The sequence below is a fragment of the Scyliorhinus torazame genome, chromosome 5 (genome assembly GCF_047496885.1).
Source record: "Scyliorhinus torazame isolate Kashiwa2021f chromosome 5, sScyTor2.1, whole genome shotgun sequence".
NCBI lineage: Eukaryota > Metazoa > Chordata > Chondrichthyes > Carcharhiniformes > Scyliorhinidae > Scyliorhinus > Scyliorhinus torazame.
Window position 1 is genome coordinate 152227037 of NC_092711.1, and position 60948 is coordinate 152287984.

The following is a 60948-nucleotide window of genomic DNA, read 5'->3' on the forward strand; positions in this document are numbered from 1 at the left end:
ACCCCTCTAAAATTTGGCCAGTTAAGAGAGCCTCAATCACTGAATAAAGTTGATCTTTTCTCTACACCTTGCTATAGCTGGAACATTATATTCTGCAGTCTCTCCTTCCTTCTCTATTTACGGTATGCATTGTTTGTACAGCATGCAAGAAACAATACTTTTCACTGTATCCTAATACATGTGACAATAATAAATCAAATCAAATCAAAAGAAGTACATCATCATCAAAACATAAACACAAGGGCAGGCAAAGAATTATACAGTCAAAAGGAAAGACAATCTGGCGGGTGTCTATTCTGCACTGGTTGCCTGCTCACTTAAGGGATTTGGTTCTTTTACCCTTGGATGTCCTCTCCGGGTCTTCAGAAGATGTCTCTCCCCTGGAAGGTGTTCTAGTCTATTTTGAAGACAGAAGATTAGGAGCAGAAAGGGGTTCTTCAGTAATCTCGGTTTTCGCGGATTGACAAGACGTCGCAGCCACATGATCGGGTAGTATGGATGGTGGTTCATCCTGAGGTAGTTCTAGCACACACGGTACTGGCACATTGATGGGTGTCACTAACAACTGATCTGTGTCGTCTCCACACTCGCTCATCTTCAGTTTGCACAGTGTGGGAGACAGGGCCAGTTTCAGACAACACAGTTACAGGGACCTTCTTCTCGCTGGTGGTGCAGCTGCACACCAAAACCTGCTCTCCTTGTCCAAAAAAGCATCTTTTGGGATTCCCTTCTCTTCATGTTTGTGACTGCTGATTGTGTTCCACTATCTCGGACGTCTCCAGGGGAAATGTTGATCAGATGTCGTTCTCAGCTTCCTCTTCGGTTGTAGTAAAGCTGGGGAACTCTGAGTGGTCGTGTGTGTGTGTGGTGTTGCGAGACGTCGCCAAGAAACTGTTTAGACGGCAATTTAATGAACCTTGGTCCTTGAAGGTTTTCAGTGCATCTTCAAGGACTGGACAAACCTTTCAGCTGAACCATTTGTGGATGGGTGGTAAGGTGTTGATTTTGTGTGTTGGATACCACTCATCTTTAGATAGTTCTCAAACTCCTGAGCTGTGAATTGTGGACCGTTATCACTCACAATTTGTTCTGGTTTCCCAAATCTGGCGGGAAAATCGCAACGGGATTTTTGATGGTTTGTTCCGCAGTTGTTGATTTCATTAGGGCCTCCTCAGGCCATTTGGAATGTGTATCTATGACAACCATGAACAACCCTCGTATGGCCCTGCAAAGTCAATGTGTAACACCGTGGTTGAGGTCATGGTATAAGCAGGGTTATGAATCAAATTTCTCATGTTGGTTAATTAACCCGAGGAATTATCTTAACTGTGTTACATTCATTGGTCATGGATCCTCCATGATAGCCTCCATCTTGTTCGCTGCCTTCTGTTAGAATGGTGAGCAAATGTGGAGATTCAGCCTCAACATTAATTTGCAGGTAAGCCTGCGATAGGTCAATTTTACTGAATTTCTGTCCTCCTGCTAGGCCGGTGAACAAAACCTCAATCAACAGTAGCAGGTATTGATCCGCACAAAAACCAGATTGATGGTTGTTTTAAAATCTCCGTAAATGCGTATAGTCCCATCCTGCTTCATTACAGGCACAATAGAGGCAGCACAGCCACGAGCGGCGATGAGTTGACTAGTAGTTAATTGATACACTAATCTTCAATTAACACATTTGGTTAATATAAGATCTGATGTTTCAAAAAGACAATTTGTGGAAAACAATAGTTTTCTTTCTTACTAATCTTGAGTGGATTCAGCAATGAGCCTTATTCTTGACGCAGACTTTGACAGAATATGATGTCATGCAGTTTATTAAAATTAGAAAATATTCTCTTAGTTCAGATAATATCTGGTGGCTCTGCTGTTTCTAGGAACATTGCATTTAAATGTTATTTTTTAAAATACACATTCATCTATGTTATCTTCCTTGACCTTGTTATTTATGACAGCGAATACGTTATTAAAGTGATTAATTTAAAAACTAAAATTGATTACCGAAGCCTACAGACAGTTTGCTAAATTACAGCGGTGATTACACTTCATTGGCTGTGAAACATTTTAGGACGTCCTGTGCAAAATTTTAAATTGTCCACGAATTAGATATATTACACTCCATTCCTTTGTCAAGATGATTAATAAAAATTCAATCTTCAATTTCTGTGATACCCATATATTTGACACCATTTTGAAAACTCTTGTGAAAATCCAAACACACTGTCCTGAATGATTTGATTAAAAACACAGCGAGTTGTTGTGATTTGGAATGTGTGCCTGAAAACAGCGCAAGAAGCAGTTTCAACTGTTGTCTTTCAAAAGGGAACTGGACAGATTCTTGAACGGACAGTAAAATTGCAGGGTGATGGTTTTAATTGGATAGCTCGGCCAAAGTATGAGCCGGTTGGGCAGAATGGCCTCCTGTGCACTCTGAGCTTCGTGTGCATTTAAACCGAGTAGTAATGAGCTGGAACCCATTTCCTATGAGGCCGGGAGAAGCCTGGATGACAGGATGGTTATAAATGGAATTTGGATCAGTACTTTAGGGAAATAAACCTGCAGGGATATCGGGATAGAACGGGGAAATAGAACTGACTGGTTTGCTCTACACAGAGCCAGCATAGCCTGGTCCCGAGTGGCTCCATTCTCTGCCCTCATAAACCTACACACTAAAGAGAGAAATTTCATCAGCTCCAGTCTCTCCAATTGAAAGCAGAAGCGCATCTGAATCCAACCATTGTCATCACTTGTGAACTCGTGGTGTGTCAGCAGGTGGCGTGAGTGAGTCAATCCCTTCCCACACTCAGTGCAGGTGAACAGGCTCTCCCCGGTGTGAACTCGCCGATGTCTCAGAATGCCGGACGACATTTTAAATCTCTTTGCGCAGTGAGAGCAGCTAAACGGTTTGTCCTCTGTGTGAATACGTTGGTGGACCCTCAGAACCGCAGCATTTTTGAAGCCCTTCCCACATTCATTAGTGTGAGTGACCTGGTGTACAAGCAGGCTGGATGACTGAGTGAATCACTGCTTACACATGGAGCAGGTGAATGGCCCCTCCCCAGTGTGAACTTGTTGGTGTCCGCAGGGCCGGTGCATCACTGAATCTCTTCCCACACTCAGAGCAGACGGATGGCCTCGCCCAGTGTGTACCCGCTGATGTGTCACTAAGTTGGAAGAATTCCTAAATCTCTTCCCACAACTGGAGCAGGTGAATGGCCTCTCACCGGTGTGAACTCGCTTGTGTATCTGTAGATAAGTTGACCGATTGAATTCTTTTCCACACTCAATGCAGGTGAAGAGCCTCTCCCCAGTATGAACTCGTTAGTGTGTCTGTAAGTTCGATGAATAACTGATCCCTTCCCACATTGAGGACAGGTGAACGGCCTTTCCCCAGTGTGACTGCGGCAAAGAATTTCCAGCTTACATGGGGCTATGAATCCCTTCCCACATAGAGAGCAGGTGAACGGCCTCTCTCCAGTGTGAATGCGACGATGCGTTTCCAGCACAGATGGAGATCTGAAACCCTTCCCAGCCATCACATTTGCACACTTTCTTCATGATGTGGATGCATTTGTGACTGCAGGTTGGACAATCAGTTCAAATGTCATCAACACACAGAACACGTGTACGGTCTCTCCCCACTGTGAAGAATGTGATAAATTTCTTCTGCTTTTTAATTAGTTAAAGCTCTTTCCACAGTCAGTGAACTGGAACACTCTCACTCGGGTGTGTGTGTCTTGGTGCTTTTCCAGTCACACTGATGATTAAAATCTTTTGAAGCAGACTGAACAGAAAACATTTCTCCTTCCCGCCTTCAAAGGCTGATGATATTCCGGTCTCAAGGAAATGAGTGAATCTATCAGATCGAGACATGACATTTGAGATTTCTGTCTGTAATTCTTCCTCTTCTAATATCCTGGAAAAAGAATGTACAAAAGTTATCACTTTCAGTACAGGATCGAGATTCAGACAGATATATGTCTATATTACTGGACTAAAACTATAGAATCTACTGCGCAGAAGGAGGCCATTTGGCCCATCGAGTCTGCACCGGTCCTTACATAGAGCACCCTACTCAAGCCCACGTCTCTACCCTGTCCCCGTAACTGTCACCCAGTAACCCCCACTTAATCTTTTTAGACACTAAGGGCAATTTATCATGGCCAATCCACCTAACCCACACGGCAGCATGGTACCACAGTTGTCAGCACAATTGCTTCACCACTCCAGAGTCCCAGGTTTGATTCCTGGCTTGGGTTACTGTCTGTGCAGAGTTTGCATGTTCTCCCCGTGTCTGCGTGGGTTTCCTCCGGGTGCTCCGGTTTCCTCCCGCAGTCCAAAGATGTGCAGGTTAGGTGGATTGGCCATGATAAATTGCCCTTAGTGTCCAAAAAGAGTTGATGCGATTACTGGGTTACGGGGATAGGGTGGAGGAGTGGGCTTCGGTAGGGTCCCCTTTCCAAGGGCCGATGCAGACTCGATGGGCTGAATGGCCTCCTTCTGGACTGTAAATTCTATGGTTCTGCATCTTTGGACTGTGGGAGGAAACCGGAGCACCCAGAGGAAACCCACGCAGGAACGGGGAGACTGTATGGACTCCGCACAGACAGCAACCCAAGCTGGGAATCGAACCTGGTACCCTGGAGCTGTGAAGTAACTATGCTAACCACTATGCTACCAGACTGCCTCTAAAAAATGTGTTCTGCCTCTAAAAATGTGCAGTAAGAAGTTTTACAACACCAGGTTAAAGTCCAACAGGTTTGTTTCGATGTCACTAGCTTTCGGAGCGCTGCTCCTTCCTCAGGTGAATGAAGAGGTATGTTCCAGAAACATATATATAGACAGATTCAAAGATGCCAGACAATGCTTGGAATACGAGCATTAGCAGGTGATTAAATCTTTACAGATCCAGAGATGGGGTAACCCCAGGTTAAAGAGGTGTGAATTGTGTCAAGCCAGGACAGTTGGTAGGATTTCGCAGGCCAGATCAGAAATTGGCTAGCTGAAAGAAGACAGAGGGTGGTGGTTGATGGGAAATGTTCAGAATGGAGTACAGTCACAAGTTGCCTCCCAGGTGCAAGGGTACGTGATGTCTCGGATCGTGTTTTCCGGGTCCTTAGGGGGAGGGGGAGCAGCCCCAAGTCGTGGTCCACATTGGCACCAACGACATAGGTAGGAAAGGGGACAAGGATGTCAGGCAGGCTTTCAGGGAGCTAGGATGGAAGCTCAGAACTAGAACAAACAGAGTTGTTATCTCTGGGTTGTTGCCCGTGCCACGTGATAGTGAGATGAGGAATAGGGAGAGAGAGCATTTAAACACGTGGCTACAGGGATGGTGCAGGCGGGAGGGTTTCAGATTTTTTGGATAACTGGGGCTCTTTCTGGGGAAGGTGGGACCTCTACAGACAGGATGGTCTACATCTGAACCTGAGGGGCACAAATATCCTGGGGGGGAGATTTGTTAGTGCTCTTTGGGGGGGTTTAAACTAATGCAGCAGGGGCATGGGAACCTGGATTGTAGTTTTAGGGTAAGGGAGAATGAGAGTATAGAGGTCAGGAGCACAGATTTGATGTCGCAGGAGGGGGCCAGCGTTCAGGTAGGTGGTTTGAAGTGTGTCTACTTCAATGCCAGGAGTATACGAAACAAGGTAGGGGAACTGGCAGCGTGGGTTGGTACCTGGGACTTCGATGTTGTGGCCATTTCGGAGACATGGATAGAGCAGGGACAGGAATGGATGTTGCAGGTTCCGGGGTTTAGGTGTTTTAGTAAGCTCAGAGAAGGAGGCAAAAGAGGGGGAGGTGTGGCGCTGCTAGTCAAGAGCAGTATTACGGTGGCGGAGAGGATGCTAGATGGGGACTCTTCTGCCGAGGTAGTATTGGCTGAAGTTAGAAACAGGAAAGGAGAGGTCACCCTGTTGGGAGTTTTTTATAGGCCTCCTAATAGTTCTAGGGATGTAGAGGAAAGGATGGCGAAGATGATTCTGGATATGAGCGAAAGTAACAGGGTAGTTATTATGGGAGACTTTAACTTTCCAAATATTGACTGGAAAAGATATAGTTCGAGTACAATAGATGGGTCGTTTTTTGTACAGTGTGTGCAGGAGGGTTTCCTGAAACAATATGTTGACAGGCCAACAAGAGGCGAGGCCACGTTGGATTTGGTTTTGGGTAATGAACCAGGCCAGGTGTTGGATTTGGAGGTAGGAGAGCACTTTGGGGACAGTGACCACAATTCGGTGACGTTTACGTTAATGATGGAAAGGGATAAGTATACACCGCAGGGCAAGAGTTATAGCTGGGGGAAGGGCAATTATGATGCCATTAGACGTGACTTGGGGGGGATAAGGTGGAGAAGTAGGCTGCAAGTGTTGGGCACACTGGATAAGTGGGGCTTGTTCAAGGATCAGCTACTGCGTGTTCTTGATAAGTATGTACCGGTCAGACAGGGAGGAAGGCGTCGAGCGAGGGAACCGTGGTTTACCAGGGAAGTGGAATCTCTTGTTAAGAGGAAGAAGAAGGCCTATGTGAAGATGAAGTGTGAAGTTTCCGTTGGGGCCATGGATAGTTACAAGGTAGCGAGGAAGGATCTAAAGAGAGAGCTAAGACGAGCAAGGAGGGGACATGAGAAGTATTTGGCAGGAAGGATCAAGGAAAACCCAAAAGCTTTCTATAGGTATGTCAGGAATAAGCGAATGACTAGGGAAAGAGTAGGACCAGTCAAGGACAGGGATGGGAAATTGTGTGTGGAGTCTGAAGAGATAGGCGAGATACTAAATGAATATTTTTCGTCAGTATTCACTCAGGAAAAAGATAATGTTGTGGAGGAGAATGCTGAGCCCCAGGCTAATAGAATAGATGGCATTGAGGTACGTAGGGAAGAGGTGTTGGCAATTCTGGACAGGCTGAAAATAGATAAGTCCCCGGGACCTGATGGGATTTATCCTAGGATTCTATGGGAGGCCAGGGAAGAGATTGCTGGACCTTTGGCTTTGATTTTTATGTCATCATTGGCTACAGGAATAGTGCCAGAGGACTGGAGGACAGCAAATGTGGTCCCTTTGTTCAAAAAGGGGAGCAGAGACAACCCCGGCAACTATAGACCGGTGAGCCTCACGTCTGTAGTGGGTAAAGTCTTGGAGGGGATTATAAGGGACAAGATTTATAATCATCTAGATAGGAATAATATGATCAGGGATAGTCAGCATGGCTTTGTGAAGGGTAGGTCATGCCTCACAAACTTTATTGAGTTCTTTGAGAAGGTGACTGAACAGGTAGACGAGGGTAGAGCAGTTGATGTGGTGTATATGGATTTCAGCAAAGCTTTTGATAAGGTTCCCCACGGTAGGCTATTGCAAAAAATACGGAGGCTGGGGATTGAGGGTGATTTAGAGATGTGGATCAGAAATTGGCTAGCTGAAAGAAGACAGAGGGTGGTGGTTGATGGGAAATGTTCAGAATGGAGTACAGTCACAAGTGGAGTACCACAAGGATCTGTTCTGGGGCCGTTGCTGTTTGTCATTTTTATCAATGACCTAGAGGAAGGCGCAGAAGGGTGGGTGAGTAAATTTGCAGACGATACTAAAGTCGGTGGTGTTGTCGATAGTGTGGAAGGATGTAGCAGGTTACAGAGGGATATAGATAAGCTGCAGAGCTGGGCTGAGAGGTGGCAAATGGAGTTTAATGTAGAGAAGTGTGAGGTGATTCACTTTGGAAGGAATAACAGGAATGCGGAATATTTGGCTAATGGTAAAGTTCTTGAAAGTGTGGCTGAGCAGAGGGATCTAGGTGTCCATGTACATAGATCCCTGAAAGTTGCCACCCAGGTTGATAGGGTTGTGAAGAAGGCCTATGGAGTGTTGGCCTTTATTGGTAGAGGGATTGAGTTCCGGAGTCGGGAGGTCATGTTGCAGCTGTACAGAACTCTGGTCCGGCCGTATTTGGAGTATTGCGTACAGTTCTGGTCACCGCATTATAGGAAGGACGTGGAGGCTTTGGAGCGGGTGCAGAGGAGATTTACCAGGATGTTGCCTGGTATGGAGGGAAAATCTTATGAGGAAAGGCTGACGGACTTGAGGTTGTTTTCGTTGGAGAGAAGAAGGTTAAGAGGAGACTTAATAGAGGCATACAAAATGATCAGGGGGTTGGATAGGGTGGACAGTGAGAGCCTTCTCCCGCGGATGGATATGGCTGGCACGAGGGGACATAACTTTAAACTGAGGGGTAATAGATATAGGACAGAGGTCAGAGGTAGGTTCTTTACGCAAAGAGTAGTGAGGCCGTGGAATGCCCTACCTGCTACAGTAGTGAACTCGCCAACATTGAGGGCATTTAAAAGTTTATTGGATAAACATATGGATGATAATGGCATAGTGTAGGTTAGATGGCTTTTGTTTCGGTGCAACATCCTGGGCCGAAGGGCCTGTACTGCGCTGTATTGTTCTATGTCTATGTCTATGTCTAGATGGTGGGGGATGAATGTAATGCGACATGAATCCCAGGTCCCAGACTTCTTACTGTGCTCATCCCAGTCCAACGCCGGCATCTCCACATCTAAAAATGTGGTTAACATACAGACTCGATTCCCTTTCGTCCCCTTCAATTGCTGCAAATCACCAATTGAAGGTCAGAATAAGAAAATGAATGGAAAGGAGAGAAAATAAAGTCTTTTACTCACAGATGTTGGAGACAGAAGGAGGTTTCAGTCTGTGTGAAGGTCAATCTTTGTTCAAAAAAATCGCGCTCTGATTGGCTGGAGGACCAGAGTCCTTCCGGTTCTCCAATATTTTCCATTGGTTGCCGGCAACCTGAAAACAATGGGCAACGATATCACGTGGCGCTGGAAGAACTTTTGATTTTGGAACGCGGACAATTTGGCCAATGGGATTAGCACTATCCTGCACATGCGCAGCTGCCCTTCATGCAGTCCCGGGCTGTCCGCCCGTGCGGCGGATAGAGCGGTTTACCCATTGTGCGGCATTGTGGGAGGCCCGTCCGCCATTGCTCACCCGGAGCCCAGTCTCCTGAGATTGGAATGAATAGCGTCACTCTGACACAACGTACACATGAGTGGTCACTGGATTTGATTGTGACGCCCCCCTTAGCAAAACAGTTTCTTAACTTCAGGTGTAAAGATTTAGATACCTAGATGGCATATTGGGAAGGGCAATGGGTGAATATGAAACTGAACCCGAGAGTCACCACCTTTAGGGGAGGAGAATTGGGGAAAAGCAAGATAACATAGTGGGATGAATTAGTGTCACAATCAATAGGGAGTGTGTGGGTGACAGAGATTTATTGGTTAAGAGGGAGAAGGTTTCTGCTCTTGTTGCTGCTGTTCAGGACCAAACCTTATTCATTTGAAAGGTTGGGGCTCGTTTTTGCTGATGTTAGAGACCACTGTCACTGGGCTGTAGTTTAATGCTCTGGATTTAAGTCCAATGAACCAGATTTGCGTTGAATTCCCTGTATCATGTCCTTGATGTGGGATAGTTGGAACTTTGATTTGCTGGGTTAACAGTGTATCTTTAAGAACTGCTGTTTGTGATCTCTCCTTATTCATTCAGGGACTCCCAGGTCGGACAATCCCACTGCCAGCAGGGGCGGCGCATATACAACTGGTGCAGCGGGACAGAGAATCCCACCCATGGTTTTCCTTTTAAGGTTTCAGAGGCAAATGATCAAAATATTATCAAGAAAAAGGCAACTTATTCATCTCATCTACAAGTCCCTGAATCTCACTGGAGTATAGGTGGACACCAGATTGTTACATAGAACATAGAACATAGAACAATACAGCGCAGTACAGGCCCTTCGGCCCACGATGTTGCACCGAAACAAAAGCCATCTAACCTACACTATGCCATTATCATCCATATGTTTATCCAATAAACTTTTAAATGCCCTCAATGTTGGCGAGTTCACTACTGTAGCAGGTAGGGCATTCCACGGCCTCACTACTCTTTGCGTAAAGAACCTACCTCTGACCTCTGTCCTATATCTATTACCCCTCAGTTTAAAGTTATGTCCCCTCGTGCCAGCCATATCCATCCGCGGGAGAAGGCTCTCACTGTTCACCCTATCCAACCCCCTGATCATTTTGTTACATTCCAGTTAACTAAATTAAAGGTTAATTAAAGGTTTTCATAAAATATCCATTACAAAATGAGAAAGAAAAAAGAACCCAACAGGATTAAGTACAAAACACAATCTAAAAAAAGCAACCCCCCAACCCCCCCCCCCCGCCCCCCCCCCCCGTACCTGAATAATAAATTAACATTAACACCCCGACTTCAGACAACAGGTGTATACACTCCCTCAGACCCTTCCAGTGTAAATAACATAAACAAAAATAAAGTAACCCCCCCCCCCCCCGAGCTGCTGCTGCCATTGACCAATGTCTAGCGTTCTGCCAGAAAGTCTAAGAACGGTTGCCACCGCCTAAAGAACCCTTGTACCGACCTTCTCAAGGCGAATTTCACCCTCTCCAATTTAATGAACCCTGCCATATCGCTGATCCAGGATTCCACGCTTGGGGGCCTCGTATCTTTCCACTGAAGGAGAATCCTTCGGCGGGCTACCAGGGACGCAAAGGCCAGAATTCCGGCCTCTTTCGCCTCCTGCACTCCCGGCTCCTCTCCCACCCCAAATATTGCGAGCCCCCAGCCCGGTTTGACCCTGGGTCCTACCACCCTCGACACCGCCCTCGCTACGCCCTTCCAAAATTCCTCCAGCGCTGGGCATGCCCAGAACATATGGGTGTGATTTGCTGGGCTCCCTGAGCACCTAACACACCTGTCCTCACCCCCAAAGAACCTGCTCATCCTTGTCCCGGTCATGTGTGCCCTGTGCAGCACCTTAAACTGTATGAGGCTGAGCCTCGCGCATGAAGAGGAAGAGTTCACCCTCCCTAGGGCATCTGCCCACGTCCCCTCTTCGATCTCCTCTCCCAACTCCTCCCCCCACTTACCTTTCAACTCCACCACCGAGGCCTCCTCCTCCTCCTGCATCACCTGGTAAGTTTCCGAGATCTTCCCCACTCCCCCCCCCCCCCCCGAGAGCACCCTGTGTGAGGGAGAATATTTTTACACAGCGAGTGGTAATGACCTGGAACTCTCTGCCCAAGGGGGTGGAGGAATTGGAGATAACGACCAATTTCAAAATGAAATTGATGGGCACTGGAAGGAAATAAACTTGCAGGGGAACGGGGACATCGAGGGGGAATGGGACTGACTGGATTGTTCTACAGTCAGCATGGACTCCAGTTACTGAATAGACCTTGTTGAAGGTAACTTTGTGACATTGAACCTGAATCTGTGCAGCTGTTGATCAAAACGAACAACTTTTTCATCAAATATTTCTGACTCTTGACCAATGGGAAAAGTGTTACCAGCTTCCCCACAACAAATTGAAGCAATCAGCTTGAAGCCTCTTCTAACGATGAACTAAAACTTGTATCAAACAGGGTGTCCGGGAATAGCTGGTAATCTGACCCCTTCCTGACCTTAATACCAGTTTTTTTTATTCTTAAAGCTACAGTACAGTATTCGACACTTAAAGAGACATGCCACTGAAGACATTTCATCACCGAGCTTACGTACAGTACAATTTATTAATTACATAAACGTGTTAATGAGGTGATGTCTAACTGATCCTGATGGCTGACTCCAGCTATTCTCCATGGAATCACCCCTCTTTTTAGTTACTACAATGTACTGACATCACCAAACCCAAACACATAGAGCTTCCATACTCATCGATCCCCAAACAGGCTGAATGTGCCCCGGTGCCCAAAGTGGGGAGTCACAGGAACAGGGTACAGAGGAGCCAAAGAGAACCCAGTTGGGTCCAGAACATTGTGAACATCCTTTTACTCTGGTTGTCTTTGATCCTCAAGCCATTTTCTGCTTTTTTAAAACCATGTTCGGTTTCATTAATAAACTTGTATCAGGAAAAATATTTGATTTTTCTGGACTTTTCATGATTAGATTGATGCACTTTAAGGAAAGTGGGTGAGAGGGGTTGACAGGCTCTTCAACAGAAAGTGAGTCCCTCGAAGATAATTGGCAAAGTAGCCTGAGGGGGAGATGAGATTTTATTTTATTTTTTGACACAGCGAGTTGTTCTGATCTGCCTGAAAGCAGATTCAATTGTAAATACTTGAAAAGGAAGAATTTGCAGGGCTGTGGGGAAAGGGCAGAGCAGTTGGATGAATCAGAGAATCCTTTTAAAGAGATAGCAGGGGCACGATGGGCTGAATGGTCTCCTCCTGCAGCCTGTGAATCTGAGCCTCCTGTTTTTGTGCAGGTTAAAAGGGACAGATTTCATTGCAGCCTCTTTCCTGTATATGTATTTAAAGGGACAAGTTTCTCTTCAGCTCTGAGTGACTGATATAACAATTGGTTGGAGACCCATTTCCCAGTCAGTCCTCCAGCACCTTCCTGTCTCTCTATTAGTGCGATGCCCATGGCAGTTTCCCAATTGGTGCGCAGGCCCCGTTATTCTCAGCTAAATCGGGCAGGAGATACAGAAGTCTGAGAACACGCACGGACAGACTCTAAAACAGCTTCTTTCCTGCTGTTGCCAGATTCCTAAATGACCCTCTGACTGACCTCATTAACACTATACCCTGTAAGCTTCATCCGATGCCAGTGCTTATGTAGTTACATTGTATATCTTGTGTTGCCCTATTATGTTTTTTGTTTCTTCCCGTTTCTTCCCATGTACTTAATGATCTGTTGAGCTGCTCGCAGAAAAATACTTTTAATTGTACCTCAGTACACGTGACAATAAACAAATCCAATCCAATCCAATTCAGCCCACAGCTCCGTCTCCTGCCTGTCATTGACATGAGCAATAGACACAGAGAAGTGCCCGAGGCTCAAATGGGAAGTTAAAACTTGTGTCTCTAAATCAACACTTCAACATTTGTCATGCTATTTATACTGGGGGGTTTATTATTAGATTTAGGCACTGGAGGCAAAGGGTGGGGGATTTAAAAGGTAACTTTCCCTTTCTATATTTGTATTGTTTATCGTGTGATCCGTGACTCAGTAAGCAGCTCTCTCACCTCTGAGTCAGAAGGTTGTGGGACCAAATCCCAGTCAGGGACCTGTGGACAAAAAACAGTTCCAACATTCCTCGTCCCAGCACCGAGGGAGTGCTGCACTGTCAGAACAGCCTTCTTTCAAATAAGATGTTAAACTGAGGCCCCGTCTGCCCCTCTCAGGTGGGTGTAAAGGTTCCTACAGCCACTATTTTGAAGAAGAGCAGGGGAGTTATCGCTGGTGTCCCGGTCAATATTTATCCTCAATCAAAATCACTAAAAACAGATCATCTGCTCATTGTCACATTGCTGTGTGTGGGATCTTGCTGTGTGTAATTTGGCTGCTGTGTTTCCTACATTACAACAGTGACTACACTTCAAAAGTACTTCATTGGCTGTAAAGCACTTTGGGACATCCTGTGGTTGTGAAAGGTGCTATACAAATTTGTTTTAAATTGAAGGTTTATGTTACCTGATGTTATCTGGAACTCAATTGATTTCAGCCACTCCCAACTTACCATTTAATAAATTCACTTTGGTTCAGACCAGACTTTAACCAATTAAGACAAAGGCAGAATTCTCTGGATAGCAAATTTAAAAATAAGTTTATTAAATCAAAAAGGTTTACTGAATAACTTTAAGACATTGACTTTTACAACTTCAAGTGGGTGATCAGTCTGTAGAAGCGTAACCCTCTCTGGCTCCTTCTTTGACAGTAATTCTTGTGGAATTCAGCCTCGGGAGTCTGGCTCCTTCTTTGACAGTAATTTCCTTGGAACTCGGCCTCGTGAGTCTTCAGTACTTGGCCAGCAAGGAAGACCTTCAGAACCTCTACTTTTATCCCAAAAGTGACCAATACCTCACATCAGAGTTGGGTCTGTTGTAATATGATCATTGGTCAATTTGGACAATAGATTAATTTAATTGGATCCCCAATTGCTGACACCACCTCTCATTATCTTAGACAGGAATACAATAGAACTGTTTCAGACTATCCCTTTATCTGATTCTATACAATCCCGTATTCAGACAGATTCAAATGTTGAGGCTAATCAGAGCTTGAAGGTCTCTCTTGTCAGTACATTTATCCTCATTGCACTTTCTTTATACACAGCAATTAACCTTTGACATTTTTACAGCAAATGAGAATGAGGGCACGATCTAATAGCCACGATGCGCAAGGCACGATTCCAAGTGCGCCAGTTAGATCGCAGGAGAGTCTGAAATTGGGCACCAAGCGCCAATTGGTTCCCGATCTAACCGGCCTATTCCCATTGGCCGGATTAAGGACGATCTCCATCCCATTAACGGGAAGGACCCCCTATCTCAAGGCCGCCCTTGATTTAAGCGACTCCCCAGTTGGTCACATGGACGCCGATTAGTATTGGCCCTCACAGACAAGGACCAGGCGTCACGGTACCCGAGGGGTTCCCAGGCCATTGGAGGCCCCCCCCCGGAGTGGTCAGGGATAGGGCAGGGTGGTCCCCCAGTCCAGCCCCTGGAACGTGTGCACCTTGGCACTGCCAGACTGGCACTGCAAACCTGGGTATTTCACACTCTGCCCATTCACGAAGATCACTCATAAAGACTGAGTCTTGATTTTGTGCAACAACCATATCTTTCTTTCCATTTCAAATCCCCTGTGAAAATCCAAACACAGCATATCATGAAAGTATTAGATTTAAAACAGAACGAGTTGTTGGGATTCACTGCCTGACAAAGGTGCAGGAAGTAAATTCAACTATAACTTTAACAAGGGAACTGGACAGATTCTGTAGAAAAAGAAACTTGCCGGGCGATGGGATTAATTAGATAGTTCATTCAAAGAGCTAGCATGGGAACGGTGGACAGAATGGCCTCTTTCTGGGCTCTCTGAGATTCATTTGCATTTGAAGAAAGTGGGAAATACCTGGAAGCCACTTCCTGAGATGCGGGTAGAAGCAGAGATGTTGGACTGTTTCCAAAGGGAAATTGGATGGGCTTTTGAGGGAAATAAACTGACAGGAATATGGGGATAGAACGGGGCATCTACAGAGATCGACAAGTTGTAATTCTTTGAATTCTCTACCCCAGAGGGCTGTGGGAGCTCAGTCATTGAGTGTGTTTAAAGCAGAGACTGACAGATTTCTAAATCCCAATAACACAAATGGATATGGGGATAGGGTGGGGGAAAAGGCATTGAAGTGGATGGTCAGCCATGATCGTGTTGAATGGTGGAGCAGGCTCGACGGGCTGAATGGCCAACTCCTGCTCAGATGTTCCAATGATAAGCAGGAAAGTAAATTGTGATGAGGACATAAGGAGGTTAAAAAGGTATATTTTAAATGAGTGGAATAAGATCTGCCAAATGGAGAACGTGGGAAAATGTGTAATTGTCCATGTTGGCCTGAAGAATAAAAAAGCTTATTATCTAAATGGTGAGAGATTGCAGAGCTCTGAGATTCAGAGGGATCTGGGTGTCCAAGAGCATGAATCACAAAAGGTGAGTATACAGGTACAGCAAGTAATTAGGAAAGCTAATAGAATGTTATTGTTTATTGTGAGGGGAATTGAATACAAAAGTAGGGAGGTTATGCTTCAGTTATACAGGACATTGGTGAGACCACATCTGGAGCACTATGTACAGTATTGCTCTCATTTAAGGAATGATGTCAATGTGTTGGAAGCAGTTCAGAGAAGGTTTACTGGACTCATATCTGGAATTGGAGGCTGGTCTTATGAGGAATGATTGGACACGCTCGGCTTGTGTCCGACGAAATTTAGGTGACTTGATTGAAGTGTATAAGATCCTGAGGGGCCTTGACAGGGTGGATGTGGAAAGGATGTTTCCTCTCGTGGGAGGATCTAGAAATTGGAGTCATTTTAAAAGTAACAACTTGCCCATTTATGGCAGAGGGTTTGGAGTCTTTGGAACTCTCTTTCTCAAAGAGCAAGTGGAAGCAGACTTTGAATATTTTGAAGGCAGGCTGGTTAGATTCTTGAAAAGCAAGGGGGTGAAAGGTTATCGGGTGGGTAGGTGGGAATAAGACCATACTAAGACCAGACGGAATAGGAACAGGAGTAGGCCATTTGGCCTTTCCAGCCTGGTCCATCTTTCCATTGGATCACAGCTGATCTGACATTTCACACGTTCACTTTCCTGCCCTTTCCCTGTAATTCTCGGTTACCTCCATGATCAAGAATCTATCTCAGCCTTAAATATACACAAGGACTCTGTTCCCTCAACTCTCACTGTTCCAAAGACTCAGAAGAATTTCCTCCTCATCTCAGTCTTAAATTGAAATCTCTTTATTCTGAGACGATGCTCTCTGGTCCTAGGTTCTCCCATGAGGGGAAACATCCTCTCAGCATTTACCCGGCAAAGCTCCTTCAGAATCCTGCATGTTTCAATGAGATCACCTCTCATTGTTCTAAATTTCAATGAGTAGAGTCCCAACCTGTTTAACTTTTGCTCCTCAGACACCTCCATACCTGGGATCATCCTCGTGAACCTTCTCTAAACCTCCTCCAATGAAATAATATATTTCGTGACATAAGGGGACCAAAACTGCTCTCAGTTCTCCAGATGTGGTCTCACCAGCACCTTGTACAGCTGCAGCAAGATTTCCCGACTCTTATACTCCAACCCCCTTGGAATCAGGGCCAACATTCCATTAGCCTTCCTGATTACCTGCTGCACCTGTCTGTGAGCTTTCTGTGTTTCGTGCACAAGTTCCCCAAGTCCCTTTGTGTTGCAGCTTTCTGCAGTTTTTCACCATTTAAATAATACTGTTCTTTTGTTCTCCCTTCCAAAATGAACTTCACATTTTCCCACATTATGCTCCATGTGGCAACATTTTGTCCACTTGCTTAACCTCTCAATCTCTTTGCAAACTGTTTGTACCCCCTCGCAACTTGCCTTTCCACCTATTTTTGTGTTGTCTGCAAATTTGGGCACAGTACGTTCGCTTCCTTCCTCCAAGTCATTCATATACATTGTACACAGTTGTGGTCCCAGGACTGGTCCCTGTGGAACCCCACTGGTTACAGGTCACCAACCTGAAAAAGAACCCCTTATCCCCACTCGCTGTTTCCTGCTCATTAGCCAATTCTCTATCCATGCCAACACCATGGGTTCTTATTTCATGACTTAACGTTTTGTGAGGTACCTTGTGAAAGGCCTTCTGGAAGTTTAAATACAACACATCTACTGGTCCCCCTCTATCCACTCTGGTTGAAACTTCCTCGAAACACTCTGATAAATTAGTCAGACACGGTTTCCCTTTCACAAAGCCATGCTGACTCTGCTTGATTAGATAATGATTTTCTCAATGTGCTGCTATTACTTCCTAATAATTGATTCCAACATTTTTTTCAACAATAAATGTTAGTCTAATTGTCCTATAGTGTCTCATTTTTTCCCTCCCTCCCATTCTGAATCGGAGGGTTGTCACATTGGCAGTTTTCCAATCCTCTGGTACTTCTCCAGAATCCAAGGATTTTTGGAAAATTACAATCAATGCATCCACTATCTCTGTAGACATTTCTTTTAGGATCCTAGGATGCAGCCATCCAGGGGACTTACCTTATCCCCATTAGTTTGTCCAATGCAACTTCTCCAGTGATGGTATTCAATTGTTCCCTCCGTATTCTTTAGTATTAATGGGATATTCGATTTATCTTCCACCATAAAGACTGACGCAAAATATCTGTTTAACTCCTCTGCCATTTCCTTGTTCTCCATAACTGACACAGTGGCATGGAGGCACAGTGGTTAGCACTGTTGCTTCACAGCTCCAGGGACGCGGGTTCAATTCTCGGTTTGGGTCACTGTCTGTGCGGAGTCTGCACGTTCTCCCCGTGTCTGTGTGAGTTTCCTCCGGGTGCTCCGGTTTCCTCCCACAAGTCCCAAAAGACGTGCGTGTTCGGTGAATCAGACATTCTGAATTCTCCCTTTGTGCACCCGAACAGGTGCCAGAGTGTGCCGACTGGGGGCTTTTCACAGTAACTTCATTACAGTGTTAATGTAAGCCTACTTGTGAAAATAATAAAGATGATTGTAATAAAGAATATTATTACGCTCTCCCAAGATTTATTTTCTAAGGAGCCTCTTTGGAGTTAAAGGTTCAATCAGATAAGCCGTGAACTTATTGAATGGTGGAGCAGGCTCGAGGGGCCGAGTGGCCTACTCCTGCTCCTAATTCGTATGTTATCACATCCTTTATAATAGATTGTAGCATTTTCCCTCCTACTGATGTCAGGCTAATGGGTTTGTGGTTCCCTGTTTTCTCTCACCCTCCTTTAATATTGGGGTTACATTTACCACCTTCCAATCTGCAGGAACCATTCCAGAATCTGTGGAATTTTGAAAGATGATCACCAATGTATCCACTATCTCTCCAGCCACCTCTTTCAACACTCTGGGATGGAGAGCATCAGCTTTTGGGGATTTATTAACTTTCAATCCCATTATTTTCTCCAGTATTGCTTTTTCACTAATACTAATCTCTTTCAGTTCCTCGTGCTCACTAGTCCCTTGGTTCTCTAGTGTTTTGGGGACAATTTCTGTATCTTCCTCTTGTGAAGACAGACACACATTGTTTAGTTTCTCTGTCATTTCCTTATTCCCCATTATAAACTCTCCTGTCTCTGCCTGGAATGGACCCACATTGGTCTTTGCTAATCTTTTCCTTTTCACATTCCTATAGGAGCTTTTCCAGTTCTCCCCAGTTTGTTCTCATATTCTATTTTTTCTTTAGCAGTTTCTTGGTCCTTTGCTGAAGTTCCCAATCCCAGGCTCACTACTATTTGGGCCACTTTATGAGTCTCCTCCATTGATCTAATGGAATCTTTAACTTTTCTTGTCAGCCACAATGTCTTCACTTTTGAGGTTTAATTTTTGCTTCTTAAAGGAATCTATATTTTATGTAAATAAAATGCGAGTGGTTGCCTGTCTATTGTCTATCGTCATACAAAGAACAACAAAGAACAAAGGACAGTACAGCACAGGAACAGGCCCTTCGGCCCACCAAGCCTGCTCGGATCATGATGTCTGACTAAACTAAAGCCTTCTGTGCTTCCAGTGTCTGTATCCGTCTATTCCCATCCTATTCATGTATTCGTCAAGATGCCTTTTAAACGTCACTATCGTACCTGCTTCCACCACCTCCTCCCGCAGCGAGTTCAAGGCATTCAACACCCTCTGTGTAAAAAAAACCTCCCTTGCACATCTCCTCTAAACTTTGCCCCTGGCACCTGAAACCTATGTCACCTGGTAATTGGCTTTTCCAACCTGGCAAAAAGCTTCTGACTATCCACTCTGTCCGTGCTACTCATAATTTTGTAAACTTTTATCAGGTTGTCCCTCAACCTCCGTCGCTTGAGAGAAAACAATCCAAATTTACCCAACCTCTCCTCATAGCTAATACCCTCCAGGCCAGGAAACATCCTGGTAAACCTCCTCTGTACGCTCTCCAAAGCCTCCACATCCTTTAGGTAATGTGGTGACCAGAATTGTAGGCAATATTCCACGTGTGGCCTAACTAAAGTTCTGTACAGCTGCAGCATGACTTGCCAATTTTTATACTCAATGCCCCGACCAATGAAGACAAGCATGCCGTCTGCCTTCTTAGCTCCTTATCCACCTGCGTTGCCACTTTCAGTGATATGGTTATTGTAATTTCCCAACCTACCACAGACAACTTGCCCCTCAGACCATGACAGTTTCCTTCTGCGAGAAACACCCAGATACATTAGGCAAAAGAACCATGTAACCACCATAGCCCATCTTCATGGCAACGTGGCTGCTTTGGAACTAAATATCTTCCAACGTGCAAACACCTTTTCATTCTGTGCTCCTCGTCAAACTTGGAACCAGGTAATCGCAACGAGGCTCAAAAATGGTCAGCCCACCGGAGGCAGAGGTGTTAGACCGGCCAGTCCAGCAGAAAGAAACCCTCGAATCATCACCATTCACCAGATGTCAGAATGAACAAAATGCAGCCCTGGATGTCAGTGAGAGCAGAAACAATAACAACAGAGCCAACATCTGTAATTTATTGTGAACCTGTTGGGAGTCACAACAGGTGTGATGAATCACCAAACCCCTCCCCACATTGAGAGCAGATGAATGGTCTCTCCCCAGAATTAACTCGCTAGTGTCTCCGCAGTTGGGACCGATCATTGAATGTCTCCCCTGCTCAGAGCAGGTGAATGGCCTCTTCCAGGTGTGAACTCGCTCGTGTTCCCGCAGGGTGTGTGGATATCTGAATCCCTTCTCTCACTAAGAGCAGGTTAACGCCTTCTCCCCTGTGTGAACTCGCTGGTGTCTCCGCAGGGTGGATAACCAAGTGAATCTCTTCTCACACTGAGAGCAGATGAACGGTCTCTCCTCAGTGTGAACTCGCTCATGTGCCAGCAGGTTCGATGAAGTAGTGAATCCCTTCTCACATTGAGAGCAGGTGAACGGCCTCTCCCCAGTGTGAACTCGCTTATGTATCCACAGGTTGGATAACTGAGCGAATCTCTTCTCACACTGAGAGCAGATGAACGGTCTCTCCCCAGTGTGAACTCGCTGGTGTGCCAGCAGGCTGGATAAGTGAGTGAATCCCTTCTCACATTGAGAGCAGGTGAACGGCCTCTCCTCAGTGTGAACTTGCTGATGTCTCCGCAGGCTGGATAACTGAGTGAATCTCTTCCCACACTGAGAGCAGGTAAACGGCCTCTCCCCAGTGTGAACTCGCTGGTGTATCTGCAGGTACGACAAAGTAGTGAATCCCTTCTCACACTGAGAGCAGGTGAATGGCTTCTCCCCAGTGTGAACTCGCTGGTGTATCTGCAGTTCCGATGAAGTAGTGAATCCCTTCTCACACTGAGGGCAGGTGAATGGCCTCTCCTCAGTGTGAACTCGCTCATGTGCCAGCAGGCTCGATGAAGTAGTGAATCCCTTCTCACACTGAGAGCAGGTGAACGGCCTCTCCCCAGTGTGAACTCGCTGGTGTGTCAGAAGTCTCGATGAAGTAGTGAATCCCTTTTCACACTGAGAGCAGATGAACGGCCTCTCCCCTGTGTGAACTCGCTGGTGTCTCTGCAGGTCAGATAACCTAGCGAATCTCTTCTCACACTGAGAGCAGGTGAACGGCCTCTCCCCAGTGTGAACTCGCTGGTGTGTCCGCAGGTTTGATGATGTAGTGAATCCCTTCTCACACTGAGAGCAAGTGAACGGCCTCTCCCCACTGTGAATTCGCTGATGTATCCGCAGGCTCAATGATGTAGTGAATCTCTTCTCACACTGAGAGCAGGTGAACGGCCTCTCCCCCGTGTGAATTCGCTGGTGTGACTTCAGGCTGGATAACCGAGTGAATCCCTTTTCACACTGAGAGCAGGTGAACGGCCTCTCCCCAGTGTGAGCTCGCTGGTGTGACTGCAGGGCGGATAACTGAATGAATCCCTTCTCACACTGAGAGCAGGTGAACGGCCTCTCCCCAGTGTGACTGCGCCGATGAGCTTCCAGTGCAGATGGAACCCTGAATCCCTTCCCACAGTCCCCACATTTCCATCGTTTCTCCAGGGTGGGGGTGTCCTCGTGTCTCTCCAGGTTTGTCGATCAGTTGAAGCCTCGTCCACACACAGAACACGTGTACGGTCTCTCCCCGCTGTGAATGGTGTGATGCTTTTTCAGGCTGTGTAACTGGTTAAAGCTCTTTCCACAGTCACTGATCTGGAACACTCTCACTCGGGTGTGTGTGTGTCTCTCGGGGCTTTTCCAGTCACACTGATGTTTTGAAGCGGACAGAAAAGACAAACATTTCTCCTTCTAGATTCAAAGTCCGGTGATGTTCAGTTCCAAGGAATTGAGAGACTCAGTCAGATTGAGATGTGATGTTTGAGATTTCTGTCTGTAATTCCTCCTCTTCTAATATCCTGTAAAAACAATTTACAAAAGTTACTTTTCTTCTCCTCATTTTGGAGAAGGTATCCTGAGGGTAACGACAGTCTGGCCGTGGGGTTAATCCTCTGGGTCCTCAGTCTTATTGAGGAATGTCCCCTTGGATCTATTGTGGTGGTGATTCTTTTGTATTTTTGTTATTACGGGAGGGTTTATGTGTTGTTGACTTTATCCTACTCTGGTACAGACGGAGCTTTTATCTGTGAAAGGAGCAGTTTGGGGAGACTTTGGTGCCTCTGGTGTAAAGTGAGTTGGAGGAGGGGGTAATGGCGCACGCCCGATTGTGGTGTGAAAATCTGTTCCTGTCTCTCTGTCGCCTAACTAATGGCGGCAGTTAATCTGCAAATTTTCTCAGGGAATGTACGGGGCATCCATCACCCTATCAGAAGGGAAAAAGATTGTCTCCTTTCTTAAGGAGAAAGTCGACATAGCTTTATTACAGGAAACCCATCTGGATTATGAGGAACACTTTGAATTGAGGCGGGATTGGTTGGGGGCAGTTTTTTTCACCTCTTTTTCATCGAGTAGCAGGGTTGTGGCAATGCTTATTATACACTATCCAAGCAGTCAGGGTAACTCTGCCGATTACAATGTGCATGTCAATTTCCTTTGTGCCGATCCCCCCATCTCCTGTCCCTCCCCTCCGCCCCCTTCACTCGTCGTTGCTGGGTCCTTTCCTGGGCCCATCACTGTACAATGGGAGTTCTGTTATTTACAAGTGGACGGTGCCCTCCCTTTCCCCCCATTGATGGGCCTCCCCCCTTCTGCCCCACGCACTCCCTGTCCTGTTTTAAACCTTCCCTTGGGGGTTTCTCTTCTTGTGTTTTTGTTCTGTGCTCTCTGGTCTCTGTGTCAGTTAGTTTCTGGCCCCCCCTCCCCACATCCCTTTCCTGCCTGCTCCCTGTGATCCCGTTGGCTCCCGTACGCCCACCTCCCTCCCCAGTGTTTCATTGGCCGCTGGCTTCAAACAGGTCCTGGAACAAGTTGGTGAATGGTCTCCACACTTTGTGGGAACCATCCTCTGACCCTCAGACGGTGAGCTTGATCTTCTCCAGGTGGAGAAATTCCGATAAGTCTGCCAGCCAGTCTGCAGCCTTTAAATAGGCTGTGCAGAATTCGACAAGTCTGGGGCATACCCAGAACATTGGTTTGCTGGGCCCCGCTGGCACCATTCACATTTGTCCTCCATCTCCGGGAAGAACCTGCTCATTCAGGTTCGTGTCAGGTGTGCTCTGTGCACAACATTCAGCTGCATGAAGCTTAGCCTTGCGTAGGAGAAGGTGGAATTGGTCCCGTTCAGTGCTTCGCTCCAGAGTCCCCACCCTATTTCCCTCCCTCGCTCTTCCTCCCATTTTTCCTGGGTTTGGTCAAGTAAGGAGCGTATCCTTATTAAGAGTTGTCCGTACAGGTCCCCACAGTTTCCATTCCCCAGACTGTCTGCGTCCAGTAACCCCTCTTGCATTGTGCTTCTCAGGGTTCCTGGGTGTGCTGGTGTCTCCTTGTGGAGAAAGTTTTTGTCCTGGAGCTCATCCCTGTTTGGTAGGTCCCGTCTCTCCGTCAGCTCCTCTAAGGTCGCTAGTTTATTTCCCGTGTAAAAGTCCCTCACCATCAGGTTCCCCCGTCCTGTCTCCATCTCTTCAAGGTGGTGTCGAGAATGGCTGGTGCAAATCTGGTTGCCGCAGATGGGGGCCATGATGGACACATCGGTCAGACTGAAATGCTGCCACATCTGGTTCCAGGTTCTCAGGGTAGCTACCACCACTGGACCGGTGCTGGCGGGGATGGGAGTGTTGCCGTGACGAGGGCCCGGAGGGTCATTCCTGTACATGAGGTCTCGTCCATCCTCACCCATTCCATGTTTGGATCCTTTACCCATCTCCTCACTCTTTCGGCCGTGGCTGCCCAGTGATAGTATTGCAAGTTCGGGAGGTGGAGGCCTCCCATGTTTCTTCTCCATTGTAGTACTGTTTTAGGGGTTCCTGGATTGCCCTCCACACAAAGGCCATAATCACCTTATCTATTGAATGGAAAAAGGCCTTGGGGATGTAGATCGGTCAGGATCGAAACAGGAAGAGGAACCTGGGCAGTACGTTCATCTTGATCGTCTGCATCCTCCCCGCCAGGGAAAGCAGGGATCCATCCCATCTCTGTGGGTCGTTTTTGACTTCCTCCGCCAGACTGGTCAGCTTCCACTTGTGGATCCGTGTCCACTCGTGGGAAACCTGGATCTCCAGGTCGCGGAATTTGTTTTGGGCTATTTTAACTGGGAGGCCCTCCACTCTGCCCCTCCCCCTCTCTGCCTCACCGGGAAATCTTTGTTTTTGCCCAGGTTGAGTTTGTAGCCCAAGAAGATTCCGAATTCTCTCCGGGAGAAGGGAGGGAGGGGGGTCCTTGGAGGTGTGCAGTCCCCGGTAGAAGGCCTCGAATGCTTGGTTGACCTTTTTTGGTTGGGCTACGGGACGGCTATGGTTGGGCAGCACGGTAGCACAGTGGTCAACAATTCTGCTTCACAGCGCCAGGGTACCAGGTTCGATTCCCGGTTTGGGTCACTGTCTGTGTGGAGTCTGCACGTTCTCCCCTTGTCTGCAAGGGTTTCCTCCGGGAGCTCCGGTTTCCTCCCACAAGTCCCGAAAGCCATACTGTTAGGTGAATTGGATATTCTGAATTCTCCCTCAGTGTACCCGAACAGGCGCCGGAGTGTGGCGACTAGGGGATTTTCACAATAACTTAATTGCAGTGTTAATGTAAGCCTACATGTGACAATAATAAACATTATTATCATACCAGTCTGCCTCTGTTATCCTTTACCTGGGCTATTTCCCTCGTGGCTGCCTTCTTTCTCAGCTGGTGAACCAGCAGGCGGCTAGCCCTCTCCGTGCTCATAAAAGGTCCCCCGTGTCTGGCGGAGTTGGTCACTGCCTTCCTGGTGGATAGCAGGTGAAAATTCTTTTGCAGCTTCTTCCTCTCCAGCAGAAGCTCTATGGTCAGAGCCTCGGAGTATCGTCTGTCAACCTCCAGAATGGAGTCGATCAGTTGCTGCCTAACCGCTCTCTCTTCCCTGTCTCTCCAAGCCTTTTGGTGATTATTTCTCCCCTAATCACAGCCTTCAGTGCCTCCCAGAACGTGGAAGGTGAGACTTCCCCGTTCTGGTTGTTAGTGATGTACTTGCCGATGGCCGGTGATGTTTTCTGGCAGAAGACCTTGTCGGCCAAGAGCGTCGTGTCCAACCTCCATGTGGGGCATTGGGCTTGTCCCGTCTCCAATGTAATCCATGTAATGTGGAGCGTGGTCTGAGATTACAATCATGGATTATTCCACTCTGACTATTTCTGGAAGCACCGATTTCCCCACAACAAAGAAGCCGATGCGAGTGTAGACCTTGTGTACTGGTGAGAAGAACGAGAATTCCTTCTCATCCTGGTGGAAGAATCACCAGGGATCCACTGCCCCCTCCTACTCCATGAATCGCCAGGGATCCACTGCCCCCATCTGCTCCATGAATGTTCCCAGTTCCCTCGCCGTGCCTGTCATTTTCCGTGTTCTGGGATTGATCTGTCAGTCAATGGATACTGTAAACAGTTGTGAAGTTCCCCCTCTCATGATCAGACCGCATCCCCCCTTGTCTATTTCCCGCCCACCCCACCAGATCTCCCCCCCCTTCTATCTTCCCCCCACCCCACCCCACCCCACCGTATCCCGCTCCTCTATCTGCCCCCCCCCCTCCCAGATGATCTCTTCCCAGTGGGAGATGTGCCGCGGTCCCGCTCTCTCCCATACTTCCTGGTATTAGCTTTCCCGCTGGTGTGTGGCCCCCCCACCCAGGATCGATCTGACTCCCTCCTACTCTCGCTCTGCTTGTGTCCCTGCTGTCTCCTCCTCACCCTGTCCTGCGCTCTGCTGCCCTCGCCCCCTCCCTCCTATGAGCTGGCTCCCCTGTTCATTGTGAGGTGATGCAGTTGGAGAGACCTGTGAGCCCTGTCGATCTCTGGCGGTTTGGGGAAGCTGTCCCTCCCAATCAGGTTGCCCAGCGTTTGGGCCACGTAGTCGATTGGGTCCCTGCCCTCGATCCCCTCTGGCAGGCCCACTATCCGACTGTTCTGCCTCCTTGACCGATTCTACTGGTCCACAACCTTTTCCAGCTCTCGAACTGTGCCCCCCTGCGCTTCCAATTTCCTCCACATGCCATTGAGCACCTTCTGCATGGCGGCTAGCACCTCCGCCAGCTTGACCGTCACCCTTATCTCAGCCTTAATGTCACCCTTCATTGCGTTTAGTTCCTTGGTCTGGAGCATCCGCCATCCATCGCCTGGTCGGGGGGAGGGGGTGCTTGTTTTCTGGGTCGCCGGTCTCCCTCTCTCGGGAAGACTGGAGACCACTCACCTCGTGGGGACTCCGACCCGCTTGCTCGCCGCTTCTGTCCCTGGTTCGCATCTGCTGTTCCTTAATCCACCTGCTGACCTGTTCTGAACATCGTCGCTCTTCCTTCCACAGCTGTATATAAGATTTCCCAATGTTATTATGGCGGCACATGATTTAAGTGCAAAAGTATTGCATTTTCTAATCCGATTTAAACCTTGATAAAATCTGGGCTTGAATAAAAGACGCCTTTTTGTATTTCTTTCAGTTCCTGTGTGAATACTGTACTCTCCGCAGATTGACGGGCAGCAGTTTACATGTATTCAACAAGATTGAAGTTTCTTTATAAAAATCAACTCTGAATCTCCAGAAATGATTTACACAGAGGGTAGTGGGTGTCTGGAACTCGCTGCCGGAGGAGGTGGTGGAAGCAGGGACGATAGTGACGTTTAAGGGGCATCTTGACAAATAGATGAATAGGATGGGAATAGAGGGATACGGACCTCGGAAGTGTCAACAATTTTAGATGGGCAGAATGGTCGGCGCAGGCTTGGAGGGCCGAAGGGCCTGTTCCTGTGCTGTACTTTTCTTTGTTCTTTGTCGCAGTTTCTGTGACCCTGCAGCCTTTCGAGCTGTTGCTTCCTAGCATTTTGTTGTCCGCACTATTGCTGAGGGTGAGGGGATGGGTGAGTCTGATTTTGCGGCTAAATTCGGCCGACAGTGCCTATTATTCTGTTGTATGGAAGAGAGCCACCTGATGTGCGACTACTCAGCACATCCCCGTCACAAGTTCCCTCTCTTTTGAATGTTGACTTGAAACTGTGATCTTATGTTTTGGCGATAAGGCTTGCCACCTTATCTGCCCACACAAACGATTAAACCAACCTATCCACCCCCATAAAGAACAATTTCAGCAAAAAGACCATTAGGCATGGAGATAAAAATAAAAACCACAGCAAAATGTTCATCTTAACCAGCTGTACCCGATTATGGATAGATTTAGTGACTTCTCTGGTGAGAAGATGAATTTTACTGAGTCAGAGGTCATGCTGGTGGGGGGAGGGTGGTGTTGAAGTGTAAGCCCCCTCCTCTTGCTAAGTTTCCAATCAGGTGCTCCCCTCTTGGGATTTAAATGTCTGGGAATGTCAATGACCCCTCTTTCAGACAGCTATATGGGGCCACCTTTCCACAGCTGATGGTGACTATTAGGTGGGACCTTGCCCGGTGGTCGGCTCTTCCGATTTCATGGCGAGGGAGGATCGCCTTAATTAAAATGAATGTGCTGCTCAGACTGTTGTACCCTCTGCAAATGCTGCTGATACTGCTGTCAACCAGAGTCATTAAGGAAATTAATGGAATGATTAGAACATTTATCTACAACAAAAAGAAACCTCACCTCAAGTTTGTTAGGGAGCTAAGGGAGGTTGTGTCTCCCGAATATCAGGCTTTATCAATTGGCCTCTCATCTTAGGTTCACACGGAATTTGGTTAGGATAGCTCCAACATCCATCAGGCTCGATATGGAAGCAGGCCAATCAGTTCTCCCTCAATCCAAAACTGGCACAGACTGATTACAGAATGTATCCCATTGCAATTTTTAATGTCTACTTCATTCTAAGTCTGATGCATGTTAAATTATGAGACCCCTATCTCAAATACATGTGCTCCAATCTGGCTGACTTGCTCCTCCAGGACTTTCCATCAGTGAATTCAATTCAACTGAGCCCAGAGTAAGGCACAGTGGTTAGCACTGCTGCCGCACAGAGCCAGGGTCGCAGGTTCGATTCCTTGAGTGGCTGTCTGTGTGGAGATGCGCGTTCTCCCCGTGTGTGCGTGGTTTCCTCCCACAGTCCAAAAATGTGCAGGTTAAGTGGATTGGTCATGCTAAATTGCCCCTTAGTGTCCAAAGGTGTTAGGTTAGGTGGGTTGACGATAATCAATACACCGGATTATGGGGATAGGGTGGGGAGTCTGCCTCTGTGAGTGATTTTTCTGAGGGTCAGTGCAGACTTATGATTTCTAGCCAGACAAATAAATGTGTCAAGCTCTGGGAGCAAAGAATGTCAATCTCTTTCAGAGAGACGTGGGCCTAGCTTTCCAGGGTCTGCACCCTCCCTGGATTCACTTCGTTTCCCTTCAGTTGCTGCAAGTGACCAATTGAAGGTCAGCATGAGAAAAGAAATGGAAAGGGGGAGAAAGGAAAGTGTTTTACTCACAGATGTTGGAGACAGGCGGAGATTTCATCGAACTTCCGCTTTGTAACGTCACGAGAACCCTGTGAATCAGCCAATAAGAATCACTGTGACGTTTTGGGGTCTCAGTGCGCAGGCTCGGCACGCGGACACGGGAGCCCCACCCCCACCAGTTTCCCTCCTGTACCTCCTCGAGACAAAGGTTTCCAAGAAACCGGCTGACGGCTCCAGCCAGAACGAGAAGCAGCTCGGTGAGCTCAACCTGGCCCGGGCCTGCGCATGTCCCAAGGAAGAGGGGAAGTTTGCACAGGTGCAGGGGAGAGCCCGCCTCCTGACCTTCCTTCTGAGGTTTAGACCATTGGAAAGAGTTGTGGAACCGGAAGGACTCTCGTCTTCCAGCCAATCAGCGCGCGGGCTTTGTGTGAATGATTGAGCTTCACACAGACTGAAACCTCCTCCTGTCTCTTGCAAACTCCTTTTACAGGATGTTTAAAGAGGAGGATTTACAGACTGATGCGCTAAGCGTCAAGAACCACAAAGACATGTGAGACTTTATCTCAGGCTTTAATATACTACATGGGAGGCTTACCCGACTCAGACGACCCCAGAAAGAATGGGGGCTGTCCCAGAAGAGGTTCTTATACTGACTCCCGGGGGAGTGGCTAAGGCGGAGCTCTCCGTGGCCAGGTCGGGTTACCTACCAGTGACCGAACCTCTGCAGAGTTACAGTACAATACACAGTATTACAGGGCCACGTTACGCACAACTATTATATACCATGTACAATGGTAGGGAGGTACAGTGGTGTATCACCACATTCACCCCTTGTTTAGAAGGAAGTCCGGGGTGAAAATTTGGAGCAGTGAACAGAGTCCATCAGGAGGTTCCGTGTCGTCAAAGGTCGAGACGAACGATGGGTTTGGTCGATCTCTTTGAACGTCGGAGCTGCGGCGCTGAGGTAGTGTCCGGTGGTATCCGTGCGGTCGGTGGTGCTGGTTCGCGAGGCGGCATGACTTCCCCCACCGCTTCGGCTGGCTCGAGGCGAAACTGCGGGATGACAGCGGCTGGCACGGAGTAGTAACAGGCCGAGGGATCGACGGGAGCAGAGAGGGAGTGGGGTGGAGGTTGCGGGGCGAGGGCGGCAGGGGCCCCAGAGGGGGCCAGGTCCTTGATGGAGACGGTCTCCTCACGCCCGTCGGGGTACGCTATGTACGCGTACTGTGGGTTGGCGTGGAGGAGACGGACTCTCTCCACCAGGGGCTCCGCCTTAGAGGTCCGCACGTGCTTGCGGAGCAGGACGTCTCCCGGGGACAGGAGCCAGGATGGAAGCGATGTCACGGATACCGATCTCCTGGAGAAGAGAAACATCCGCTCATGAGGGGTAGCATTCGTTGCAGTACACAAAAGAGACCGGATGGAGTGGAGTGCGGACGGGAGGGCCTCCTGCCAACGGGAGACTGGTAGGCCTTTGGACTTGAGGGCTAGCAGCACGGCCCTCCAAACAGTCGCGTTCTCCCTCTCCACCTGTCCGTTCCCCCGGGGGTTGTAGCTGGTCGTCCTGCTCGAGGCAACGCCCCTGGCGAGCAGGTACCGACGCAGCTCCTCGCTCATGAAGGAGGAGCCCCGGTCACTGTGAACGTAATTGGGATAACCGAACAGCATGAAGAGGTCGTGCAACGCTTTGACGATGGTGGCGGAGGTCGTGTCGGGGCTATCCGTGCGGTCGGTGGTGCTGGTTCGAATGCTACCCCTCATGAGCGGATGTTTCTCTTCTCCAGGAGATCGGCATCCGTGACAGAAATCTCAAACCAGACATCATGTCAGCATCTGCCAAAGACATTCAGATTCACAGAGCCTGAATGTCATTGGTCTTTGAGTCTCGAGGGAGAAATTTTGTTTTGACTACTTCAAAAGATTTTAATCATCAGTGTGACTGAAAGAGCACTGAGACACACACCGAAGTGAGAGTGTTCCAGTTAACTGACTGTGGAAATAACTTAACAGCCTGAAAAAAACATCACACCATTCATAGCAGGGAGAGACCATACGTGTTCTGTGTGTGTGAGTCAAGCCGTCAACTGATTGCCAGACCTGGCGAGTCACGTAAACACCTGCCGAATGGAGAAACCATGGAAATGTGGGGACTGTGGGAAGGGATACAAAGCCCCATCTGAGCTGGAAAGTCATCGACGCAGCCAGACTGGGGTGAGGCCGTTCACCTGCCCAGAGTGTGGGAAGGGATTTGCTCGGTTACTTAACCTTGTTACACCAGCGAACTCACACCCGGGAGAGGCCATTCACCTGCTTTGAGTGTGGGAAAGGATTCACTAAGTCATCCAACCTGAAGTTACACCAGAGAGTTCGCACTGGAGAGAGGCCATACACCTGCTCTCAGTGTGCGAAGGGATTCATTGAGTCATCCACTCCACAGAACCATCAGCAAATTCACACCAGGGAAAAGCCGTTCTCCTGCTCTGAGTGTGGGAAGGGATTCACTCTGCCATTCCACCTACAGACACATCAGCAAATTCACAATGGGGAGCGGCCTTTTACTTGCTCTGCGTGTGGGAAGGGATTAGCTCAGTTATCCAACCTGCTGTCACACCAGTGGGTTCACAGTGGGGAGAGGCCTTTCACATGTTCCATGTGTGGGAAAGGATTCATTGATTCATCCACTCTGCAGAGACACCAGAGAGTTCACACCGGGGAGAGGCCGTTCACCTGCTCTGAGTGTGGGAAGGGATTCGCTCAGTCTTACCACCTGCAGGCTCACCAGCGAATTCACACCGGGGAGCGGCCTTTTACCTGCCCCGCGTGTGGGAAGGGATTCACTCAGTCATCCCATCTGCAGACACACCAGTGAGTTCACAGTGGAGCGAGGCCGTTCACCTGTTCTGTGTGTGGGATGGGATTTATTTGTTCATCTGAGCTGCTGAGACACCGGGGCAGTCACACTGATTAGAGACATTTTCGATGCTCTGACTGTGGTGTTAATTGTATCTGTTGGGTTTCAGTATCCACAGTATTGATTGGATGGTTACTTGAGCAAATATAAAGAGCCATTCTTCTTGCCCGGTGGGCACTGCGGGGGTTGGGCTGCATCATTGACTCACAAGATAACATTTTAGTTTCAAGTTTCATAACTTTACTTTGGTAATTTGATTTTTGTTTCACTGCCCAGTCAATGTTATTGTTTGTTTTAAAGGCGCAGAAAGAGACGCTGACTGACATCAGGTGGTGTCAGGTGGTGTATAAATGGAACATTTCACTCTGAACAAATCCACACCAAATAGAGATTGAGTCCACCCTAAGGCTGGATTATTAATGGAGGTGAAGAAAAATACGCCACCACTTATAAAGGGGGAGATCAGGAATCAAAACCTCCATTCTGTTTACTGACCAGTAGAGAGAGGAGAAATCAGGGCTGTTTAAATTAATTCCCCTCCTTTCTGTAACAAGAAACACTGACTGACATGGAGTGGAGTGGGGTCAGGAGGTATCTACCTGTAATGTTTCACTCTGTGAATAAATGCATACCAAGTACAGATTGGCTCCAGTTTCTTCCTTCACCATAAAGCTCTCAGGATTATAACATGGGAACACAGAACGCTTGCCGGATGGTGAAGGTTGAAAAATAGTAGTTCAGACAGAATCCCACAATCGGAGAGCATGGGTCGGAGAGCATGGGCCGGAGAGTGGAGCTGAGTCCACAAATATCAGCCATGATCTCATTGAATGGCGGAGCAGGCTCGGGGGGCCAGGTGGCCTACTCCTGTTCCTAGTTCTTATGTTCTAATCCCAGTGGTTTTTGTGAGAAATAACTGAAGCAAGTGGAAATTGTCAGGGTCTGATTACTCGCCGATGTTCTCGGAATCTGAGCCATACGACCAGTGGAAGAATGGAGATGTGGACACGGCTTACGTCCCCACCAAGGAGGAAACAAGGTCTGGCCTCGGCATTCTCACTTCCTAATAAAAGGCAAATCAGAAGCAAAGTATTCTGGGAGCTGGGCTCCCGTCAGTTGGATCCTGATTAAAGTTTGGATTTTCCATTAGGGTTTCATTGATGAGGTTTACAAGAAAGATGATCTATTGGATGTCGATGATCATGACTGATTATCAAGTTCAATACCCTGAGACTTCCCTCCATATCCACTGATCCCTTTAGCCCCAAGAGCTGTATCTAATTCCTTTTTGAAATTACACAACGTTTGGGCCTCAACTATTTTCTGTGATCGTGAATTGCAAAGATTCACCACACTCTGGGTGAAGAAATTTCCCCTCACCTCAGTCCTAAAAGGTCTTATCCTCCCCTTATCCTCCAATTATGACCCATAGTTCTGGACTCGCCCACCATCGGGAACGTTCTTTCTGAATCTACCCTGTCTAATCCTGTTAGAATTTTGTAAGTTTCGATGAGATCCCCTCTCACTCTTCTAAACTCCATTGAATAGAATCGGCCTGGTAAACCTTCCCCTCCAGAGCAATAACATCCTTCCTCAGATAAGGAAACCAAAACTGCACACAATACTCCAGGTGTGGCCTCACCAGTGCCCTATACAATTGCAATAAAACATTTCTAATCCGATACTCAAATCCTGTTGCTATGACGGCCAACATACATTTGCCTTCTTTACTGCCTGCTGTACCTGCACGCTTACTTTCAATAACTGATGTATGAGGTCACCAAGGTCTTGCTGAGCATTCACCTCTTTCAATTAACATCCATTCAAATAATAATCTGCCTTTCCTATTTTTGCTACTAAAGCAGATAAACTCACATTTATCTACATTATACTGCACATATCATGCACATGCCCACTTACTCAGTCTGTCCAAATCCCACTGAAGCATCTCTGCATCTTCCTCACAGCTCACCCTCCCATCCAACTTTGTACCATCTTCAAATTTGGAGATAATACATTTAGTTCCCTCGTCCAAATCATTAATATATAATGTGGACAGTTGGGGTCTTTGCACAGATCCCTGCGGTACCCCATTGTCACTGCCTGCCAATCGGAAAAAGACCCATTTATTCCAACTTTTTGCTTCCTGTTTTCTATCCATCTCAAAACACTACCCGTAATCCCCTGTGCTTTAACTTTACACAGTAATCTGCCATGTGACACCTTGTCAAAGGCCTTCTGAAAGGTCAGCATGATGTGATCCAGTGATGAGTGTGTTGACACAGACTCATTCAACTGTGCAGTGCTAGACAGTGGCTGCACCTCAACAGTATGTGGATCAGATTGTTGGAAATGTTAACCAGATTCACCTCATGGTGAAGATCGACACAAGGTTCAGGAGTATAAAATTCTTCTTGTTTCAGTTTTGTGATATCAACACATTGAAGTCATTAAAAAGAGTGGGGGTTCCATGCAGCATAGCTGGAGTCAGTCACTTTATCGGGACTGTAGTCTCTGGTGAGATATCCTTTATGTGGGGTAAACCTTCCAAAAAAATGCACAAATACAACTGGATAGGGAGCAAAACAAAGCAATTGGTTTACAATTCAGTGGATGTGTAGTTCACTCAATCAGGACATTATTGTATCCCCTGAACAATACCTGATGTTTCTAATCAGAGTGTTTGAGAAGGATTAATGGCATCGGGTGATACGAATCAGAGAGAAACAGCATTAAGTACACATTGGTCATTCCTCCATTGTCCAATGAAATTCACTCATCTTCCAGCTCTCTGCTGAGTTCCACGTCCAGTTTAAGATGAAAAATGTCACTTTTCACCTGGTTTCTGAGAGTTTGCTACTTCCAGTCAATCCAGTCAAAGGTCCGAGTGCAACTGAACATTCCTCGTTGTTCTGCACAGGTGAATCTCAGTCTTCAAAACAGACTCTGCTGATTTCAGATTTGAACTTTATTGTCCCTTTTCTCTCAGAGGGTTGTGCAACTTTGGTCCTCTCTGCCTCAGAAGGTAGAGGCAGGTTCATTAAATATTTTTTAGGAGGTAGCTAGATATTTATTAGGCATGAGAATCAAAGGTCATTGGGTAGTACCAGGTCAGCCATGATCTCAATGAAAAGTGGAACAGGCTCGAGGGGCTGAATGGCCTATTTCTGCTCCTATCTCACACGTCCTCATCTTTCAACTCGACAAAAAAAAATCTTCGTTAATTCCATAGTTAACTTGTCTCTCCCTCTCTTCGTTACCTGTTGTCGTACAGTCATATAGACAGACTGGGATTGTTTCTGCTGGAGTTTAGGAGAGTGAGGGGTTGATCTGATTGAAGTAAATAAGATCCTGAACGGTATTGACAAAGTGGACGTGGAAAGGATGTTTCCTCTTGTGTGTCTGTCCTGAAATAGGGGGCATTGTTTTAAAATTAGGGGGTCACCCTTTTAGGACTTGGCCAAGAATTTTTGTCCCTCAGAGGGATGTGTGACTTTGGAACGCTCTGCCGCTGAAGACGGGTCACTGAATATTTTTAACAAGAGGTAGATAGATTCTTGTTAGGTAAGAGAATCAAATGTTACAGGGGAAATGTGGAGCTTGAAGTACAATCGGATCAGTCATAATTTTATCAAATGGCGGAGCAGGCTTGAGGGGCCGAATGGCCGGCTGCTGTTCCTAATTCATAGTCTCAGATTAAAGTTCATTTTCCAGCCTTAAACATTTAAAATTGGCTTTTTAAAAAAAAATTTAGAGTACCCAATTCATTTTTTCCAATTAAGGGGCAATTTAGCGTGGCCAATCCACCTAACCTGCACATCTTTGGGTTGTGGGATTAAAACCCACACAGACATGGGGAGAATGTGCAAACTCCACACGGACAGTGACCCAGAGCTGGGATCGAACCTGGGACCTCGGCGCCACAGTCCCAATGCTAACCACTTAGCCACATGCCGCCCTTAAATTCTCTTTTTGAGATAAGTTCAAAATGGCTTCGTTTTGAACCAAGAACTGGTTCTTTATTTGGCCAAGATCTTCCTTGGGCCACTTTAAGAACATCATCCAGATGCTGTTTCTGCTCAAGCAGAAAGGTTTGATATTCTCGTTTGGTCTGAGCTTTAAACAATTCTCAATCTGTCAGTTTCTCCTGATCCCATTTAGATTGGATTCCATTGAATTATTTCTGAGGAACATCAACAGCCTCTTCGTTTTGGATCTTGCATTTTCTTTCTGATACTTTGAATCTTCCACACATTTCACCAATCAGTTTACACCAATCGTTCTGAGGTTGTGACTGGTCTTTTGATCTCAGTCCAGTGGATTGGATTTTTTTCAGCTGTATCCTGTATCTCACTAACAGGACCATTTAGTTCAGTGTGAATGGTCATTAACCCTTTCTGCTCATTCTGAGATCTGGATGGTAGGATGCTATTAAAATGAATGTCTTGTTTTTTTGCACAAGTAAAATCAAACAGCCAAGTACTTTGTAAACCATGTCTGGGCAGCAACTAAGAGAGCAGAAGGAACAGGAAAGATTAGGGAACAGGCTGTTCTTTGACTATTAAATGTCTCAATTGCAGAGCGCTGTGAGCCAGGAAGCAGGCTGGTCACAGATGAGGTGTTGAAGAACCAAGTAAGAGAGAGAGTGAGGGGAAGCCGTCCCCAGGGAAACAGCTCAGCTACAGATGAAGTGCTGAAGACAAAAGGCCAGTTTGTGCAAAAGATCATTTTCTTTGCTAAACCGAAGACCATTCCCAAGTCCTGGTCACTTAGGCCGTACCGTGTGGTAGTTACTGGCTAGATTTGACCAATGGATTTATGGTTGTTGTTTGGTAAAAGGAGGGGTCTCGGTAGAGTTGAGGATTATGTGGGAAATAGATGCCTTTGTGTTCCCCGTCTTTGAGAGACTAAGTGCTTACTGTTAATGTGCCGAAGTATAAGATTGTTCTTTGTAATGTTTCATTATCTTTCATCTACTTTACTGAAGACTTTTATTGTTGTTTAATGAAAGAGGGTTGAGTTCTCACTGTTTCCACAGACCTTTCTCACTAGTATCCAAAAAGACAAGCCACCACACAAACCAGTGTTTCAGGTGAAATGAAAATGAAATGAAAATCGCTTATTGTCACAAGGAGGCTTCGATGAAGTTACTGTGAAAATCCCCTAGCCGCCACTTGTTCGGGGAGGCTGGTACTGGAATTGAACCTTGCTGCTGGCCTGCTTGGTCTGCTTTAAAAGCCAGTGATTTAGCCCAGTGTGCTAAACCAGCCCCTAGTTGGAACACTCTCCCTCTTCCACGGGGTTTCGGATCAGCTTTCAGTCCTTTCTGTGCCGGTGTTTGATTTGGAAATTCTGAAAAACCTTCCGCCGCCTCTTTAGTGTCCGTTACTAGAATTGTTCCATCGATATAGTTTCTTCCATCAATTTGTTCCTTAACTGGATCACAGGTAACTGAGGGATTTCACGAGAAACATCTTTACCCAGCGAGTGGTGAGAATGTGGAACTCACTACCACAGCGAGTGGTTGAGGTAAACAACGTGAATACATTGAAGGGGAAGCTAGATACATACATGCGGGAGAAAGGAATAGAAGGAGATGCTGATGGGGGAGATGAAGAGGGCTGGGTGGAGGCTCATGTGGAGCATTAATATTGACAGAGACCAATCAAGATGACTGGCCTGACCCTGTGCTGTAGACTCAATGTAACAGAGGCAAATGGATTTATTTTAGATCCAACTGTAGTGGGGGGAAACCACTATTTACTATCCAGGGTAAAATAAATGTCCTTCATCAGCTTTTTAGGGTAATCTCAGTGGAAATATGCTCTCCCGGGCTGTTACAATCCTGGTCGGGACTGTTAATATTTAAAGAGAAATCCAAACACTCAGTAATTAACTAAAAGAACCGAACCACAGGACTACATTCCTCTTAGCAAAACAAACTTTAATGGAAATTAAACAAAATGAATAAAGTTCATGCTACTAACCTAACACTATGATTGGTAATTATTTAAGTTCTAATTCCATTCTACATTCAGTTCCACCCAAGGGTTCCCTTACACACCAGTCGACGAGGACCCAGGTTCGATCCCGGCCCTGGGTCGCTGTCTGTGTGGAAATTGCACATTCTCCCCGTGTCTGCGTGGGTCTCACCCCCACAAGCCAAAGTTGTGCAGTGTAAGTGGGTTAGCGATGCTAAATTGCCCCTTAACTGAAAAAAAAAATTGTGTACTCTGAATTTATTTATTTTCAAAATCTGTATGAATATTGGCCTCGGGGGCATTATACAGCAGACAAATCCAGGAGGCAAATGTAGGACCGATTGCAAATCTCCCCCAAATCTCAAATAGTTCCATTCCAGCCTATCAAATGTTTTTCAGCATCCAAAGACACAATGACCTCAGGCTCCAGAGCAGTGGAGGGGGAGAGGACAATGTTTCAGAGGCGTTGAGCATTGGCCGACAACTGCCACCCCTTCACAAAGCCTGTCCAATCTTCAGGCACGATAACTGGGAGACACGGCTCCAGCTGGAACGACGCCCTCAGCCAACAGCTTAACATCGGTGTTCAGAAGTGAAATGGGTCGGTACGACCCACCTTCTACTGGGTCCTTGTCCCCCTTGAGGAGCAAAGAAATTGAGGCTCGAGTGAGGGTCAGGGGTAGTGACCCCCTGCACAGCGAGTGGTTAAACATGTCCATTAACAAAGGTATGAGCTGCTCCGAGAACATTTCTAAAATTCAGCTGGGAAGCTGTCCGGACCTGGGGCTTTGCCAGATTGCAGCTGCCCAATACACATCAATATTCCTGCCCGGCACAGGGGGGGGGAATCCAATTCCCATCTCCTGCCTCCCTCTCCGGTCGAGAAATGTAAACCATCCAAAAAAAACATCATACCTGATGTGTTTGGAGGCTCCGACTCATACAGCTCACGGTGATATGAACCGAAAGCTGCATTAACCTGGAGAGGAGCTGATCCAGGTTATCTTCCTTATTCCGAAGGTGATCAGCCTTCTCCCCATGTTTGTGCAAGGTGTCCCTGGAACACCGTAACTGACCCACAGACTTATCCATAGATATCAGTTCAAATTGGAGCTGTAATTTCTTCCTGTACGTCAGTCGCTCCGGTGTTGGGACAAGTAAATATTGGCGGACAACTTCCAAAATGGAGTCCACCAGTCTTTGTCGCTCCAATCTCTGTTTTCATGGTGTGAGCTTTATAGGAGATCATTTCCCCCATGATTACATCTTTAGGGCCTCCCAGAGTGTGGAAGGAGATATTGACTCTGATTTGTTGAGCTTTGGCCGCAGACAACCACTCACAACATTTGTCATCAGACCTCAGCGTGGTGTCGAGTCTCCAAGGTGGGCGTTGGGAAGGGCCAAAATCAACAAAATGAGGGGCGTGGTCAGAGATGACAATTGCCGAATATTCGGCTGCCGCCACTGAAGGGAGGAGGGACTTAGCAACAATAAAACATCAATTTGGGAATAACAAGACTCCACTAAAATTACATTTAAGCTCCTATTCACAAACTTAACCCCCTGTCAGAATGAACATGGTTCAGTCCTGGATGTGATTAACAGCAGCAATAACGGCAGAATCCAACCCCTGTCATCACTCGTGAACTCGCTGGTATCTCCGCAGGTGTGTTGACTGAGTGAATCCCTTCCCCCGCACCGTGCAGGTGAACGGCCTCTCTCCAGTGTGAACTCGCTGATGTCTCCGCAGGCTGGATGAATGTCTGAATCCCTTCCCACACTGAGAGCAGGTGAATGGCTTCTCTCCAGTGTGAATTCGCTGGTGTATCCGCAGTGTGGATAACTGAATAAATCCCATCCACACTGAGAGCAAATGAATAGCTTCTCCCCAGTGTGAACTCGCTGATGTTTCCACAGGGTGGATGAATGTCCAAATTTGTTCCCACACTGAAGGCAGGTGAATGGCTTCTCCCCAGTGTGAACCCGCTGGTGTGTCTGTAGGTGGGATAACTGAGTGAATCCCCTCCCACACGGAGAGCAGATGAACGGCTTCTCCCCAGTCTGAACTCGCAGGTGTGTCTGTAGGTGGGATAACTGAGTGAATCCCTTCTCACACTGAGAGCAGGTGAATGGCCTCTCCCCAGTGTGACTGCGTCGATGAGATTCCAGCTCTGATGGGAAACTGTATCCCTTCCCGCAATCTCCACATTTCCACGGTTTCTCCATGTTTTGGGTCTCCTCGTGTCTCTCCAGGTCCAACAGTCAGTTGAAACCTCGTCCACACACACAACACGTGTACAGTCTCTCCCCGCTGTAAATGGTGCGATGTGTTTTCAGGCTGTGTAACTGGTTAAAGCTCTTTCCACAGTCAGTGCTCTGGAACACTCTCACTCGGGTGTGTGTGTCTCGGTGCTTTTCCAGTCACACTGATGTTTAAAATCTTTTGGAGTCAACAGGTCGGGCAAACATTTCTCCTTCCAGATTTAATGGTCGATGAACCGAGTGACTGTCAGATCTAGACGTGATGTTTGAGATTTCTGTCTGTAAATCCTATCCTTTTAACATCCTGTAAAAGGAGTTTACAAAAGACATCATTGTCAGTACAGGATAGAAATTCAGAACAGATTATTTTAATTTCTTTGGAACATTCTTTCCTCTCTCGTTCCCCAAAAGCTGTAAATCTCCATCCCACACACTCTCCCTCCATTCTCACTCTGCTGTATCTAATATTCACCCTCCCAATTCTGCTGAAGATGCTGATTCAGAATGATTGACAAATCCATGCTCACTGCTTCCTGTCCTGGACACAGAGGTCATAAGAAATAGGAGCTGCAGTTGGCCATTTGGCCCATCGAGCCTGCTCAACCATTCAATGAGATCCATCCCAACAGAACCCGCCTGCGAGTGATCAACGAGGCAAAGGCTAAAACATCCCCCGCTATTGCCTGCAACTCCGGCACGTCCGACACCCCGAACATGTCCCCCAGGGGACTGGGCTCTAAATCCACACACAAGATCACCGACATGGTGCTGAAGAACAACCTCCAAAATTTCTCCCAACTTCGGGCAGGACTAGAAGATGAGAACATGATTGGCTGATCCCCTCCCTACACCGCTCACAAATATCCTCCACCCCCTCAAACAACTGGGTCAGGTGGCTCTGTGTACTACCTTTAGCTGCATTAACTCCAGCCTCGCACACGAGGTTGAGGCGTTCACCCTCCGCAGCCCCTCACACCACAGCCCCTCCTCCAGCTCCACCCCCACTTCCTCACATAAATCGCCGAGACGACCCTCCTGCCGAACTCCATCACTGACACCATCCCCTCCATCAAAGAGGAAGGCGGTGTCACCGGAAAGGTTGGAAAATCCTTTTTTGAGAAGTCCTGCACCTGCATCTACCTGAAAACCCCTCCCCTTGTGAGACCCTAAACTTCTCCGCCAACTCCCTAAACTCGCAAACTGCCCCTATGGAAATAAGTCCTCCATTTCCATCACCCCCTCGCTCCTCCCATCCCCAAAACGATGCAGCCATCCTCCCCAGCTCAAATCTGTGGTTCCCTCGGATTGGCATCAACTTTGACCTCAACCCCCCCAACCTAAAGTGCTGCACAAATTGTCTCTATATTTTCAGCAAGGCCACCACCACAGGACTCCCTGAGAACTATCCTGGGGAAACGGGAGCAGCGCCATCGCCAGCACCTGCAACCCCCACCCCTTACAATAGCCAGTCTCCATCCTCTCCCACAAAGCCTCCATCTCTCTGCTCCAAACATGCACCTTCTTCACGTTTGCCGCCCAATAATAGTCTAACAGGTTCGGGAGTGCCAAGCCTCTGACTGTCGCCCTTTCTGAATCACTGTCTTCTTAATCCTTGTAACCTACCCCCCACACAAATGACAAAACCAACCTATCCACCCCATAAAGAACGATTTCGGCAAAAAGACCGATAAAAATAAAAACCACAGCACAATGTTCATCTTAACCAGTTGCACCCGGGTAGTGGATAGATTTAATGCCTTCTCTGCTTCTAAGATCAATTTTACTGAGTCCAAGGTGGGGAGGGGTTGAGGGCCCCCTCCTCTTGCTAACTTCCCCTTCAGATGGTTCCCCCTTGGGAGTTAAATATCTGGGAATGTCAATGACCCCCTCTTTCAAACAGCTATTTGGGCCACCTTTCCACAGCTGATGGTGACTATTAGGTGGGTCCTTGCCCGGTGGTCGGCTCTTCCAATTTCATGGCGAGGGAGGATCGCCTTCATTAAAATGAATGTGGTGCCCAGACTGTTGTACCCTCTGCAGATGCTGCCTATATTGCTGTCAACCAGAGTCGTTAGGGGAATTAATGGGATGATTAGTACATTTATCTGGAACAAAAAGAAACCTCGCCTCAAGTTTATTAAGCTCCAATCAACAGGAGCTAAGGGAGGGTTGGGTCTCCGGAATATCGGGCTATATCAATTGGCCTCTCATCTAAGGTTCATAAGGGATTGGGTGAGAATGGACCCAACATCCCCCTGGCTCGATATAGAAGCAGACCAGTCACTTCTCCCTCTATCCAAAACTGGCATAGGCGGATTACAGAATGCACCCCCATGGAATGTTTAATGTCTGTAGTTCATTAAAAGTCTGATATATTTGGTAAATTATGTGACCCCTATCTCAGATATATAAGTTCCAATTTGACTGACTTGCTCTTCCAGGGATTTCCATCAGTGAATTAAATTCAACTTAGGTCGGGAGTCGGGCACAGTGAGGCACGGTGGTTAGCACTGCTGCCGCACAGAGCCAGGGACCCAGGTTAGATTCCTTGAGTGGCTATCTGTGTGGAGTTTGCACGATCTCCGTGTCTGCTCCGGTTTCCTCCCACAGTCCAAAGATGTGCAGGTTCAGTGAATTCATCATGCTAAATTGCCCCTTCGTGTCCAAAGGTGTTAGGTTAGGTGGGTTGACCATGATCAATGCATGAGGTTACGGGGATAGGGTGGGAAGTGTGCCTCCGTGGAGTGCTTTTTCTGAGGGTCAGTGCAGATTGAAGGACAGAATTGCCTCCTTCCGCACTGTAGAGATTCTAAGTCATCTATGTTATGTTATTCATTTGAATTCGACTATGCTGTTAGTCCATTTGTAATATTTTGGGGGTGTGTCCTGCATTATTATCCTTCCATTTTTATATAATCTTACCCTCTTTCTCCACTCACTATGTTAACCTGTTAACTGGTTGTTCAATGGATCAGGCAGTTCATCTCGAGGCTCTGGTCGCTCAAATATCCTGTTACGAATTAATTCTGCAATGTGTTGCTTGTATTTATGCTGGCCGTATCAGTTCTGCACTGTACCCATTTTCCACAAAATTTCTATTATTCTGTTGCATTCATTGTTTAAAAAACATATCAAAAGAAATATTAAAAATATTAACTCATTCATGAATACTCCACTGATCCCTTTTGAAGAGAAATCCAGAAACTAACACTCTTGAGGGAAGAGATGACTGTAAATATATACCATAGCTACAGCACAATAATACACTACTGAAATAATAATAAATATACTTCATTATAGAACCATAAATAATATATCTAATCTGTACCATTTAACAACACTGGACATATCTCTGTCCGATATTAATTTACTGACCTCTTAAATGTCAGCCATCTCCTGGGGAAAGCAGCCCTTTAATTGTGAACTTCAGGAAATAGACCATTCTTTTAACCAAATAAATAAATGTGTCAAGCTGAGGGAGCAAAGGATGTCAATGTCTTTAAGAGAGAGAGAGAGACCTGGGCCAAGCTTTGCAGAGTCTGTACCCTCCCTGGATTCACTTCCTTTCCCTTCAGTTGCTGCAAGTCACCAATTGAAGGTCAGAATGAGAAAAGAAATGGAAAGGGGGAGAAAAGAAAGTGTTTTACTCACAGATGTTGGAGACAGGAGGAGGTTTTACCTTCACATCCGCTGTGACATCACAATAGAGCCCTGCCTGAATCAGCCAATTGGAATTACTCTATTCCGAAGTGTCGTCACTGGGTTCCAGTGCGCGGTCGCGGGAGGCCCGCCCCCACCCGTTCAACCTCCTCCCTCGACACCAGGTTTCCAGGCAACCGGCTGACGGCTGCGACCAGAGCTGGAGGCGGCTCGGTGATCTCCCCCCTGCCTGAGACTGCGCATGTTTGAAGGAGAGTGGAAGCTGCGCGTGTGCAGGCGAGCTCAACTCCTGAGAGGCATTGACCAATGGGAAGAGTTGCACGACCGGAAGGAGTCTGGTCCTCCAGCCAATCAGAGCGTGGGGTTTGTGTGACTGAGCTTCACTCCGGCGGAAACTTCCTCCTGGGCCTTCATCAAACAAACCTCCAGACGCCGCTGGTTCTCCAGCATTCTGCACCATTCATCAGCAGTGACGCAAATGATCACCCCCCCGCATGAGCTTTACACGTCTGGAGGGGGAAATACCAGGGGCCGAGTAAACGGAAGAACTAAAACTCTTCCTGAAAATGTGCAGTGAATGAAGTATCTCTGAGGACAAGAAAATAAGGGCCAACAAGGGAATGGGGATCGAATTTCCTTCCCCCATTTTAGACCCACCCGTGAAGACCTACATCCACCACCACCCACCCTTCAGCAATGGCGCCACTCGGTTCTGCCATGATTAACGCTCGGATAATAGAAGGAAGCACACGGCACATCTACTCTAACAGATAAGATAATACAATTCTCTGCAACACTCGAGGAGAAAAAGACATTCAAGCGGGACTTACAGAATAACAACTCCCTTCAACAGGATAAAAGATAACAAATTCAAACAACACCACGACAGGGAAAGAGTCCGGATTAGAGCCTGAGTTAGTCCGAGCTGCAAACCATCCCTCCAAATCTTTGCCCTTCATGGATTTAACGAAGACCAAGGCAGTAGTCGGATTATCGAAAGTCTTGACGGAGTTGTCAAATATAATTTTCAGGGTCACAGGATAAAGCAACATAGTTCCCTTCAAACTTCATCAAAGTCTCGATGCTTCGTTTGTGTTGCTGTTGAAAAATCCTGGAATAAGGAAATCCTCACTCCCTCATGGAGGCAGGTCCCACCTCGCCTTACCCGTCTTCAGGACCTTCTGGTGATCTTTCAAGTTGTGGAAGTGAATGATTACAGGCACAAAGAACAAAGAAATGTACTGCACAGGAACAGGCCCTTCGGCTCTCCAAGCCCGTGCCGACCATGCTGCCCGACTAAACTACAACCTTCTACACTTCCTGGGTCCGTATCTCTCTATTCCCATCCTATTCATGTAGGATGAAAACTATTCCTCGGCCTCAAATACAGGATCCGATGCCCTTTCTAATTTGAAACACCCAGGCTTCACATCCAGCTTGAGAAAACGTGGCAGCCGGTCCTCGAAGAACCTAACGGGAGCCTCACCCTCCACACCTTCTGGCAGGCCGACGACTCGGATGTTCTTTCTCTGACCTTCAGTTTTCCAAATCCTCCAGGACCTCCCTCACGTCACTCGGCCGGTTTTCCCAGGATTTAATTCTTGCCTTCACCGAGGAGGCAACTTGCTCAACATTCAGGATTCTCTCCTCGGGATCGTTGATCTTTTCCTTGATGTTTTGCAGCTCGGCCTCATGAGCTCACAGATATTGAGTCAGCACACTCAGCCTCTGGTCAGTAACACGGAGAATGTCGCTGACATAGATCGGCCAATGATTCCATAGAATAGATGAGCAGGCTCGATGGGCCAAATGGCCAACTGCAGATCCTATTTGTTACGGTCTCTGTGACCAGGACAGGAAGCAGTGAGCAGGGATATGTCAATCAGCCTGAATCAACACCTTTAGGAGAATTGGGAGGGTGAATATTAGATACAGCAGAGTGAGAATGGAGGGAGAGTGTGTGGGACGGAGATTTACAGCATTTGGGGAATAAGAGAGAAAAGAATGTTCTCTAGAAACTAGAATTGTCTGTTCTGAATTTCTATCCAGTGCTGACAGTGATGTCTTTTGGAAATTGTTTTTCCAGGATATTAGAAGAGGAGGAATTACAGTCAAAAATCTGAAACGTCATCTCTCAATCTGACTGAGTCTCTCAATTCCTTGGAACTGAATATCACCGGACTTTGAATCAAGAAGGAGAAATGTTTGTCTGTTCTTTCGGCTTCAAAAGATTTCAACCATCAGTGTGACTGGAAAAGCACCGAGACACACACACCCGAGTGAGAGTGTTCCAGAGTATTGACTATGGAAAGAGCTTTAACCAGTTACACAGCCTGAAAAGACATTGCATCATTTACAGCGGGGAGAGACAGTACACGTGTTCTGTATGTGGACGAGGCTTCAACTGATTGTCAAACCTGGAGAAACACAAAGAGACCTCAAACATGGAGAACCGGTGGAAATGTGGGGACTGTGGGAAGGGATTCAGGGCTCCATCTCAGCTGGAAGCTCATCGACGCATTCACACTGGGGAGAGGCCATTCACCTGTTCTCAGTGTGAGAAGGGATTCACTTTGTTATCCAGCCTGAAGTCACACCAGCGAATTCACAGTAGGAAGAGGCCATTCACTTGCTCTCAGTGTGAGAAGGGATTCACTCAGTTATCCAACCTGTGGATACACCAGTATGTTCACACTGGGGAGAGGCCATTCACTTGCTCTCAGTGTGAGAAGGGATTCACTCAGTTATCCAACCTGCGGATACACCAGTATGTTCACACTGGGGAGAGGCCGCTCACCTGCTCTCAGTGTGAGAAGGGATTCACTGATTAATCGAACCTGCGCAGGCATCAGCGGGTTCACACTGGGGAGAGGCCGTTTACCTGCTCTCAGTGTGAGAAGGGATTCACTACTTCATCGAGCCTGCGGACACACCAGCGAGTTCACACTAGGGAGAGACCGTTCACCTGCTCTCAGTGTGAGAAGAAATTCACTTGGTTATCCACCCTGCGGAACCACCAGCGAGTTCACACTGGGGAGAAGACGTTAACGTGCTCTTAGTGAGAGAAGGGATTCAGATATCCACCCTGCAGGAACACTAGCGAGTTCACACCTGGAAGAGGCCATTCACCTGCTCTGAGCAGGGGAGACATTCAATGAACCGTCCCAACTACGGATACACTAGTGAGTTAATTCTGAGGAGAGACCATTCATCTGCTCTCAATGTGGGGAGGGGTTTGTGATTCATCACACCTATTGTGACTCCAACAAGTTCACAATGAATTACAGATGTTGGCTTTGTTGTTATTGTTTCTGCTCTCACTTACATCCAGGACTGCATTTTGTTCATTCTGACATCTAGTGAATGGTGATGATTGGAGGGTTTCTTTCTGCTGGACTGGCCGGTCTAACACCTCTGCCTCCGGTGGGCTGACCATTTTTGAGGCTAGTTGCGATTACCTGGTTCCATGTTTGATGAGGAGCACCGAATGAAAAGGTGTTTGCACGTTGGAAGATACTTAGTTCCCAAAGCAGCCACGTTGCCATGAAGATGAGCTATGGCAGTTACAGGGTTCTTTTGTCTACTTTTTCTGGATGTTTCTCGCAGAAGGAAACTATCATGGTATGAGGAGCAAGTTGACTGTGGTAGATTGGGAAATTACAATAAACATATCACTGAATGTGGCAACGCAGGTGGATAAGGAGCTAAGAAGGCATACGGCATGCTTGTCTTCATTGGTTGGGGCATTGAGTATAAAAGTTGGCAAGTCATGCCCATCTCCGAGAGAACCCCGTCATGGTCCCTCTCAAGGCAAACTTTATTTTCTCAAGACTGAGAAACCCAGCCATGTCACCAAATCAGGTCTCCATACTCGGGGGTTTCGAGTCCCTCCACATTAAAATTATCCGTCTCCGGGCTATCAGGGAGGCAAAGGCCAAAACCTCTACCTCTTTCGCTTCCTGAACTCCCGGATCGTCTGACACACCAAAGATCGCTGTCTCTGGACTCGGCACCACCTGCGTGTTTAGGATCTTGGACATTGCCTTAGCGAATCCCTGCCAGAATCCTTTGAGAACCGGACATGCCCAGAACATATGGATATGGTTCGCTGGGCTTCCCGCACATCTATCCTTAACCCCAAAGAACTTGCTAATTCTTGCTGCCGTCATGTGTGCCTGATGGACCACGTTAAACTGAATTAAGCTAAGCCTGGCACATGATGAAGAGGAATTGACCCTATTTAGGGCTTCCGCCCACAGGCCTGCATCCAGCTCCCGCCTAGCTCCTCCTCCCACTTGCCCTTAAGCTCCACCACTGGGGCTTCCTCCGCCTCCTGTAGTTCTTGGTAGATGTCCGACACCTTCCCCTCTCCTACCCAGGTGCCAGAGACCACCCTATCCTTTATCCTACGTGGATGTAGCAACGGAAATGCCACCACCTGTTTTTTCAGAAAGGCGCGGACCTGAAGGTATCTGAAGGCATTTCCAGAGGGCAGATTAAATTCCTCCTCCAGCTCTGAACTAAAGAGGTTTGTGTGCACACAGATATTGACATGAAGGGTTTTTTATATTCACAGACCCTGAAGCAGATTATTGCAAGTCGCACTGAGGTGATTTCAGGTGGTGCTATTCCCATGTGTTTGCTGTCCTTGTCCTTCATGACAGTCAAGGTTATGGGTTTAGAAGTTGATGTCGAAGGAGCTCTGTTGAGTTCATAAATCATAGAATTTACAGTGCAGAAGGAGGCCATTCAGCCCATCGAGTCTGCACCGGCCCTTGGAAAGAGCACCCCACTTAAGACCACGCCTCCACCCTATCCCCTTAACCCAGTAAACCCACCAAACCTTTTTGGACACTAAGGGTGATTTATCTTGGCCAATCCACCTAAACTGCACATCTTTGGACTGTGGGAGGAAACCGGAGCACCCAGAGGAAATCCATGCAGACCTGGGGAGAATGTGCAGACTCTGCACAGACAATGACCCAAGCCAGGAATTCAACCTGGGACCCTGGAGCTGTGAAGCAACTGTGCTGTCCCAACCACTGTGCTACCGAGTTGCCCCACCACTGTGCTACCGTGAACTATCTTGCAGATGGTACACACACTACCGCCATTGTGCTCTGGAGGTCAAGGGAGTCATTGTTTCAGGTGATGGATGGGGCACTGAGCAAGCAGATGCTTTGTCCTGTGTAAAACATGATGTGGAGATGCCGGCGTTGGACTGCGGGGGGGGGGGGGGGGGGGGGGGGGGGGGCGGGGGGGGGGGGGAGGAGGAGGCATAGTAAGAAGTCTCATAACACCAGGATAAAGTCAATAGGTTTATTTGAAATCACAAACATTCAGAGGACTTCTCCTTCATCAGGTCTCACTTCACCTGATGAAGGAGCAGTGCTCCAAAACCTTTTGATTTCAAATAAACCTGTTGGACTTTAACCTGGTGTTGTGAGACGTCTTACTGTATAAAGCAGACTCCATAATTTGAATAAGACTGGCTGATAAATAATAATTGTTGTCGGAAAGGACTGTGACCGAGAAAATATAACCAATTCAGTCCACTTGAAAAAAGATCTGCTCTTCAAAGATATATTGGAAGAAATCCCATTTGATGTTTGTGGTTGAATTTATTGCCTCAGCAGCTCACTCAGGTACCGGACTGGCAAAGGCATTGATTGGACAATAGTGGAAACAATGATCTGAAATGTTCTGTGAGTGAAACATTTTCTCTTTAATCCAGAATGGACTATGTCAGAGTTAAAGGCAATAACAGGCTAAATTACATTGAATATACAGCACAGAAACAGGCCTTTCAGCCCAACCAATCTCTGCCAGTATTTCTACTTCACTTCATCCTCCTCCCATGCTTTCCCATCTGACTCTATCAGTGTGTCCGTCTGTTTATTTCTCCCTCATGTGTTCATCCAGCTTCCTCTTCAATGTATCGATGTTATTCACCTCCACCACTCACTGTGGTAGTGAGTTCCACATTCTCACTACTCTCTGGAAATAAGTTTCTCCTGAATTCAATTTTGCTCTTACCCCTACAAGTGTGACCCCCCCCCCCCCCCCCCCCCCCCCCTTTTCATCCCAGTACAAGGAGTTTGGAGACTGGAGTCCGGATGAGCAATGGCAGCCATCAGACCCAGAATCCAGCGCGGTAACGGAACCACTCTATTCACCGAGCGGGTTGCCCGGACTGCGCATGTCCCTGGGAGCGATGGGAAGTTGCGCATGTGCAGAGAGAACCCAGCCTCTGACCTTTTTGCTGAGGTGTTGACCAATGGGAGCAGTTGGAGGACCGGAAGGACTCTGTCTCTGAAGGAAAAGGAAGTGAATCCAGGGAGGGTGCAGACTCTGGAAAGGTTGGCCCAGGCCTCTTGGTGAGTGCACGGATTGTGCGACAATTGGAGGGGTGGTAAATAGTGAGAAGGATAGCCTTTGGTTACAGGGATAATAAGCTTTAATATTGACAAAAGCAGCGTCCATCCAATTCAGTCAGAAAGTATTGATCATCTCTGCTTGAGAACCTTCATAGGCAGAAAGTTCCAGATCATGATCAATCACTACCTCCTGTATCTGAACCAACTGTTACAATCCTATACATTAAACACAATTTTCGTCCTGTTACATATTTCCGTTAGGCTGGCAGTCTGCATGAAGATTTCCAGGGCTCTCTGTCCACGATTGTAAGCAGTGAGCATGGATCTGTCAATCAGCCTGAATCAGCACCTTCAGGAGAATTGGGAGCAGAGTGAGAATGGAGGGAGAGTGTGTGGGACGGAGATTTACAGCTTTTGGAGAATGAGAGAAAAGAATATTCCATAGAAACTAGAAAAGTCTGTTCTGAATTCCGATCCTGTACTGACAATGATGTACTTTGTAAACTCCTTTTACAGGATATCAGAAGAGGAAGAATTACAGACAGAAATCTCAAACCAAACCTCACGTCCCGATTTGACAGATTCACTCAATTCACGGGGACTTGAATATCATCAGCCTTTGAATCGAGAAGGAAAAAGGTTTGTCTGTTCTTCCTGCTTCAGATGGTTTTAACCATCAGTGTGACTGGAAAATCACCGAGACACACAGACCTGAATGAGAGTGTTCCAGAGCACTGACTGGAAAGAGCTTTAACCAGTTACACAAACTGAAAATAAACAGCACGGAGAGACCGTACACGAGTTCTGTGTGAGCCTTCAATTGACTGTCCAACCTGGAGAGACACAAGGACACCAGCACCATGGAGAAACCATGGAAATGTGGGGACTGTGGGAAGAGATTCAGATTCCCATCTATACTGGAAACTCATCAACGCATTCACACTGGGGAGAGGCCATTCACCTGCTCTCAGTGTGGGAAGGGATTCATTACGTTGTCCAACCTGAAGAAGCACCAGCCAGTCCATGTCGGGGAGAAGCCATTCACCTGCTCCACGTGTAGGAAGGGGTTCAGTACTTCATCCGAACTGCATACACACCAACAAGTTCACACTGAGGAGAGACCATTCACCCACAGTGAATGTGGGAAGGGATCTACTCGGGTATCCAATCTGCTGGGCCACACTGTCACTCACAGCAATGAGAGACCCTTTAAATGCTCTGACTGTGGGAGCAGCTTCAAAACGTCTCACAAACTGATGAACCATCAGTGCATTCACACCAGGGAGAGACCGTTCAGCTGCTCTCACTGCACAAAGAGGTTTCGAAACTCATCCCATCTGCTGATACACCAGATCCTGCACACCGGAGAGAGGCCGTTCACCTGCTCTCAGTGTAGAAAGGGATTCACTCAAATAAGCAACCTGCGGAGACACGAGCGAATTCACACTGGGAAGAGGCCGTTCACCTGCTCTGATTGTGGGAAGGGATTCACTCGGTTATCCCACCTACAGACACACCAGCAAATTCACACTGGGGAGAGGCCGTTCACCTGCTCTGACTGTGGGACAGGATTCACCCGGTTATCCCACCTGCAGGCACACCAGCGAATTCACACTGGGGAGAGGCCGTTCACCTGCTCTGACTGTGGGAAAAGATTCACTCAGTTACCCAATCTGCAAGCACACCAGCGAGTTCACACTGGGGAGAGGCCATTCATCTGCACAGTGTGTGGGAAGGGATTCACTTGGTCAACACTTCTGCTGAGACACCAGCGAGTTCACAAGTGATGACAGGGGTTGGATTCTGCTGTTATTGCTGATGTTAATCACATCCAGGACTGAACCATGTTCATTCTGACACTTGGTGAAGTGGGAGGGTTGGAGAGTTTCTTTCTGCTGGACTGGCCGGTCTCACAACTTTGCTTCCAGTGGGCTGATGCTCTTTGAGCCTGGGAGAGCCCATTTCCACTGAAGTGATCCATGAAAGCTGATGAAGGACATTTATTTTATCCTGAATAGTAAATAGTGTTTTTCCCCCATTACAGGTAGATTTAAAATAAATACAGAAAGAACTGGAAAAACGCAGCAGGTCTGGCAGCACCTGTGAGAGAGAAACAGAGTTAACGTTTCACGTCCAATGTAACTCTACCTCAGAGCTAAAGAGAGGGAGAAATGTGATGGGTTTGATGCTGGTGAGAAAGGGGGAGGGTCAGACAGAACAAAAGAGAAAATCAGGGATTGGTGAGATTAAATGATAAAAATGTCCTGGAATGACTTCCAGTGGAGGCCCTGAGTTTATCGGCCGCACACAACGTGGCTCCTGCTTGGAAGCTTGGGTTTTGGCCCTTTCTGCCCGGTTAATGGGCACTTTGTTTGTAAAAAGTGCAGAATAAGTGGAGGGAGTTGGTTTTTCCTCCAAAGTGGAATATCAGCAGGTTACAACACCCGGCAAAAGTCGAGTATAGCCTTGGCTTGAGATGGAGGATCTGTGTGGTGCAGCAACTGAGAGTATGGCGGAGCTGGTGGGTGTTTCGACAGCATCGGAAAGAGATGCAAGAGGACTGGTCCAGGGCGATTGGGGAAGCAGTGGGACTCTCATTGTAGACTTTGTGGGACTTTGGAGCAGGTGGAGGAACGCCTGGAGTCACAAGGTGCAATGATCCGAGAGGTGGAAAGGACGGTGTTGGATCCCAGTGATCAGATCATGTTGCTGGAGGCAGAGATGGTGATGCCGGGAGAGGCCTGCAAGGTGCTGAGGGCGAAGGTGGACGACCAGGAGAATCAGTCCAGGCGACAGAATCTGTGAATTGTAGATCTGAGGAAGGGGTGGAGGGAACGAGAGCCATGGGCTCTGTATTGAAAATGTTCACAAAGCTGGTTGAGGAGGGGGTCTGGATAAGGCCCCGGAGGTGGATTGGGCTCCCCGATCATTACAACGGAGGCCGAGAGCTGGGGAGCCGCCGTAGGCAGTGATCGGCTGGATGCACCAGTTCCAGGAGAAGGAGAGGATTCTGAGGTGGGTGAAGTCGACGTGAGACTGTAGCTGGGAGGGGAATCTGCAGTTGGAGAAGACTTAAGTACATTCTCCAAGGGTGAAGAGGGTTCTTAAGACAGAGGGTCTTTCTGTCTCTATTTAAGGATCTGTTTGTCGCCGTGGGTGGGGGGTTAGTTGGGAAAGGGTTGTTGGGGTAGTTTAGGGAAGAAAACTGAATGGAAAGGAAGTGAATCCAAGGAGGGTGCAGACTTTGGAAAGGTTGGCCCAGGTCTCTCTCTCTCTTAAAAACATTGACATCCTTTGCTCCCTCAGCTTGACACATTAACTTGTCTGGCTAAAAGGATGGTCTATTTCGTTATGTTTACAATTAAAGGGCTAGTTTCTCCAGGAGATGGCTGACATTTAAGGAGACAGTGAATTAATATAGCACAGAGACAGTCTCGTGTAGTTACATGGTACAGATTATATGGTACAGGAGAGGATGCAGAGGAAATTCATAAGCATGTTGTCTGGGCGTTTCAGCGATGAAGAGAGCCTGGTTGGGAGTTTCCTGGGAGCAGAGGAGGCTGGGGATATGTGATATGGGCGGCACGGTAGAACAGTGGTTAGCACTGTTGCTTCACAGCACCAGGATCCCAGGTTCGATTCCTGGCTTGGGTCACTGTCTGTGCGGAGTCTGGACATTCTCCCCGTGTCTGCGTGGGTTTCCTCCGGGTGCTCCGGTTTCTCCCCACAGTCCAAAGCTGTGCAGGTTAGGTGGAGTGGCCATGCTAATATGCCCTGTGTCCAATAAAGATTAGGTGGGGTTACGGGGAAGTTGTGAAGGTTGGAAGTGTGGGCTGAGGTATGGTGCTCCTTCCAAGGGCCGGTGCAGATTCAATGGGCCGAATGGCCTCCCTTCTGCACTGTAGATTCCGGCACCGCCCAGCTCATTACAAAAAAATCAATCCGGGAATACACCCTATACACATGCAAGAAGAAGGAGTATTCTCTCTCCCGGGTTCAGTAACCTTCACGGATACACCATCCCGATCCTTTCCATGAACCCCCCCAACTCTTTCATCATTCTCGACCTTCCCATCGACTTGGGGCTCGATCTCCACAACCTCGCCTCCATTACACAATTAAAATCCACTCCCATGATCAGCTGGTGAGAGTCCAGGTCCGGAATCGCTCCCAGTAACCTCTTTACAAAACCAATATCATCCCAATTGGGCGCAGACACATTTACCAACACCACCGCCGTCCCCTCTCACGCCCCACTCACTATCACAAACCTCCTCCCAGGTCCAACACCTCTCTGGCCCCCGTAAACCCTGTTCTCTTGCTCAACAAAATGGCCACCCCCTTGACTTCCAATCAAGTGAAACACTTGACCCATTCATCCCTTCCTCAGTCCCTTCCTCAGTGTCATGGGGCTGGTTTAGCACACTGGGCTAAATCGCTGGGTTTTAAAGCAGACCAAGGCAGGCCAGCAGCACGGTTCAATTCCCGTACCAGCCTCCCCGAACAGGCGCCGGAATGTGGCGACTAGGGGCTTTTCACAGTAACTTTATTTGAAGCCTACTTGTGACAATAAGCGATTTTCATTTTCATCTGTCCTTTCACCTTGAGATGCGTCTTCTGCAAGAAAATCACCTCCGCTCCCAAACTCTTCAGGTGTGCAAACATAGGGGACCTCTTGACCCGCCCATATAGTCCGCGGACATTCCATGTCCTTGGCACCGTGAAACAGCAGTGCTAACCACTGTGCCACAACCAGAGATGATTAACAATTTCAAAAGGAAATTGGATGAAGGAAATAAACTTTCTCGGGAACAGAGATATTGAGGGGAAATGGGGTTGATTGTATCGGTCTACAGAGTCGGAATGGACAAGTTACTGAATGGACCTGTTCTGTGCCGTAATGACTCTGGGCGGGATTCGCCGGCAGCGCACTCACGCCCGCGGATTACCCAATGGCGTGGGGGTGCCCACAACGGGATACCCCATTGGCCGTCTGCCGGGACGGAGCAACCCGCTGCCAGCGGGGGTGCACCACACCAGAAAATGGGTGTAGCGGAACAGAGAATTCAGATTCTATGTCTGGAAATATATAACATTGCTACAGTACTATATTACAATACTAGAAATATTAATAAATATACTTTATTCCAGAATCCAAAAAGAATCTGTACCATAACAACACGAGACATATCTTTGTCCGACATTAATTTACTATCCCCTTAAATGTCAACTATCTCTTGGGGAAAGCAGCCCTTTAATTGTGAACATTGGGAAAGAAATGAAATGAAATGAAAATCGCTTATTGTCACAAGTAGGCTTCAATGAAGTTACTGTGAAAAGCCCCTAGTCGCCACATTCCGGCACCTGTTCGGGGAGGCTGGTACGGGAATTGAACCATGCTGCTGGCCTGCTTGGTCTGCTTTAAAAGCCAGCGATTTAGCCCAGTGCTGAACCATCCTTTTAGCCAGACAAATAAATGTGTCAAGCTGAGGGAGCAAAGTATGTCAATGTCTTTAAGAGAGAGAGAGACCTGGGTCAACATTTGCAGAGTCGGCACCCTCCTTAGATTCACTTCCTTTCCCTTCAGTTGCTGCAAGTGACAAATTGAAGGTGAGAATGAGAAAAGAAATGGAAAGGGGGAGAATTGAAAGTGTTTTACTCACAGATGTTGGAGGCAGGAGGAGATTTCAGTCTGTGTGAAGGTCAACATTTCAGTCGGAAGTCAGAAGGCGGGTTCTTTATGCACATGCGCAGTTTCCCTTTCCTTTGAACATGCGTAGTACCAAGCCATAGGCCCGGCCAGCCGATAAAGCGGTTTCCTGGGCGCGGCGGATTGTGGGAGCGCCGGGCGCCATTACTAATTCAGAGCCCAGTCTCCAAAAGCCTCGGACTGGGATGGAACGGGGGCGGGCGGAGTAACATGTGGGTAGTCCCCTCACCCCCCTCCCATTTCCTCTTGCAAACACCTAACCCAGTATCGATCCCCTCCCCCCACCATTTACAACTCCCAGGTCCATTGAAACCTGTTTGACCAGGCTCCAATGTCTGTGGCCGCTCCCCATCACACTCCCGTTCAGTAATCACCCTACATTTCCTTGTGTGGCGATCCCTGCCAGAGCCCCCTCCTCGCCACCCCCTCCTCAGTAACCCAGCCCCACGTGCCCAAAACCCACCTCCCTGAAACCAAGAAACAACACCCATAAGGAAAAAAACACAACCCCCCCCCCCCCATTCAAGAGTCAGAAACAAAGCCCCAATCAAATCGAAAACCCTCAATAACAGAACACAATCCCCGTCCCACCAACCAAGCCCAAATCCCAACTCTCATCTCAGTCTCAGTCCTTCAGCCTTAACGAATGCCTCTACCATTTCCACCGCCTCAAAATAAAAGTCCTTTGAGTTATGCGTGACTCTCAGCTTTGCTAGGTAGACCACTCCAAATCTCACTCTGCTGCCGTACAATGCCCCCTTCACCCGTCCAAAGGCCACCCCCTTCTCGTCAACTACTCCGTCAGATCTAGGTATCTGCATCTACCAACACCTTCCCACTTCATATCAGCTAACTAATGGCATTCTGCTCTTTTACTGCTCTGGTGGGGAATGCCACCCAAGGCTGCACTTAGCATGATATTGGGATGCAATTTCTAAATGGTGTCCCGAGCTCTTGACCCCCTGACTCAACTCCCGGACCCCCCAATGTCCCAACTCACCTATAGGGGGGTCCTCGGGCCTCCCCACACCACCGCACGTGGGCAGTGCACCCCCGGGCTTGATCCCCGGTGTGAGAAAAATGCCAGCCTGACACCACTGCCTGTGTGGTACCCTGGGAATACCCCTGCCAGCCTGCCAATGTGACCTGGGAACTCCAGGGTGCCAGGCTGGCACTGCCAGGGTGCCTACATGGCATTGCGAAGGGTGCCTAGTTCAAAACCTTCTCCTTCACGTGGTAGCTGTGGAAGCAGACTATAACCGCCCTTGGTGGCTCATTCACTCCAGACTTCGGCCTGAGTTGCCAATGTGACCAGTCCCACTCGGAGCGGAGGGTTCTTCCCCCTTCCCCATCAACTCAGCAAAAATCTTTGGAAAGTACTCGGTCGGCCTCAGGCCCCCCCCCCCCCCCCCCCCCTCAGGCAGGCCCACTATTCTCAAAAATTGCCTCCTTGACCAGTTCTGCAGGTCCCCTACCTTAGCTCTGCGCCTTTTGTTGACCTCCGTCACCCTCCACAGCTCCTCGCCCATCGAGGTGAACTGGTCACTGTGTTGTGACAGTGTCGCCTCCACCCTCTTCAACTTCTGTCCTTGCTCCCACACTTCGACCGACGTCTTCATCTCTGCAGCCTTTACCAGGGCAATCACCTCCTTCACCCACTCTAAAGGGAAGCTGTCATCCCCCTCCGAAGCACCTTTAAATGCTTGGCAAACAGCCTTTCAAACTCCACTGTAGCGATATGACCCTGTTTGTGCTAAAATGACTGATTGCAGGCATGATGGGAAGGTCTTGGTCAAATTGAAATGAGACGTGTTACCTTTTGACCGGTGACCTATTTAGAGTCTGCAATGCACTGATGGAAAAGATTGTGAAATGCCGAGCAGAACCTGAGTTGACACCTTTAACCACAATGTCTGAAGAATGGATCTGTGGTTAGAAGAAAGATGTCATTCGACAGTTCGAAGTAGAGTAAATTTGACCTCTCTGGGACACGGGTCAGAAGGAGAATAAGAACCAAGCATCGAAGATTCCGTTTCAGCGACGACCGAGGATCAGCCGGGACAAATGGGTGAGGCTCAGAGAATAGAACAGACCTCTGAGAGGAATGTGGCCAATTCAGTTCAAAGGGGTAATATCTACTGATGTCTGAAGCTCTGACATCACCTCGGTCAGAGTTTCCCCGGTGAGGGGAGCGGCCCCACCCGACGACCCAGCCCCCGTCATCTTCCCTCCTGCAGGACTCACAGCAGCACTCGCCGGCTGACCTTCGCTCGCCCCCTTCTTTCCAGCACCTTTCCTCTGGGACTTTGACATTCGTCGGCCTCCTTATGACTTCCCTCAACAACTCATCTAAAAACTGTCCCAAAACTGGGCATAAACATCCTAAAATCCGAGACTCTCGCAGAAGCCACCTAACGAGTGACATCCACCGACATGTTGTCACCTGAAGTCCCCGGAATGAACAATATCAATATGACACCAGCATCTCCATATTAACAACAGGCCATTCATCTGTTCTGTCTGTGGACAGAGGTTCTCTCAGTCAGGCAGCCTGCTGGCACTGGGGAGAGGACATTGAAAAATGTTCCAGGTGTGGGAAGGAATTCAGCCAATCCTCCAGCCTGTTGACACACCAGCGAGTTCAAACTGGGGAGCTGCTGTTTCCATGTTCTCTGTGCAGATAGAGAGTCACTCACTCATCCCACTTCCTGACACACCAGCGACTTCATGTTTGACTGCAGGGGTTGGGCTCTGCTGAGGGAAATATTCACTCTATCTGAGCCCCTCAGAATTACACACAACTCAATTCAATCTCCTCTCAGCCTCCTCTGTTCCAACGAGAACAACCCCAGCCTCTCCAATCTTTCCTCATAGTTAAAATTCTCCCTCCTGGGTAACATCATCATAAATCCCCTCTGCAGCCTCTCTCGTGTGATCACATCCTTCCTGTAATGTGGTGACCAGAACTGTCCACAGTGCTCCGTCTGTGGTCTAATTGGCGTTTTAAACAGTTCCAGCACAATCTCCCTGTTCTTATATTCTCGGCCATCGGCTACCAAAGGAAACTTTCCCACCTGCCTTCCTAAGCACTGATAACAGAGAGTGAGAGGCAGCTGAGAGAGAGAGGAACACCAGAGACTGCGAGAGGGAGAGGAGAGAAGAGAGAGAGAGACAGTCCAGTCAGTAACAAAAATAAGTAATGAAATTGAGTTCTGACACGATATGCTTGAACTGACACCACTTTATTGACAGATGGACAAGGTAGTCATTGCACTTGAATTAATGTGATTCACTTTTGGAATTGAATGAATTAAGGGTCAGATTAACTATATCATAATTACCCAGTATCAGATAGGTCTGTTTAATACAGAACAGGGTTAAACCCAGTGTCCAATATTACAGGTCTCTGTGGCTGTTGGACGCCTGGTTCCACTGGGCAGCTGACAAGTCCACAGCTTCAGTGAACTCATGTACCCAGGGTCTGTTTCTGAACCCTCATCACAACATATTACCTGGTTAGTTATTATATATGTCATGGTCGAAGAACTCACACAAAGCTCAACCAGAAACTATGGTTCTTCCCTTCCCGCACCTGCCCCCCCCCCCCCCCCCCGGCTATCGGATAAGGTGGTGTCGAGAGTCGGAGTAAGGGAGGGAAGGTTTCAGAGATCTACAATGAACTGATGGAGTGGGAGGGAGCCCTGAGGGAGGTGAAGCAAAAGTGGGAAGAAGAGCTGGGTGGGGATTTGGAGGCCGGATTATGGGAGGAAGCCCTGAGGCGAGTCAATGCATCCTCGTCCTGTGCCAGGCTCAGCCTAATGCAATTCAAGGTGGTTCATAGAGCGCACAGAATGGGGGAGCGGATGAGCAGATTCTTTGAGGGGGTGGAAGATAGGTGTGGGCAATGTGCGGGCGGACATGTGAACCATTTTTATTTGTTCTGGGCATGTCCGAGGCTGAGAGGTTTCTGTCAGGGGTTTGCTGACCTCATGTCAGAAGTATTAAAGGCGAAGGTGGTTCTGAGTCCAGAGGTGGCGATCTTTGATGTGTCAGAAGATCCGGGAGCCCAGGGGGTGGGAGAGGCCGATGTTCTGGCCTTTACCTCTGGTGGCCCAGAGACGGATTCTACTAGGATGGAGGGACTCGGAACCCCCGAGGTCGGGGTTATGGGTTAGTGACATGACGGGGTTTCTCAAACTTGAGAAAATCAAGTTCGCCTTGAGGGGATCGCTACAGGGGTTTGTCGTTCATTGACTTCTTCAAGAAAAATTAAGCTGTCAGCAGGGGTGGGGGTTTGAGTAAGGTTAGGAAGACCAGTGGAAAGGGGGGCTGGGGAAGGAGGTCCTGTTTGTAAGCCATGTTGGCTAAAAGGTTTGTTACTGGATGGGTGTGTTGTTTATCTTGTTTTGTTCCTTTTGATACCTGATGGTTAAAATTGTTACAATTATAAATGCCTTAATAAAATATTTTCGAAAAAAAATAAACAACGGTTCTTCTTTCTACTGATTCCAGCTCCTACAAGAGGTCACAGCATCTCCAGCCCTCAGCTCAATAGAGAGACAGCAAGTTGTCTGAGGCTTAAATGGGAAGTTGAAACTTGTGGCTCTAAACCAACTGTGCAAGATCTCTGTAAAGATCAGTAATTAAAAAAAATAAACTGTAAACCCAGTGAACAAATTAAAGAGTCATAAGACAAAAACTTCAAGTTTTATGACTTTTCCTGCAACATACAAACTAGAAACAACAATGCCTAAACACTATTAAAAATGGAATGTATCCCGTAAATTATAAATAGAATGTTGCCCTTTTACTTTTAACACAATCAAAAATCACACTCCATGGTTACATCGCTGAAGTTGTCACTCAATTCTCCTGGAACCAGCCCAATGTGACTCTTCGTTCCTGTGTTTACTTCTATTCTATTCCTTTGCCTGACTTGCAATCCTGAACCCCAGAAATGTCTTTTGCAGTGTTGGTTCTCCTGATGATATTCAGGTCCGGATATAATAATAATAATCTTTATTGTCACAAGTAAGCTTACATTAACACTGCAATGAAGTTACCGTGAAAAGCCCCTGGTCGCCACATTCTGGCGCCTGTTCAGGTACACAGAGGGAGAATTCAGAATGTCCAAATTACCTAACAGCATACCTTTCGGGACTTGTGGGAGGAAACTGGGGCACCCGGAGGAAACCCATGGAGACACGAGGAAAACGTGCAGACTCCGCACAGATAGTGACCCAAGCCAGGAATTGAACCTGGCACCTTGGCACTGTAAAGCAACTGAGCTAACCACTGTGATACCATGCCGCCCATAACCAAGTGACTCTTCCAAATCCTGAAGTCTTTTTTTCTGCAAATCATCGTCTAATATCCTGTAAAAAGTATTCACAAATGGAAAATAAGAACAGACAATTCTAGTTCCTATGAAACATTCTTTCCTCTCTCATTCCTCAAAAGCTGTAAATCGCCATCCAACACACTCTTTCTCCATTCTCACTATGCTGTATATAATATTCATCCTCCCAATTCTC

At 47.5% G+C, this 60948-nt stretch overlaps 2 protein-coding genes and 1 long non-coding RNA gene across 8 annotated transcripts; 1 reads left to right on the plus strand and 2 right to left on the minus strand.

The window, feature by feature from the left end:
- Window positions 1–20042: 20042 nt before the first annotated feature.
- Window positions 20043–21629, minus strand: LOC140417978 (uncharacterized; the record flags this gene model as incomplete). Its single annotated transcript, XM_072501409.1, has 1 exon — window positions 20043–21629. A coding segment is annotated over one exon (1323 nt), but the record flags the coding sequence as incomplete, so codon positions are not given.
- Window positions 21630–37347: 15718 nt separating this feature from the next.
- On the minus strand, window positions 37348–43612 carry LOC140420102 (uncharacterized). Its single transcript, XR_011946188.1, has 2 exons — window positions 43319–43612; window positions 37348–39971 (listed from the first exon to the last, which is right to left on the minus strand). It is a non-coding gene; the product is annotated as an uncharacterized lncRNA (long non-coding RNA).
- Window positions 43613–43717: 105 nt separating this feature from the next.
- On the plus strand, window positions 43718–60021 carry LOC140420101 (uncharacterized). 6 transcript variants are annotated; one of them, XM_072504120.1, is made up of 2 exons: window positions 43718–46948; window positions 50221–54183. In XM_072504120.1, the coding sequence occupies exon 2, from the start codon at window positions 50565–50567 to the stop codon at window positions 51489–51491; it is 927 nt and encodes a 308-aa protein (XP_072360221.1). In that variant the 5' UTR covers window positions 43718–46948; window positions 50221–50564; the 3' UTR covers window positions 51492–54183. The 6 variants fall into 6 exon arrangements, 5 of the variants coding, with proteins under 5 accessions (XP_072360221.1, XP_072360223.1, XP_072360218.1 ...); XM_072504122.1 differs by having other exon boundaries at window positions 43718–46822; XM_072504117.1 differs by lacking the exon at window positions 43718–46948 and adding an exon at window positions 46970–47855.
- The last annotated feature ends 927 nt before the right edge of the window (window positions 60022–60948 follow it).

What these genes read in the sequence shown, in the direction of transcription:
- LOC140420101 (XM_072504120.1), top strand. Translation starts at nt 50,565, where the DNA reads ATGGAGAAACCATGGAAATGTGGGGACTGTGGGAAGAGATTCAGATTC.